The sequence below is a fragment of the Nomascus leucogenys genome, chromosome 7b (assembly GCF_006542625.1).
Source record: "Nomascus leucogenys isolate Asia chromosome 7b, Asia_NLE_v1, whole genome shotgun sequence".
Lineage (NCBI taxonomy): Eukaryota > Metazoa > Chordata > Mammalia > Primates > Hylobatidae > Nomascus > Nomascus leucogenys.
Genome location: NC_044387.1, coordinates 13,464,803 through 13,525,949, shown reverse-complemented (window position 1 = coordinate 13,525,949; position 61,147 = coordinate 13,464,803). Strand labels below are relative to the sequence as shown.

Sequence of the window (61,147 nt, the reverse complement as noted above, 5' to 3'; positions counted from 1 at the left end):
CTATGTCGAAGCCCTAACCCCCAGTACCTCAGAATGGGACTGCATTTGGAGATAGGATCTTTACAAAAGTGATTAAATTAAAATGAGATGTTGAGAATGGGTCCTAATCCAATATAACTTGTGTCCTTACAAGCAGATTAGGACACAGACAAGCACAGGGAGGAGACAGCCATTTACAGTCAAAGAGAGGCCTCAGAAGAAAACACCTTGATCTCAGACTACTGGCCTTGAGAAGGGTAAGAGGATCCATTTCTGCTGTTCAGGCCCACTACCAAGCTGGCTAACACACCTGGCGATGGAAAGCGCCTGCTGAGGGCGTGTGAAGGAGAGGGTCTCCATTGCCGTGATCACAACGCAGATGCCAGCCCGTGTGCTCATGAAAAGTCTCAAAATCCTTTGAAACTGCGACATTTCCCTGCTTTAAAAAAATGTGATTATAAATATGCCACGTACTCTTTAAAGAAACAACAGAAAATAGAGGAGCTAAACAGAGCCGGGGGTGGGGGGGCGTCACCAGTAATCCCTTGCTACCCAAATACAACCATGGTTACCATTGGTTTCAGAGGTTTTCTGCCCTCTCACTCTGCTGGACTATCTACCTGCTGATCGTCCTTCATGTTTTAGCTTGGGTGTCACCTCTTACCAGAAGTCCTCCTGGGTTTCTTCCCCCTGACCTCATGCCCCTTCTAGAACTCTGCATTTGCCTCAATAATGGCCTCCTATTATTCTGCTTGTTCTCTCTGTGTTTCCAGTTGCCTTTTCTGCTGGGAGTTTGAAGCACCACCATAGCGTTCAGCTTCTTTCCAGGACGGACTCCAAGGAGAATAAATCAAATGGGGGATATTTTTATTTTTGGCTCTGTGTGTACAGTGGTTCTTCTCTAAGACATTCTTGGATTCCTACTTACGGTGCTGTCGAAATCCATTTATTCACCTGCACTTTAGAGGCACCTGCTGGTGTGTAATTAGTCTTCCAGGAACTGTGGCCTTCCCTGGGAACTATAGCCTCCTGTCCCCAGGAATCTTAATTCCTGATCCAAAATGGCAGCTCACATTTCGATAAGGGAGGGTGCTCTGGGGAACAGGGAGCTGGGTATTTGAAACCGGCTGAGCAAATCCAGAATGTATGATCGCTATCTGCCTGGGTGTTCCTTCAGCCAATGGGGGGATGCTTGATGTTGGTACCAATGTAAAGGCCCCAGGTTAATACAGCTAATGTGTTTTAAGGACATCGTTGAACCAGTTTTTTCTTATTAAATATTTATTGCTTCCATCCTGATTCTGGGTCAAATTTGACTGAGAAAAAAATGTTTTTAAATTCAGAGGCTGAATTAGTTTGAAAACCCAATAGTTCCCATTTTGTTTCAATACTGCAGACTAACCCACAGCTCATGTTGGGGTTTAGGACCAAGGTTTGCAGAATGACAATGGCTGAGAATTGAGAAATAAACACAAGCACCAATCAAGGCAGAGAGGAAATGAACTGAGGCAGCAGAACCGCCCTCCCCCTTTCCTTCCTCCTTCTTCCTCTCCTCCTCCTCCCCCTCCCACCGCTATGTCTCTCCTCCTTTGTTCCTTTCCCTTTTGCCCCCTTGTCTTGCCTTTCGTTTCCCTAAGTCTCAATCATGAATGCTTGGTCTCACGATTCTACAGGATTAGGGGGCCCTTAGTCACCAATCCAACCATCTCATTTTCTAAAGGTTTTCCCTTGCATTACTTTTTAAATTATGGTAAAAGAAACACACAACATTCACCGTCTTAACCATTTGTAAGTGTAGAATTCAGTCCTGTTAGGTATATTCACATTGTTTGTCAATCATTACATTTGACAGATGGGAAGCCTGAGGCTCAGAAAGGGCATAAGATGTCCAAGGAAAACGGCAGAGGAGGGACTCACCCAGGCCTGTGGATCTGACTTCTGGGCCCTCAAAGGATGGCAGGACATGTCTAAAGGGATGAGAACAAGGTAGGAGGGAGAAAGAGCAGGAGATGCTGTGTCAACTTTAGACCACAGTGTGAGCTCTGCCCTCTCCTCCTCAATTAGAAAATGTGTAAAATATTAAATTATGCTGAGTGAAAGAAGCCAGACACAAAAGGTCACACTACTTATATGTATGAAATATCCAGACTAGGTCAATCTAGAGACAAAAAAGCAGGGGCTGGAGGGAAGGAGGAATAGGGAGTAACTGCTTAATGGGCTTTATTGGAACCAGGTCAAGGTGACACCAACGAATCAAGGAGGGCTTCTGGGAAGAGGTGCTGCTCAGGCCTCTTTGATTCCTTCTCCCCGCTCACACACCAGCCTCATGTTCACCTCTGTTTACTAGGATCATTGCTGTGGAACAATTATCCATGGAATTGTCTGCTCTCAACCTATGAGCTTGTTGAGGTCAACTACTTAATGGGTGTTGAGGTCACTGCATCATGAGGTGACAAAAATGTTTTGGAACCAGATAGAGTGATGGTCATACAACATTCTGCACACTCTGAACCCTAAAGGCATTAGATGCCACTGAATTGTCTACTTTAAAGTGGTTAATTTTATGTTGTATGGATTTCACTTCAGTTAAAAACATCTCCTATTCTCCCCACAAGATTCGTAGTGAATCTGATAGACGACAGCATATCAGATGACTGTCACTTTTACTGATTGTATGAGTCCTTTCTCACACTGCTGTAAAGGCATATCTGAGACTGGGTGATTTATAAAGAAAAGAGGTTTAATCGACCCACAGTTCTGCAGGCTGTACAGGCTTCTGCTTCTAGGGAGGCCTTAGGAAATTTACAATCGTGGCAGAGGGGCGAAGGGGAAGCCAGCACACCTTACGAGGCGGGAGCAGGAGGAAAGGGTGGGGAGGTGCCACACGCTTTTAAACAAGCAGATCTCAGGAGAACTCTATCACAAGACAGCCCTAGGGGGATGGTGCTAAACCATTAGAGATCGCCCCCATGATCCAGTCAATCCCACCAGGCCCCTCCTCCAGCACTGGGGATTACAATTTGACATGAGATTTTGGTGGGAACCCAGAGCAAAACCATATCACTGATATAGCCATGTGAGTCACATACAAGGGAGACGTTACCTTTTGTTTACCCTGAAGGGTAACATAGACCACTGTGACAATGGCTTGCAGTAATGGCTGGCAGTGACAGCATGCTACTTCCTCTGGCGTTGTCCTGCCTTCTCCCTCCTGTAGGCTCACTGCACCTGCCATTCATCCTGTATGATTCAGTTCAGGCATCACCTCTTCCCAGAAGCCCTCCTTGATTTCTTCTTCCTGCTCACACACCACTCTCATATTGACCTGTGTTTACTGTGATCATTGCCGTGGAGCAATTATCCATGGAATTGTCTTCTCCCAACATGACTATGAGCTTGTCGAGCTCAGGGGCCCTTTCGCAGCAGGGTGGAAAGGAAACTGCATTGATTTCGGTGCCACATTGACCTGGGTTCAATATCTGGCTCAGCCAACCTACTAGCTCTGTGACCTTGCGACAAATTACTTACTCTTTAGGAATGACAGTTTCACATCTGAAGAATGAAAATAACATTTTCCTTACAGGGCTGTGCCAAGGAGTCTTGGATGTATTATCACATCTCTTGTGAGTCTTTGAACTTTTGTACTTATTATTATTTGCATTATATTGGTTTTGCTTTTCTCCTAGTTTTGGCCATGTCTGAATATTTTCAGACAATCTCACCAACCATATGAGGAACAGAATGGAAAGAATGTCTTGGCTGTAGGGCAACCTGGTGTCCACTGGGGGTGCCCAGCTGGTGTGGGATGGGGGGTGAGGGGTAGCTGAGGCGGAGAGGAGATGAGTCCTGGGGGGTTGAGCATTTGGGGTCAGTGGTGACTGCTGCTGTTACACAGTGGAGAGGAAAGAATATTCAGGCTCAGCTACCAGCTCTAGCTGTGTGACACGTGCAGAGAGACTTGACCTCCCTGAGCTTCCGTTTCCACTTCTGTCAATTGGGACTCCTGAGAGTCCTCCACTCAAGTGTTGTGAGAGTGAAATGAATACATGAATTCAACAACCTAAGCAGAGAGTGGGTCACACAATGCGCCAATAAGAGGCCGCCATAGCAGGCAGATCACCATGATTCCCTGCTTGTGTAATATACACACCTTACTGGATAATAATGTCCTGTAATATAAATACACACACATTCAACCTTTGCCGGATTCTGAACAGATGCTTCAGTAAATGAACTTTCAGTAATGCCAGATTGCTACCCAAATTCTTAAAATGTGTTGCAGACAAGCAAGAAAGAAAGAGTTCCATTTCTTAGTGTTGCAGGCTGAAGGGTGAACAGGTATCAGGTGGGGGAGTGTCGGGTAGGAAGTGATGCCCCCACTTGAATTCAGTCAGACCACACGTCGTGGCTCGTGCCTCTCCACCTCCAGAGGGTGGGAGGCAGGGGTAAGGAGAGTGACCAGGATTATTCTGCAGGGCCAGAGCAAAGTCCAGTCCCATAGTTGAGTGACCTTGGAGCGAGGGGTAGGTGAGGGCCCCACTCCCCAGGCTGAGGAGCCCTGAGCAAGCAGCTCCCTGGAGACTGCAAATTCCAGGATGGACGTGGAATTAAAATTCCAGATCCACATGTGATTACAGAAACATCAGCAGCGTAAGCCAGAAACACAGACTGATCCCTGAACTCCTTCCTCTCCTTTCCCTGCCTACACATTGCAATGGAAGGAAACGTACTACAAATTCTAAACTTACCACTGAATATGAGGAAATGCTCTGACTGCTCGAGTTCAGTTTCCCCATCTGTCAAATGGGCATAACCCACCTACTTCATCCTCCCCCAATCCATTTTTTAAAAAACCCTTAGTTAGTATGAGTCAAGTTTATTTCACTTGCAATAGAAATAATCTTGACTGTGGTAGTCTGTTATATCAGTGGTTTCTGATAAACCATGCTTTTAAGTGTTCATACCTTTGTATTGTCACCTTTCCTCGACTGTAGATGGTCCTTGCAACTTGCTTTATTGCCACCTTTTCTTGGCTGTGGTCGGGGCTTGCAGCTTGCCTTAAACAATGGAATGGGGTGGAAGGGACACTGTGCCTGCTCTGGTCCTAAGCTTGAAGAGGTCCTGACAGCTTCCATGCTCTTGGGAGCCCAGATATGCCAGGTAAAATTCAGATGCCCTGCTGGAGAGATCATATGGAGATGCCACATGTGAATGAGAGGCCCACAGACCACACAGGGAGAGGAAAGCCCAGCTTCCCAGTGTCCTAGCCAAGCCCACCCTCAGCTGATTGCAGCCACCTAAGTGACCACAGGCAAGAACAGAAGAACCACCCAGTTGAGCCCAGTTCAGATTACAGAATTTAGAGAGATGATAATATAATTGTTGTTTGAAGCTACTATGTTTTGTTGTAGTTTGTTGTAAAGCAATAGATAAGCACTGTCTCATACATTATTCTATGAAGTTGTTGTTAGGACTAAGATAGTGCATGTAAATTGCTTAGCACGGTGACTGGCACAAAGAAAGTGCTCATTAAGTATCAATGATTCTTCCTCTTGTTGTTGATAATGATTACAATGATTCTTCTTTTTCTTCTTCTTCTTGTTAATATGATTCTTCTACTTGTTGATATGATTACAACATGTTTGTTGCCCAAATTAGGTCAAGAGCTCACTGAGGGTGACAAGTGTGTCGTATGCATCGCTGTATCCCTGGGATCCAGCACAGGACATGCATATTGTAGGTAGTCAGTCAATGCTGGTTTCAATGAGCGCATGGATGGATGGATGACGGATAATGAACAGAAGGATGGATGGATGAACAGCAAGTGGAAGTGTTTGCAAAATGTAAAACACAGAGCTCTATGCATAGTTTGCCCTTAGCTTGTAATTTTTTATCTGAACGTACTTTAAGCGGAATTCAATCCAAAGGTTATATGGGCCTTTGACTTGACTACAAGTATGGAAAGACTTTGAATGCAATGGGGACTCAGAGAAAAGTGGAGACCTTGGGAATTGGGGCAGTAAGGGAGGCTTCTCAGAAGAGGCAGATTTGGATCTGGGCCTTGAATGGTGAGGAGAAGATGGGTGGATAAAGAGAGCTAAAGTAACCACTGGGACTTTAGAAATGAATATGGCTATGATTCGGTATCAGTTCATAATTTTCCGGAAAAACAGATCAGCAGAACCAGAGTGAGAATCCTTAATCAGTTTAGATTCTGACCCCTGACTCCAGCCTTCTTCCACAAAAACATCTAGTATACCTGTCCATGAAGTCAGACCTACTCGAGATTTTTCAGTTCCATGAGCTAAGAAATTCTCCTTTTCTGCTTGAACCAGCCTGAGTTGGTTTTTCTGTGACCTACAACAGAAATGGGCCTATTCCATCCACCCCAGGAAGTATCCTCAGCTCATTCGAGACAAGGCATTCAGAAGCACCATTTGCCCTGGACTTAAAGATTGCTGAAGGCATTTTTTTTTTTAAAGACGGAGTCTCGCTCTGTCACCCAGGCTGGAGTGCAGTGGCATGATCTCAGCTCACTGCAACCTCTGCCTCATGGGTTCAAGCGATTCTCCTGCCTCAGCCACCCGAGTAGCTGGGACTACAGGTGCACGCCACCACACCCGGCTAACTTTTTGTATTTTTAGTAGAGACGGGGTTTCACTCTGTTAGCCAGGATGGTCTTGGTCTTGCTGAAGGCATTTTCTTAATCTCCTAGAGACTGGGAAAATAGCTTGATTACTCTTTCTTTCCCCATTCGAAGCTGGAAGGAAAAAAGTCTACCAGTAGTCTATGGGCGTAAACAACTAGAGTCAGAGATCCTGGGCCTTAAATGCTACCTCTCTTTCTTTGTCTCTGTCTCTCTCTCTCTCACACACACATTCACACACACACACACACACACACACACACACATACACACACACACACATCTTCTTTTCTCCCAAAGGCTGAATTCTCTCTGATTGGCTTCATCTACATAGAAGGAAGTCTCATTTCTAATTAATTGCTCCCAAGCTTCCGGTTGACAGCTTTGTCACCAACAAAGGACTGCTTCACTTCCCTTAATTCCAGTTTGAAATATGCAGGCAACAGTGTCTGATGGGCCAGGTTCATGTCAGCTGCTCATCTGTATCAGCCCGCATGGACTCAGCTGTGCTGCAGTAACAAACAATCCCCCAAGTCTCAGGGACTCATCAAAACAAAGGCTTATTTCACACACACACGAAGTCCACTCTGGGTCCAGATGACTTTCCAGGGCATGTGACCTCCTTGTAACAACTCGACAATCCAGGCTGAGGGAGGCCCCACATCAAAAGGGCAGGAAGTACAGAGCCCCTCTGAGGGCTGGAGGGGAGAAGAATCAGAAATAGCAGTAAGTGGCAGGCTATCCACTCCACCATCCCTGGGTTACTGCCGGGGGGTGAAGTTGGAGGGGGACGAGGCTGTGGTGCACCTGTAGCCACTTGGCGCTCACACATGTGTGGTGGGGTTGTTTTCAAGGAGAGAGAACTGGGCCAGGCATGGTGGCTCACACCTGTAATCCCACCATTTTGGGAGGCCGAGGTGGGTGGATCATCTGAGGTCAGGAGTTCAAGACCAGCTTGGCCAACGTGGTGAAACCCCGTCTCTACTAAAAATACGAAAATTAGCCGGGTGTGGTGGTTTGTGCCTGTAATCCCAGCTACACGGGAGACTGAGGCAGGAGGATCACTTGAACCTGGGAGGTGGAGGTTGCAGTGAGCTGAGATCATGCCACTGTACTCCAGCCTGGGCGACAGAGTGAGACTCGGTCTCAAAAGAGAGAGAGAGAGAGAGAGGACTGTTTTAAGCCAGGAAGCCACCCCAAGGGGTACTTACGACATATAGGCAAGACAGCCAACAGCTCACTCAGATTTACCCTGGGTGTGGTGAGTAACAGGGATAATACCCCACATTTCGCATTTCACAGAGGGAACATACAGACCCTAATAAGTAAAGAAACTTCCCTAGGCCTCAGAGATAGATTCATTTTATTTTAAAAATTTAATAGATATGAGATAAAACTAGTATAGTAGAATGGTCATGGCCGATCCACAGCAGTGGGTACATGGTGGTCATTTTAAAATTCTTTCAACTTTTCTGTAGGTTTGAAAACTTTCATAATAAAATATTAGAAAGATTTTAAGTTTATGTTTAGAATAATTAATACATTCATATGCTTCAAAATTCAAAAGGTACAAAAGAGTTAAACAGTGAAAAGTCTTTCTCTTGCCTCTTCTCAGCCATGCGCTTCCCTCCCCAAAGGCAGCCAATGTTAGCAGTTTCTGCTGATGCTTTCCTGAGCAGAATATGTGTGTATACAGCAATTCCAAACAGATGCGGTTCTCCCCATTTATAGCATTAGACACTGACATGGTGACAAGGATTTCCTCCGCATCAGCTGAATGCTTTGCGTGATTATCTCATTTCATTCTCCTGACAACCCTGTAAGGGAGACATCATCATCCCCAGTTTATGGATAAGAAAACTAAAGCTCAGAGGAACCATGAATTATTATCGATCCCATGGATAATAATTGGAAAATCGTTAGGACGTAAGCCTAGGTTTTTATTTTATTTTATTTGTAGAAATGGGGTCTTGCTATGTTGCCTAGGCTGGTCTTGAACTCCCGAGCTCAAGTGATCCTCCCAAAGTGCTGGGATTACAGGCGCCAGCAATCAAGCCTGGCCAGAACATTGATTTTTTGACCTCAAATCCTGTGCAATGAGCCACCACATCGTCGTACAGGTATGTGGACTTGTACCTTGTCTCAGGGTGTGGGAATAGAGTCTCATAGATGGAGCAAGAAATGAGCGCTCACACACCACCATGCGAACCAGCGTCTGCTGGTGTTAGAGGCTCCAGCACATCCTAATTTTCCCTGAGGGTCTTTTCCAAGCAATGTGTCTGGAATGGAAATAAGTACATATGCGTACTTAAATATGTACCTATTTCCATATGCGTACTTAAATATGTACCTATTTCTATTCCAGAGACATTGCTTGGGAAATGTGATAAGTGTCACATCAACTGAACGGGGATAACCAGAAGGTAATTTACCTCCCCCTGCCCTGGCTCTGATGTTGTAGGGCTAGTCCTTTCCCCAGTCCTGGAGGAAATCTTTTTACTCAGGTAATAAAAAGCTTTCCGTGCTGGTAGCCACACATATCTGTCAGTTAGATAACTAGCATGTCCAGTCTTGTTTAATAATCAAAACCCCAACCTCTGTTCAGAGGTAAAGCTTTGCCCCGGCCTAGCTGGAGCCTGGTGTGAGGGGAGCCTGTGGTGGGAAAGGGGGACGTGGCGCCACCTTGAGCTTCCAGTGGCAGCCAAAATCCTAGCTGAGTGCAGTCATATGAGTGACCCCAGATGGCACCAGCAGCAGCAAAGCGACTATCCAACTACCAACCTGAAGAGTCCTTAGAGATAATCTACCATTGAAGATTGATGTTTAGGATGGGTCTTCCATGGTAATAGACCATTGAACTACACCTAACAGTTTCTCTTTAGGATTGGGGATCATAGTACCCCAAGAGCTCTCTCTAAAGAGCAACCTGCATACTTTGACTTCTCTACGTCTGCAGTTTTAACCCTTTTATACATTCCAATGCATGAAAAGCCAAGAGCCACGAAAATGGTTTTTTGCCTTCTCCTTTGCAAGTCCAACAAGAGGGGTCTAGAACAGGGCTTAGCAAACTATAGTCTGTGGCCAAATGAGCCATGGCCCACAAAACCTGTTTACTATCTGGCCCTTTAAGAAAAAATGTCCCGTTTGAAATATGCAGGCAACAGTGTCTGATGGGCAAGGCTCCTGTCTGGTGCTCATCTGTATCAGTCCGCATGGGCTCAGTTGTGCTGCAGTAACAAACAATCACGCAAGTTTCAGGGACTGGAATCTCACTTTGGAAAGTGAGAACAGGTGGCAGCTCTTATCACAGACCCTCAGCTAAAACTGAGATGGAAAAAATGCATTTTAACAGACTGTTACAGATGTTTGATGAATAGAGCATTCCATGCCAAATACATTCAAGAAATGCACTGTGGATCACTCCTGTAATCCCAGCACTTTGGGAGGCTGAAGTGGGCAGATTATCTGAGGTCAGGAGTTCAAGACCAGCCTGGCCAACATGGTGAAACCCCATCTGTACTAAAAATACAAAAACTAGCTGGGCATGGTGGCACGAGCCTGTAATCCCGACTACTCAGGAGGCTGAGGCGGGAGAATCGCTTGTACCCAGGAAGTGGAGGTTGCAGTGAGCTGAGATTGTGCCACTGCACTCTAGCCTGGGTGACAGCGTGAGACTCTGTCTCAAAAAAAAAAAAAAAAAAAAGAAAGAAAGAAAGAAAAGAAAAAGAAATACACAATGGAAAAATAAAAGGCAAACAAGATTTTTTCATTGCGGCCTTCTCTCCAAGGTGGTAAGAAGAGGCCTGTAACGTCCTATTTTCCTATAGCTCCTAGACCCTTTCTGCTGGAGCATCTCCCGTGACACTTGGGGAACTCCTGTTGCCAGATGCAGGATGGTGGACGTGAGAGAGGCAGCTGGAGTCAGGCAGAGTTTCTCCATCCTGTGTCTTCATCTTAGCCTTTTTGCCCTCTGACTTCCTTAGAGTTATCTGGCTGTCTGCTCATCTGGTCATAAACTGTTTTGTTCATATTAGGGCATGAGAAATATGCAGTTCTTGGGTGGGGGGAGATGACGAGGGAGACTGGGGATTTTGCTTTTGAAGAATGCAAGGAAAGGACAAAGTTGAATCTAGTGATCTCACTTTCTTTCTTTTTTGTCACCATCAAAGCTGTGATTTGCCACTTAGCCCCTCTCAGAACAGTTTCGTGGTTTGCTGGAGTTACTTCTGAGCAGATTTGTTTATGATCAGAAGGAATATTTTATACCAGGAGGAAATTAATTCTGCTCAGCCTTCCTGCACATTCCTTTGACATGACAGCCTCCTCTATTGAGGGCTGTTTTAACCTCTGGCTTCTCCCTTTGATATATTCAGGAGGCCCCAAAAATGCTGAGCCATCATCCTCACTCCTGATGGCTTTGCCATCATTCTGAGAACTAAAAAAGAATTAAATTGCAGTGGAAATGGTCACAGAATGCTCTTTTCTCTTTGGAAAGCTAATGTTAATTTGGAGTGAGATTTATGCAGGAAGCTTAAGGAATCTGTTAAAAGAAACATTGAGTTGATTTTCTAATTGACCACCAAGTTGCATTTACGTGTGTGACATCTGCAGATGCTCCAATAGTAGGACTACACACATAAAGCTTTAGTGATTTGGTGATTGCCAAAAAGGCAGTATTTTTTCTGATTGGCATAATTTCTACCTGCAATTTACTGGAACACTGGGCATGACTGAGACGCCTTTTTAGTGATGTCTACTGTTCTGCATGTTCAATAAACATAAAATTGAGAGGCTTGACTGTGGTTGTGTGTGTACAGCATCTGTGATCCAAGTGGAATTTAATGGTGGAATTTGGGGCTTAACAATGGAATCCTGGGGGTGATATTTGGGCCTCAGGGCCCTTACTCTGCAGAAATGAGTGATGGGGACTGTATTAGTCCATTTTCACACTGCTGATAAAGACATACCTGAGACTGGACAATTTACAAAAGAAAGAGGTTTATTGGACTCACAGTTCCACATGGCTGGGAGACCTCAGAATCATGGCGGAAGGTGAAAGGCACATCTCACATGGCAGCAGACAAGAGAAGAGAACTTGTGCAGGGAAACTCCCCTTTACAAAACCATCAGATCTCATGAGACTTATTCACTATATGAGAATAGCAGGGGAAAGATGCGACCCCATGATTCAGTTATCTCTCACTGGTGTCTCACACAACAACACATGGGAATTATGGGAGCTGCAATTCAAGATAAGATTTGTATGGGGACACAGCCAAACCGTATCAGAGCCTATTCATATGGAGCCAACTCTGTGTGTGTGTGTGTGTGTGTGTGGTGTGTATGTGTGTGTTTGTATGTGTGTGTGTGGGCAGTGTGTGTGAGCAGTGTATGTGTGTGTATGTGTGTGTGTCTGTGTCTGTGTGTGTGTGTGTGTGGTGTGTATGCATGTATGTGTGTGTGTGTGGTGTATGTGTGTATGTGTGTGTGTATGTGTATGTGTGGGCAGTGCGTGTGTATGTGTGTGTGTCTGTGTGTGTGTGGGGTGTGTGTGTGAGTGTGTGTGTGTGAGAGTAAGGTTGTCAAGTCAGCAACTGGTCAGGCTCCTCCTGGGCTGGTCCCTGCCTGTCTTCAACACCACCTGGGTGGTCCCTGCCTGTCTTCAACACCACCTGGGTGGCGTGTGTGTCTTATGGCTGTTATGCTGCCTGAGCCTGTGTGTGACTGGAGCGGGAGCTGGCATTTCTCCAGCCCCTGTTGTCCACCAGGTGTTTTGTGGTGCTTCCTAATTGTTCCTCCTGGGAGCCCTTCGCAAGCTGGTGCTGGGCTGCACTTTTGGCCCAGCCTCGGCGTGCTGGCCAGTTCAACTCAGGAACCTTCAGCACTGAGGGCCAGCCCCAGTCTGCGGTGTCTGCCCAGGATGGCCAGTCCCTGCCAATCCGGCAAGTCCTCAGAGGCCAGGCTGAGCAGCTGGGGCCTCGCAGCAGGACACAGGGTCACAGCTGGACGCAAGCAGAGAGCCTGCTGGGCCTGAGTGTCCAGGTGTGAGGGAAGGGCTTCCTCCCTCCAGAGAACAGGGATGCAGGTCCCAGCCAGGTAGACCTTCCTGCTTTGTGACTGTGTCCAGAGCAGGGAGAGTTTCACCCACAAACCCAATATGTGACAGTAGCAGCATAGGGCACACCCACTCTGCTCACTCAAAGGATCCCCAGGAGCTGCTCGGGGGTGCCTGAAGCCTCACCATCACAGGCTGGAGTGCAGTGGGTGCTATCTCGGCTCATTGCAACCTCCACCTCCCAGGTTCAAGTGATTCTCCTTCCTCAGCCTCCTGAGTAGCTGGGACTACAGGCGTGCACCACAACGCCCTGCTATCTTTTTTTTTTTTTGGTAGAGACGGGGTTTCGCCATGTTGACCAGGCTGATCTCAAACTCCTGACCTCAGGGGATCCGCCTGCCTCAGCCTCTCAAAGTGCTAGGATTAGAGGCATGAGCCACTGCGCCCGGCCCATCAGTTCTTTTTCACCGTCAACCCACGTCTGACCTTTCTTGTGCCTAAACTGTCATAGCGACTAAATGCAAACCAAACACACTTCAGATGGAAAACACCTCACCCCTCTCCCAGTTCTTAAATCTTGAATCACTTCCCGTAGCCCATGGAGGAGAATGCCAGCATCTTCCCACAACTAGCTCCACCTCTCCTCCCACCCAGTCCTTCCTCCGTCACTGCTAGTGGCCCTGCTGGTTCTAGAACATGCCTTGGACCCTTCTTCCCCCAGATACCCACGTGGCTGTGTCTAGGACCTCATTCCAGTCTCTACACAAATGTCACCTCATCAGAGGCCTTCCCAGGCCACCATGGCCGAAGACACACCCAGCCCTACCCTCACTTCTCTCTCTATCTGCTTCCCTTGCTTCCAGGCTCTCTTGCTGCTCAACTGTGGATTATACATTCATTTGTTCCTTATTTCTCTTTGTCACGAGAAAGAAAACCTCAGGTGTTTCCCCACTGCCACAACAGTGCCTGGCAATAATTGAGCCCTCAGTAAATATCTGTAGAATGAAAGGAAGAATCTTTTCAATGGTGGAAGTAACTCAGTACACCCATGGTCCCCTGGTGGCAGGACCCTAGTGCTTCTGAGGGAAGGGAGATGCTGCTGTGGCCAGATTCCAGGAGGGAAGAGCGAGCATGACCCCCAGCCCTCAGGACAGATGGGGCGTGGCTGCTCCCACTATGGCTCACCGAAGTGCATCTGATACACCGTGTTTGCCACTCCAAAGTTTAATTTAGCTGATGTCTTGGCTGTGAGCAACAGCTGGTAAATTTAGTTGGGGGATTAAAAAACATATAAGATGCATAGCTCCTTAAAAGGAGCTGGATGTCAGGGGAAAACGAAAGCCGGGTGCATCCTGAATTTGGCTGTGAAAGGCGGGGCAGCCACCCTCTTGGAGCGGGCCAAAGGGCTGTGTTTGCTGAATCTTCTAAGGGGCGGCATCTCCACATGGAGGTGGCAGAGGGCGAGCCTGGGGACACATCCAGTGGCTGCCATGTCACCGAGCCACCCAGGAAATTCCTTCAACCTGCTGGCAAGGATAGGGACAGCTCTGAAGACATGAGTCTGCCCAGAAACCATAAATGAATAGATTGACAAACATTACTGCAGCAAATTAAAACTAGTGTGAGATTAAAAAAAAAATGCCGTGGACCAAGTCCAAAGCAAACAACAAAATGGCCAAAAAATACTTTCAGACAAGTGCTAGAAAAAGGACCAATGCTGTTGATTTACAAAGAGCTCATAATCAATAAGAAAAAGACGAACAGTCCAATAGAAAGGAGGGTCCTAAGGCACAGACAGGAGGGTGATAAAAAAAAAATACAAAAGGCCAATAAATGTATGAAAATATACTCAGCCTCCTCTGCCATCGGAGAAATACAAACCAAAATCAGAGACTTTTTTAACTTCTTAGATGGTCAAAAATGTCTACAGTTGTATTCGGTGATGGCAATGAATTAAGAAAATGTAAATTTATATTTTAGAAGGGAAATTTTGAGATTTCCATCCAAATTAAAAATGCACATGTGGCTGGGCATGGTGGCTCACACCTGTAATCTGAGCACTTTGGGAGGCCAAGGTGGGTGGATCCCTTCAGGTCGGGAGTTCAAGACCAGCCTGGCCAACATGGCGAAACCCCATCTCTACTAAAAATTCAAAAATTAGTCTGGCATAGTGGCGGGTGCCTGTAATCCCAGCTACTCAGGAGGCTGAGGCAGGAGAATCGCTTGAACCTGGGAGGCCGAGGTTGCAGTGAGCTGAAATAACACCACTGCACTCCACACTCCAGCCTAGCTGACAGAGCGAGACTCTGTCTAAATAAAAAAAAAAAAAGAAAAGAAAAAGCAGCACATGCCCTTTGATCCAGCAAATTCCACCACTAGGAGGTAAGCCTCCAAATATTCTTTTATTTTTAATGTATTATATGACTTTATTATATGAATAAATGTATGCATATTCTCCCAAAGGAACGTTCATTTCAAAATAGAAGCACACCTCCTTTGATTGTGTTCTGCTTTGTTGCACTTTGCAGATATTGGGTTTTTCACAAATTGAAGTTTTGTGGCAATCTTGCATCCAGGAAATCTATTGGTGCCATTTTTCCAAGAATGTGTGCTCACTTCATGTCTCTGTGCCACATTTTGGTAATTCGTGCAATATTTTCAGCTTTTTCATTATTATGATATGTGTTATGGTGATCTGTGATTAGTGATCATTGATGTTACTATTATAATTGCTTTGGAGTGCCATGAGCCATGACTATGTAAGATGGCAAACTTAATCGATACACGTTGTGTGTGTTCTCACTGCTCCATGGAATGGCCATTCCCTGTCTCTCTCCCTATTCCCTGAGACACAAAGGTATTGAAATTATGCCAGTTAATAAGCCTACAATGGCCTCTAAGTGTTCAAATGAAAGGAAAAGTCCTGTGTCTTACTTTACATCAAAAGCTAGAAATGGTTAAACTTAGTGAGAAAGGTATGCTAAAAACTGAGATAGGCCAAAAGATGGGCATCAGACAGTTGGATCAGTTGTGAATGCAAAGGAAAAAGTTCTTGAAGGAAATTAAAAGTTCTACTCCAGTGAGCACATGAATGACAAGAAAGTGAAACAACCTTATTGATGATATGGAGAAAGTTTGAGTGGTCTTGATAGAAAGTCAAACCAGCCGCAACATTCCCTTAAGCCAGAGCCTGGTCCAGAGCAAGGCCCTACGTATCTTCAACTCTGTGAAGGCTGAGAGAGGTGAGCAAGCTTCAGAAAGAAGCTTGAAGGTAGCAGAGGTTAATGCATGAGGTTTAAGGAAAGAAGCTCTCTCCATAACATAAAAGTGCAAGGTGAAGCAGCAGGTGCTGAGAAGAAGCTGCAACAAGTTATCCAGAAGATCTGGCTAAGATCATTGATGAAGGTGGCTACACTAAGTAAGATATTTTCCATGTGGATGAAACAGCCTTCTGTTGGAAGAAGATACCATCTAGGACTTTCGTAGCTAAGAGGTGAAGGCAATGCCTGCTTTTCAAAGCTTCAAAGGACAGGCTGACTCTATTGTTAGGGGCTAATGCAGCTGGTGACTTTAAGTTGAAGCCAGTGTGCATTTACCATTCTGAAAATTCTAGGGCCCTTAAGAATGATGCTAAATCTACTCTGCCTATGCTCTATAAATGGAACAATAAAGCCTGGATGCAGTACATCGGTTTACAGCATGGTTTGCTGATCATTTAAACCCACTGTTGAGACCTATTGCTCAGAAAAAAAGGTTCCCTTGAAAATATTACTGCTTATTGATAATGTACCTGGTTACCCAAGGTCTCTGATGGAGTACAAGGAGATTAATGTCGTTTTCATGCCTGCTAACACAACCATTCTGCAGCCCATGAATCAAGGAGTAATTTCAACTTTCAAGTCTTATTATTTAAGAAACACATTTTATAAGGCTACAGCTTCCATAAACAGTGATTCCTCTGATGGATGTGGGCAAAATAAATTGAAAACCTTCTGGAAAAGATTCATTGTTCTAAATGCCATTCAACATATTTTTGACTCTTGGGAGTAGGTCACAATATCAATATTATCAGGAGTTTGGAAGAAGTTGATTCCAACCCTCATAGACGACTTTGAGGAGTTCAAGACTTCAGTGGAGGAAGGAACTGCAGATGTGGTGGAAATAGCAAGAGAACTAGAATTAAAAGTGGAGCCTGAAGATGTGACTGCATTGCTGCAATCTCATGATCAAACCTGAATGGATGAGAAGTTGCTTTTTTATGGATGATCAAAGAAAGTGGTTTCTTGAGATGAAATCTACTCCTGTGAAGATGCTGTGAATATTATTGCAATGACAACAAAGGATTTAGAATATTCCATCAACTTTGTAGATAAAGCAGCAGCAGAGTTTGAGAGAATTGATTCCAATTTTGAAAGAAGTTCTACTGTGGGCAGAATGCTATCAAACAGCATCACATGCTACAGAGAAATCTTTCTTCCCAACTCCTGTTAATGTTGATATTTCGTCTTGCTTGGTGATGGTGATGATGATGGCAATGATCATGTTGATGATGATGATGGTGGTGGTGACAATGAGGATGGCAATGGTGGTATTAATTATGGTGATGATAGAGGAGGAGGAAAAAGACCAGGGGCAGAGGAGGGACAAACACAAGAGAAGAATGAGAAGGAGTGGAAAAAAGGAAAGACCAACTGGAAGCTAGGGTGTGCCAGGCACTTTAGAGTCATCAGCTCATTCAATTCTTCTAATTATGCCATGGACATACAGTAGCCATCCCCCATCTGAATTTTATGATTGAGGAAACAGAGGTCAATGTTGTGAGTCGTCTGAGGTCTCCCAACATACAATAGTAGAGCCAGCATTTGAACATTCAGCTCTGAAGATGTCTTTCTAGTTCCATGCCTTCTCATAGAGCCCAGCACAGTGTTTGGTACATAGTAGGTGCTCTTAGAATTTATTTCTAAAAGAGTTTGTATCTCAAAATTAGGCTTTGGGAGTTGCTGCAAGGTTTGTGGCCCATTTCTTTGGGAGTCCCCAGAGTGTGTTGGTTATTAAGCTGTCATCTCACAGAAACCCCCGATCCACCCTCCCCTCTTCAGCTCTCGGTCTAAGGCTGGGATTCCGCAAACCCATTTCCGCACTGCCAGCTCCTCCTGTTAGGCCCTGGCACTGGTGGGTGCTAGAGGAAGCCTGCGAGGCTGGCGAAGAAGAGCCTCATGCTTGCCTTCCCACTTGCCCATCCCCTGAGCATCCCCTCAGCTTCACGTATTCACCCCAGCACTGGTCCCTCACCCTGGCAGCAGCACTTAGTTACCCCCTCCAGTTTTTTCCAGAACCCTCCAAATCAGCCCCATCACACTCCCTCAAGATCTCAGGGTCAGCTGGCCAGTGTCCCCTCCTCAGCCATCCACGTCGCAGCTTGTGGAGTCTCTTTTTGGAACTTCCGGGTTATGTTCATCACCACCTCTCCCCTCTGTTCTGACAGCCCTGGGGGCAAAGTTCCTTCCTGAAGTTACTATCTCTAGGCATCTCACTTAGGTCCCCCATTGCCTTTTCAGGCCCAGAGACCTGTCTAACCAATTACCTATAGTAAATTCCCTCTGTTAAAGTAACTGGTGTGTGCTTTCTGGTTTTGACTGGGTCTTGACTGATGCATGAGGTCAATTTGATTTGGGACAGTAACCATCCTTCAGATCTCACTCTTGGGGAGAAAGAGGGATGAGACAGAGAGAGAGAGAGAGAATGAATCAGACTAATACCATTTCGCATCAGAAATAAGGCTTGCCCATGAATAAATAAGTGGATTTTACAACTTACTTAGCCATCTCTTTCCTGTTGGTTTTTGCTTCCTACTTTTACAACCCTGACAGGCAAGGCTGTGAGTGCAACGAAGCGAAGTCCTCAGAGTCTGGATTTGACCCCTTTCAGCACTTCTACTCTGGTCTCAAGGACCAGAGAGGGGAACTGCTATCCCTTTAATGTTCTGGCCCAACCAGGGGCACAAACTCCTTCCTGGATTTATTCTCGGGATATCAAAGTCAGACTGAAACTGTCAAAGTGCTTTAGCAAACTCTAAGGAAAAACAACTAAGTAAATGCAAAGAGGGCATGGATGTAAGCAAGTCTTCTTAGTGCTTGGAACCTGTCTGCACCCTGTCCTTCAAGAGAATCCACAGAAACATGGCTTTCCGGGGTCCCTCACTGACTAGCTCCTGGGCTGCTTCCCTGAGAACAGTGCCATTTGCCACCTATTCCCAGGGCTTGGTTTCCCGATCCTATTAGTGCTGAGAATGCTGAGAATGTTAAGTTAGCTCACTGATTAATTCATGTATTAATTCATTTAACCATCCTATGAGATAGGTACTCCTCTTAGCCCCATTTTACAGATGACAAAACTGAGCCACAGAGGCTACGTAGCTTTACTAAAGTCACTCAGCTGGTAAGTAGGACGCTGGAATTTGAACTCAATTAATCTGGATCCAGAGCCTTCCTCTGATTCTTTCTCAGGGACATCCCTCTTCTCCAGGTGGCTCACTCTTGCATACTTCCATTGGCCGGAAGCTTATTCCTTAAAAAGACAGCCTGGATTATTAGAAATTTCTTTATATTGAGCCTGCATTTCCTTTCTAGTTGCTTTTAGCCCCATTTCTAGGATTTCCCCTTCAAGACACAGATTAAATTTACATTTCCTCAAAGCCAACGTGAGTCTCTTTCTGAGTTCTCTCCTCTTCTCGCATTGCCTATGTTCGTCTGACTCTACCATCTTCTAGTAGTGTGACCTTGGACCAGTCACTTACACAGTCTTCGCCTTTGTTTCCTTGTCTGTAAATTGGAAATTGAATGAACGCACACCTCGCTGGGTACTTTATCCAAAAGCCCAAGGAGCAGTGCTGAACATACAATATTGTTCTGCAACCTTAACCTGCCCGATCATTAGAATGGGGATAACTGTTAAGCCTTGCTTGGTACATGGTATGGTTGTGTGGAACCAGCACAGACCTGTGATTCTGCTTTTTTTTTTTTTTTTTTTTTGAGACGAAGTCTCACTCTGTCGCCAGGCTGGAGTGCAGTGGCACCATCTCGGCTCACTGCAACCTCTGCCTCCTGGGTTCAAGCGATTCTCCTGCCTCAGCCTCCCGAGTAGCTGGGATTACAGGCACACACCACCATGCCCAGCTAATTTTTGTATTTTTAGTAGAGACAGGGTTTCACCATGTTGGCCAGGCTGGTCTCGATCTCTTGACCTCGTGATCCGCCCACCTCGGCCTCCCAAAGTGCTGGAATTACAGGTGTGAGCCACTGCACCCAGCTGATTCTGCTTTCCGTCTGTCTATCTCCACTGTCCTCCTCCTCAGGCCCTATCAGCCCTGCCCTGAGCTCACCCTCAGCCCAATGAGCAGCTTCTAGTCTTGCTCAGCTGCAACCTCTCTTCCCTTTAGCATCCACAGTGTTCTTGGTAAAACACAAACCTCACCCAGTATCTCCTCTGTTCAGATCCTTCCCACACCTCTCTTGGCCTGCCTGATAAAGTTCAGATTCCATGGCTTGACTTATAAGGCTCTCCTTGGTCTGTCCGCTGCTGACCTCCTGGCCTCACTCCTCTCCTATTTCTCCCCTCCTGCTTCATCTTGAGCCAAACGAACCAGCTCCTGGGTCTCTGAGCCTTGCCTGACTTTGTGCTGTACTTGCTTTGTGTCTGATTCCCCAGGGCCTAGCACTGTGCCTGGCAACCATCCGGGGCTCCGTAAACCTTGGCTGGTGTGTGCTCCAAATAGGATGATGCCGAGAAGCGAATGCTCTGTAAGCCACTGCTGCATCCGTGGCAGTTCATGCCATGATTTTTTCCAGGGGTCATATTCAAAATGATTGTCTGATCCAGAGCAGTGTCCAGGTGGCCCCCAGATGTGCCAAGCATTAACCATTTAGGTGATGGGCATGAGGAGATTCTGGGCATGCCATGGGGAGGGGGAAGGGCAGCACAGGCGCTGGGGGGCAGTGGGTGGAACCAAGTGCTGCAGATGCATGTCTACGTTTTAACAACTGGTACAGCTCCAACGTTCCCTCTGGAAAGCGCTTTCTTCCCCTGGGTCCCATTTCCTTCCTTTCTCTCCCCAGCTTCCCCAGGCCTTGCCCTGTTGTACAGCCCTCTCAGAAGTCTTTTATTTTGAAGCCTGCACAGGGCCTTCGGTGACCTGTTTTCCCCCTAGTTTGCCTACAGGGCTTGGAAAGCCTCCCTTACCACATGGCACGGTGCACACCAATCTGGCCTGGTTCTTTCTGCCTAAAGATCCCTCATCCCCGGGACCTCCATTTTCAGGATGGGGACATGGAACACGGAGCCCGTGGCATACACCAAACAAGCAACATTGAATGGCTTGTAAAACGATGGTTCACCACATGACACTTTCATCCACTGGGCTTGCAGATTGGCTTAGCCTTTGAGAGGACAGGCGTAGGATTGACAGCCCTCGACAGATGGGAGCCAGGTGACCTCCCACCAGGGGTCTTCATCCGTCAGGTAGGACGAGTGTCTCCAAGTGTGGAATCCCCTCTCCTATGTGGCTGTTGCTTCATGTTTTTCATGGCACCCAATGGGTTAGCTTATTGGTTGCCCATGGAGTCTGTGGAAAGCCATCTTTGAATAGGTGACAACGTTTGAAATGTCTGCAAGGGAAGCAGCAGAAAGTGGTTGAGGTGACCCTTCCATGGGGGGAGTCTCTCTACAAGGGTGTATCGTGCGGAGCTTTAGCAGTTCCAAGCCTTGGTTCCCTCCTGTGTGACACGGGAGCTGTTGCCGCCAGCAGCACTGCATGGGCAAAGGGAAAGTACCTGGCCAGCCCAGGGCCCCTTCTCCTGAGTTCTCATCAGGTTCCAGTGTCCCAGGCCATGTGATGGAGGCCAAGCTAGGGCACCGTCTGAAATGAGAAGCATGAAACTCAAGTCCCAGCCCATCTCTGTGATGTCCAGCAATTCATTCTCTCCAAGCTGCAGTTTCCTCACCTGTGGGAGGAATACTGTAAAGAAAAGAAAAAAAATACATATTGCAAACTTTCAAAAGTGAAATGCTTATTCTGGTGCATTCCTGGGGGAGAAGGGCACAGATGACTTCCAAGTTCAGGAAAACACCTTGATTCATTTTGGTGTTGTTTTTGCTGAAAAGGAGAGGCCTCCTGGGAAAAGTCTGGATAAAAGACAGTTGCACATACAGAAAGCAATCAACGACTTTGTGGAAAAAAGTTACAGGCATTGGTCTCTCCTCCCTCCTGAGCCCTTGTTGACATAGAGAGAGAGAGAAAAAAAAATATATATATATATACATATTTATGTATGTGTATATAAAGGATAGTCCGTCCGTCAAGGACAAAGAGAAGAGAAAGAGCATCAATGGATGTGAGATGGTAACACACTGTGGAAGGCAGGATTTGCTTCAAGGAAAGGTAATATATTCAAAAGGGCAGCAAACCTACACCATGGTCGGGCGTGGTGGCTCATGCCTGTAATCCCAGCACTCTGGGAGGCCAAGGCGGGCAGATCACCTGAGGTCAGGAGTTGGAGACCAGCCTGACCAACATGGAGAAACCCCGTCTCTACTAAAAAGACAAAATTAGCTGGGTGTGCTGGTGCGTGCCTGTAATTCCAGCTACTCAGGGGGCTGAGGCAGGAGAATCACTTGAATCCGGGAGGCAGAGAATGCAGTGAGCCGAGATTGCGCTACTGCACTCCAGCCTGGGAGACAGAGTGAGACTCCGTCTCAGAAAAAAAACAAAAAAAAAAAAAAAAAACAGAGGCCAGAGCTGCACAAGGACCCCAGGTGAGGGGGGGACAGGAGTACACTGAGGGCTGTGGCTAGGCGGTCACAGCTGGCAGCAGGTGGCCGAAGGGCCAGGAGCTGAAAGGCCAGTTACAGAACTCCCAGGACTGCATGTTACAAAGCTCTCTGGTTCCTGGCTGTGCAATTCCGAGACAGTGGGGCACCCTGGGCAGTTGTCACCACACTGTGGGCATGAGAGAGGGAAAGCTCTCCCCTTAACGTAGAGGGCAGAGCTCACGAGGAGCGAGAGATGCTTTTATTTCAATCACCTGGGTCCTGCCCTCGTCCGGCAAGAGGGGAATGTCTGAGACCAGAAGCCCAGTCCTACTGCAAGTCTACTTGCTTTGTCTCCTTCTTCACTCTCGGCCTCCATCCTCCTCTCTTTTTCTCCTTCCCTTCCTCCCACAAACACTTATTGGTCCTGTTTTGGACACTGGTGATTCATAGATGAATGTGACATGGTTCTTGCCCCCAAATGTGCCCATGGTATGGAATCTTTAGCAGGAAGAGGTGAGAAGTGAAGACGCTGACAAAGGCTGGAATTAAAGTGACAGCTCTAGCTGGGGAGGGTGCTGCCCCCAGCCTTCCAGGGAAGTCTTTGACCAGTTTTGAATCTTAGTTGATGCAAAGAATCAAATGGATGAAGAAAAGCCATAAAATCATAGAGATGGGAGGAAGATGGGGAGAATGCATCAGGCGAGGTCAAGTTGATGTACAGGACAATGAGCAGGCAGAGGAAGGGAGGAAGGCATGTCCTGGGGCCCAGGCTGGAGGGAGAGTACGGGTGGGCAAGGGGCTTCAGAGTGCTGCAGCACAGAGGAGGGAGGAGAGGGCTGTGGAAAGCGGGGGCTGCCATTCCTTCGTGGTTAATATTTGGAGGCACGACTAATTTTTGAATATAGCCTCATGCAGATGCTGGTCAGCCTGGAGCCACAGCTTTTCTGCTGGCTGTAGATTTTTCCCCTTTTGATGCCTTTAGGAAAATCAAATTCCAACATGTCTGTGCTGGATACACCGCAGCCAGAGAAACCCTCCTTTCCTGGGACAGTTTCAAAGGCAGTGGCATTGTAGCAGCAGCAGGAACCAGAGGTAGACCCTCAGGGAGGAGGTGACCCTTGGGCAACTGCTCTGCCTCACCCCTCACCCAGGATTCACCTTCCTGAGCTCTTTTTATCCCTCTCTGTGAACTGTCGCAAGGGAGTCTCTTTGCTGCTAACTCTGGTGCAGGGTCCACAATGACCTGCTTGTTTTATAAATAAAGTTTTACTGGAAGATAGTCATGCACATTCAACTATTTATTGTTAATGGCTGCATTTGTGCTGTGACAGCAGAATTCAGCAGTTGTGACAGAGACCAATTCCCTGCAAAGCCTAAACTATTTACTATCTGGCGCTTTTTAGAAAACATTTTTCAGCTGGGTGCAGTAGCTCACACCTGTAATCCCAGCACTTTAGGAGGCTGAAGCAGGTGGATCACTTGAGGCCAGGAGTTTGAGACCAGCCTGGTCAACATGGTGAAACCCCATCTCTGCTAAAAATACAAAAATTAGCGGGGCGTGGTGGCAGATGTCTGTAATCCCAGTACTCAGGAGGCTGAGGTATGAGAATGGCTTGAATCCGGGAGGCAGAGGTTGCAGTGAGCTGAGATTGCACCACTGCACTCCAGCCTAGGTGACAGAGCAAGACTCCATCTTAAAAAAAAAAGAAAGAAAAAAAGAAAATGAAAAGATAGCATTTGCCAATCCCTGCTCCAGTGTATTGGGTAGGGTACAGGTTCAGCTGCTGTAACAAGCATCAAAAAATCAGCTGTTAAAACACAATAGAAATTTCTTTCTCACTGAAAAATCTGAACAGAAGCAAGGTCAGAGATGCAGGCTGTTTTGTTGCTTAACTGTTCTCCATAGTTGGCCTCTCCAGCCAGCTGGAAGGGGAGAGGGCAAATGCAAGACACACCTTCTCTCTTTCAGGGCACAGCCTGATGGCGTGTCCATGGCCTCCCCTCCCATTCTATTGGCCAGCAACTGGTCACATGGCCACAGGTAGCTGCAAGGTAGGCTGGGAAATGTTCCCTTTAGCTGGGTGGCCATGAGTCCAGCCGCAACTCAGGGACTTTATCACTAAAGGAGAAAGGACAGAGTGGATCGTAGGGGATATTAGCAGTCTCTGCTACACCTTATTGAGAAGAATAAAGACAGAGTGCAGGGGAGAAGGATTTGGCATTTCCTGCAGAGTATTGGAAGAAAATTTGTAACATGCTCAAATGAAGTAGGTGTCAATAACGGATATAAAATACCTCCTTCTTCCACTTCCTCCCTCAAATATTTATTAAGCCCTCATTTATATTAGGCTCTATTTGGATGCATTTTGCAGATAAATAACCTGAGGCTCAGGGTGCTTGAGGGAGTTGTCTGAGAGTTCATAGCCAGAGAGTGAGAGCTCTTTCTGCCTTATTGCCTTGCTTCCCTTGGGACACCCAGGAGCTGGGAGCTGGGCCTTGCTGCCTGCTAGGCTGGCTAGGTTTGGCGACACAGAAAGCAAACGAATAATTTTAAAAGCGAGAATTCTATAAAGGAGACTGCTTGAACAGATTCTGTTAGACTGAAAAGGCAAAAGGAGACACCGAGGTAACCAGAGATAGAAACTTCAGGAAGCAGCCATCACCCCTGCGGCTATGGGAACCGAAGGAAGAGAGCGGGGTTACCCTAGCCTGGAAGCTTGGAGGAGGGGACTTAGACCTGCGGGGAGGAGCTGGGACTCAGAACTGCAGACCTCTGAGGAAGGGGTGGGGTGAGACTCTCTCTGGGAATGTGAAAAAATCTAAAAGCTAGAATCAACTGCTGCTGGGCCAACATGGCTTCCAGGGCTGGGCAGTTGGGTCGCGGCGGCAAAGAGAAAGCAAGCCCCTCCTTCCTCTCCCATCCTTCCGGTCTCCCTCCAGCGCCCCCTCCTGGCCGAGAGCAGCAGAAATCAGCCGGCAAAGGAGAACAAACAGGGTTTCGAGTCCCAGCTTGGGTACCACAAAGCAGAGGGCAGAAGAAAGGTTTGGAGCTGGGAGAAAATCATTTAATAACCAGCCCAGAGGCTATGACTCATTTAGACCCCCAGTCTGTGCAGACCTGGAGCCACTGCCTCTGCACCAGTGCACTTTGGAGGTACTTTGGAGCCTCTGTCTTCTGATACATGGGTCGGGGGGAATGCAAAATGGTTCAACCACTTTGGAAAACAGTTTCCTTTTTTGTTTGTTTGTTTTTAGACCGGGTCTCGCTCTGTCACCCAGGCTGGGGTGCAGTGAAGCGATCTCAGCTCGCTGAAATCTCTCCTGGGTTCAAGGGATTCTCCTGCCTCTGCCTCCCGAGTAATTGGGATTACAGGTGCCCACCACCACGTGTGGCTAATTTCTGTATTTTTAATAGAGATGGGGCTTCACCATGTTGGCCAGGCTGGTCTCGAACTCCTGACCTCAGGTTATTCACCCACCTCGGCCTCCCAAAGTGCTGGGATTACAGGCGTGAGCCACCGCACCCGACCTGGAAAACAGTTTTCCTATAAAGTTAAATATGCTTCTACCATATGACCCAGCATCTCTCTCTTAGATATTTACTCAAGAGAAATGAAGGCATATGCTCACTCAGACATTTATGCTTGATATTTGTAGCCCCTTTGTTTTAACAGCCCAAACTGGAAAAAAAAAAAAAAATCCTAATGTTTATGAACTTGTGCATGGAAAACAACTTATGTTGTATCCATACAATAAGATACTACTTGACAATAAAAAGAATGAATGAATACCGATGTACATATCAACATTCATGAATTTCAACAGCGTTATACTGTGTGAAAAAAAAAACAGGCACAAAAGATCACATACTCTGTGGTTTTGTCCGAAATTTCAGAAATGGCAAAATACTGTGATAGAAAGTGGATCAGTCATTGCCAAGGCCTAGGGGTAGGGGAGAGATTGGCTGCCAAGTGTCCTGAGGGATCTTTTGAGATAATGGAAATGCCCTATATAATGATTATGGTGCTGGTTACACAATTGTCAAAACTCATGGAATTGTATACTTTCAGCTGGTAAGTTTTATTGTGTGTGAATTGCACCTTGATAAAGCTGATTTTTAAAAATTGAAGTAGAATGCTGTTAGAAGTGGTGCTTCCTCCCCTTGCTTCTAATACCACCCTCTTGCAAGCCCATATCGAAGTAGCAGACCAAGGCATCTTATAAAAACATAAATTCCATCATATCACTCCTTGTTTAAAACACTTGAATGGTTTCTCTTTCCTCTTTGAATGAAATCCTGAGAATCGCCATGACCTACAAGCCTATCTGTCCTGCTCACTGACCCTGACATTTGTAGGGCCTGGAGCGATGGGACAGAGGCCCAAGTACCATGATTTTAAATATGTACAGTTAGGAATCAAGCCGATCAACTGCTAAAAAGTAAGTTCTATCCTTCTTTGATGAATGTACCTTCATGATAAACTGGCAGGCCAAGTTCAAATGTAGAGTTTGGACTTCTTGGAGTTCTGTCCCAGAATGTAAGGTTAATGAAAGGCAGACCCTAGACTACAGCCTACTCCCATTGCCTTTCCACCCCCGGATCCATCTGAAACCTCCAGGCTACCTGCCAGGCCGCTGTAGACATTTGTGTTTGTAACCTCTAAGGACTAAAGATAGCACTGGAGATGGAATCAGAGAAACTGGATGTGAAACATGTATCTCTTGGTTTTCCCCAAATTGTACTTGATTCTGTATGTGTGTGTACATGTGTGAGCATGAGTATGCATGCACGTGTATATTTGCATGCGTGTGCATGCATGTATGTGCATTTCTATGTGCCTGTGTGTACATGCATGTGTGTGCATGTGTACATTTACGTGTGTATATGCATGTGTCTCTGTGTACATGCCTATGTGTGCATGTGTATATGTACGTATGTGTATATGTGCATGTGTGTTATGTGTATATGTGCCTGTGTGTGCATGCATGTGTATGTGTTTATACATGTGTTGCATGTGTATGTGTGCCTGTGTGTGCATGCATATGTGTGCATGTGTATATGTGCCTGTGTTGTGCATGTGTGTTTATTTATGTACCTCAACAGCAGTGTGTGCTACCTGAGGGCAGCAGTTGTGCTGGATTCATCTCCATATCCTTTCTACCTGATGCAGAGCGGATGCTAGATGAATGCTTGTGGAGTGAATAAATGAATGAATGAGGGCCAGTACAGCACAGTTATTAAATGTGCGTCTTGAAGCCAGCCTGATTTGAGGTCCAAATCTTACTCTGCCGGTCATTAAACAAGCCGCTTTGGTTTATTTTCCTAATCCCGTAAAGCCTGTGTTTCCTTATCTCCCAGTGGGGATAAGAATACCACTATTTTATGGGGATTGGTGTGAGGATTAAGTACCCACAATCAGAGCCAACATGGACCAAGCCAGGCTGCGGGCCAGGCACTGTACTAAGGGCTTTGCAAATGCTAGCTGACGTGCTCCTCCTGGCAATTTCACGGTGTAGGGGTGGTTACACAGTCAAGTCTCCGAGTGACTTGGCTGTTACCGTATTTATGATGGTGGAGAGGAGATTCAGGATTCTTAGCCCCTGGGGGCAGCCTCCCCTGAGTGCGGCTCAGATTCTGGCTGATAGGGCTGTCTGGAGAGGTTGTCTGAGCCAGCAGGCTGCGCGCTCTGCCTGGCCAGCTGCAACTTGACTCTCGACTTGGCCGGGTCCTTCTAGTGAGGCTTATGAAATTCAACCTCTAGGTGGCGCTGCGGAGCAGGGACTCGGCTGCTGGTCGCGGCGCCCCCTGGCGGTCTGTTCCCGTCAACATTTAGATTAAGCGCAGAGCCGGTTCCGCCAGGAAAGTGCGCGTCCCGGTGCCCCCGCGTGATGAGAGCGGATGACATATGCGGGAAAAAGTTAGAATTTAACGTTAGTTGTACGACAGAGAGGAGCAAGCTGTGCAGCAGAGGGAGACAGAAAAGGGAGGGACCAAGCCACACCAAGGAATGATCGTCGATAACATTAACGTCTAGAATTTATTGACCACCGGCTATGCCGAGCCACTGTCCTAAACATTTGGTGTTCATTCCCTTATTTAACACACCTCTAGTAAGTACGTGTCTCAAGAACAGTGGCTGTGTTTCATTTAGGGCCTAGCACACAGTAGGTGTCTGGCACATAGTAGGTTCTCAACACATTTGGAAATGAATGAATAATCCTGCAGTTTTTCTCTCCAAGTAATAATAATGTAGAGGCAAATATTATCTCCATTTAGAAAAATGAACGATGCTCGGAGAGTTTGCACAACTAATGCATGACAGAGCCGGGGGCACGTGAGGTTTAGACCCAGCTCAGCCGTGTCCCGGGGCTTCTCAGAGAAGAGAAGGCCCTCTACCTTCAGGGAGTTTGCTGTCTAATTGGCCACGTCTACACCCTCCCTGTCTTCAAATACTGCATGGGTGGCCTGCCAGGGATGGCTATTTATGGCTCAGGGAGGAGGTCCAGTGAAACTCCCCTCATAAATTACAAAGGGAGACACATGTGGGTCAAGATTGGGGAATTCAAGGCGTGAGGGATCCCCAGGAATCTTATACAGTCCAGTCAGGGATTTTCCTTCTCTTACCCTGGAGAGTGGCTGATGTAGGCAGCGGGGATTTGCTGAGTACCTATAATGAGCTCTCAAGAGTATCTCCTAGTCCTGTAGAAGAGGCTCACCTCCTCCCTATCACAGAGTCCCAGTTCCTGTGGCTGGAGCTCTCAGCCCCGGCCGCTGGCTGCTCAAAGGAGGGTTTCCTCATGTCCAAAATGGGGGCGATGGTTTATCTTGTGTACCCCAGCGCCCGCATGACGAAGGATTGAAAAGTGCTGTGCGCTTTTGTGATTCGCACATCCACTCCCCATTCAGGCTCTGGGGATCCCCCAGGCATGGTCTGGGTGTATTAGACTTTTTCCTGGAGACGTGATTATGAAGGGGCATTAGTAAGTGGTGTTATGCAGAGATGCCCTTCTCTGAATGGCCTCTGGTATTTGTTTTTTGAGTTCTTGAGAATATATATATTTTTTAGTATTCCATGGTCTTTATCATTGTCAGGCTGTCACTGAACTGTCACTTGCATTTGGCTGCCCCTGGTAATTTTCTTCCTTCTCCTAACTCACTGCTTCAAGTTCTTAGTTGGCAGGAAGAGAGGACCAGGCTCCTTTTATATTTCTTCTGTGAATAAAATATGCCAGTGTCAATGCTTAGACTTTGAGCTATCAATTCTGACCATTCAATGGCTTTTTTTTTTTTTGGTTTATTCACAAGCTGTGGGATGTGGAGGTTATCTAAAATCAGGTCTCCATAAGTGAGAGGTCACTTCAGGCATTTCTTTGCACTTATCCAGAAAAGATTCCATCCACACTTGCTTAATGGAATGAGTGAAGAGCTCGGCTCCCCTTCCAGGTCATCCCTCTGCCTCATTCTCCCCCTGTAGCAGCAGCAGCAAGAGCCCAATTCTGGAGTGGCAGTAGAAGGTACAGGCATTGCTGCAGTGGCAGGACGGGAGCCCATTGCTGACAGAGTGTCTGGCCTCAAATTACACTATATCAGAGCTCGGGCATGAAATTAGCAGCAGTGTTCTGTGTATGAGGAGACAGAGAAATACCCGTATTCAGCAGAATCATGGGCAGGGACAGAAGAAAAGGAGAGAAAGAGGGGAGGAGGGGAAGAGCTGGCCCGTCGCGGGCTCTTCCCTGGACATCTTTGTCCTCCAGGTGCAGAGGTGGCTTCCCAGTGCTGAGTCAGTGCCACAGGAGTTTTCTTGGGGGTTGTGGGGGCTGGGGTTTGGAAGGCAGGCCATGAAAAACCTGGGAAGGTAAACTTGAGGGCGTGACCCACCTGAAACACACGCATACAGATATACACATTGAAAACGAGTAAAAAAGGAATAAGAAATTTCCATGCGTCTAGGCACTTTTATACATTTTCGATTAATTCCTTCTACAACTCCATTCGGCAAGACTATTTTACAGATTGGTGAAGAAGAAAGGTTTAAAAAGGACATGTTATCTTGCCCGAATTCACCTATTATAAATGTACTTGTGTTTATACTCATTTGGCACCGACTATGATCCAAACATCTAAGCATATTCTCTCATAGTCACAATGCCACCACTATACACGTTATATGCTCTTTTATAGACACAACACAAAACGAACTTACACTTGCCTATGCAAGCTGTATGTGTTTATACACAAATATGTGTTTCCAACTATAGGCATATACTACACACACACTTTACACAATCACCTGCAAATTCTGTATCATGCTTGCTTGCTAAAATTGTTTTGCCATTTCCTGTCCTTCCTGACCAACTGTAGGCCAGTGTCCTCCTCTTCACTCAGTTATGGCTGTGTGCTTGCACCTGCTGGTACTTACAGACACCTGCACTAATAACCCTGTTCTTTCTGTGTTTCATCGTTTCATCCTCTAGCCTGGGAGCCCTGAGACACCAGCGACTCATCAGACTTATTGTTTGTATTATTTCTAGTTCTTCGGGTGTGAATTCTTCATGATGTGGAGGCTCTGAGCTGTCTTTCACAGCTCACGATTTGTAGTTTTGGTCTGTGAGTTGACAGAGTAGGCCCTGCAGAGTCACTGACTCCAAGCTGTTTTTATATAATGCCTCAGCTTAGGATTTCTGAACCACGTGGGTAGCTTATATCGGGGCCTTACACCAGTGCAGAGGGCAGGCTTGAGGGTGATCTGGTACACGCATCCCTTGTTCCACCCATGGACTGCGAGAGGATCTCAACTCCTGCCGTGACTCCAGGCTGATGGCTGAGAAACTCTGTTCCCATAATCAGTTCTGACATCCACTTTACACTGAGAGCTCAGATTTGACTTTCTGCTAACAGCAGGACCTGTGGCCTGTACCTAGTCCCAGATTTGGCGTTAAAATCTCAGCCCAACAATGCATATCCAGTCTTGGTTTTCCCATGGGCTATGGGCCACATTCCTCTCTCCCTCGTATAGATTCCTGACCCCTCTCTTTGATCCTACCTGAAAATTATGCTTTCTTGTTTTTTAGCTAGGGCTTGCATGTTTAAAGTAGTTTAAAACACCTTTCTGCTCTGCATGTATGCATACGAGTGTGTGAGCGTGTGTGGCTGGCAGGGAGTTACTGGGTGTGGCTGTGCCAATGACTCCTGTGGAACTCTTGTCAGAGAGTCCCTTCAGAATCAAATACCCATACCTGTTAGGAGCTGCAGTCACTGACTAGCAGCGTTTCATTTATTCACTGAATATTGGTTGAGCACTTGCAATGTGCCAGGCATGCTGCTAGCCGAGGAGGCAGTCATTAAACATACAGATAAACAAACAAATATGAGATGACAATAGTTATGAGTGCTCTGCAGTAGACGTGCAGGGACCTGTGAGAGAATGTAGTAGGGAGGGCCTTAATTTAGGGTGAGCGGTCAGGGAAGGCCTCGCTAAAGATGTAACTTCTAAGCTGAGATGCAAAGGAGGCAGTGAAGAGCTCGTTCCAGCAGAGGGAACACCATGCACATAGGCCTTGTGGCAGACATCTTAGAACATTCTAGAAATGGAAAGGAGGCCAGTGAGAAAAAGGGAGCTCAGGAGTGGAGGCTGGGGAAGGCTGCAGGGCCTCAGGGGCATTGGAGGCAGGCAGGGCAAGGACTCTGGACTTTATCCTGAGCACAGGGTGATGGGGCAGGAGAGTTTAAGCAGGGAGGGTGAAACTCACTCTGACTGGCAGCCCTGTGAAAGAGGATTGGCTGGGCATGGAGATCTAAGGATGAGGAAAGGATATCCCAGAGTGCCAGGGAGCACAAACCAAACTTCACACTCTAGGAAGACAGAGGCCAGAGGAACCAGGAGGGCTTCCCGGAGGAAGTGGCATTTACTCTGGGGCTAAGGGATCACAGGAAAATGGAGGCCAGCATTCCAGGCCTGGGGAAGAGTTTGGGCAAAGGCTTGGCAGTAAGAGAATAAGGGTTGGGCTTGATGGGCCAGAGGATGAGAAGTGACTCCCCAAGATCACAAGACCCCCTGACGGCTGGGACCCCATCTCTGATGGAGCAAGGCTTCTGATACCCAACTGAGGCTTGGTGCCAAGGACTGACATCAAGGAAGTGGATTCCTGCAAACCTAGCACCCGAGGGTCCACTTCCTCAATTTCTGTGCAGCTGGGAGGTGAGGTAAGAGGAAGTGTGGGCCACAGGCTAGGCCCAGAGAGCCTGGAGGAGGAGCCTCTGCCAGAGTGGAGAGAAGCAGGCCTGAGCCTCCCCAAAGGCAGCTTCTGGGGGCTCCCAGGACCGCAGGCTGAGACGAGACGCAGGGTGGCTGGAGGAAGTGAGAGGTGAACTCAGCCTGGGACTGGCTGGGCGAGACTCTCCACCTGCTCCCTGGGACCATCGCCCACCATGGCCGTGGCCCAGCAGCTGCGGGCCGAGAGGTGAGTGCCGGGGTGTGGCCACCCCCAGGCCTTCTCACTGCTCCTCATAGGCCTTGGGGACAAAGGCCGGTCCTTCTGCAGTCCCTGATCAACATGAGAGGCTGGGATTGAGTCAGAACCCAAATACTCAGAAATGCAACCTCTCAGAACTGCTTTAAGGAAACTTTCAGCTGTGGCTCACCACCCTCAGACACAAATGAGAACGCCGAGGCTCCAAGAGTGGGAGTGACTTGCCCACAGTCACATAACGTGTGACTGGCAGTGTCTGGAGAGGAATGCAGGTGTCCCAGGTCCCAGGCTGGGGCCCTTTGCTTCACATGGTGATCAGCAATGACTTTCCATCTTCTGTGCAAACAAAATTCACAGAATCTGGCTTGTTCTTCCTCTAATCAGGGCTTGCCTCAAATGTCACCTCCTCCAAGAAGCCTTCCTGACAGCCCCTATCTTATTGCTGTCTGACCCTTTGCCCTATTTCCCTTTTCTGCCTGGGTTTTACATTACGGGAATAATATTATATGCTCATTTGTTATTTTTTTCTTGAACACTGGCTCCCTCATGAGAAGCAAGCTCCGTGAGGTTGTGTCTGTTTTGATCACTGCTGTATCCCTAGAAGGTAGCTCATCCCTATTGAGCACCAGGACCAAGGACTCAATAAATGTTGCTGAATTAATGAAGAAATGAATGAATGAATGAGTGGATCTTTGAGGTGGAAAAGGTCTTAGATTCTTCTAGTCCAACCTTGCCATTGTACAGATTGGAAATCTGAGGCCCAGGGAGGATAAGAGACTTACTCAGGGTCACAGAGAATGACTGGCAAGGTTGGGGCTTAGAGCACAGCCTCACCAGCATCCAGCCTCGTCGCTTGGGAAGCATTTTCAGAATTTTTCCTCGGTAGCCAGGCCTGAGCTCTGAGCTGTGGGGGCCCTGAGGACACAAAGCCTGGCCCCTGCACCCCCTGGATTGGAACAGCAGGTGACCTCTGTTACCTACGTGGAGGCCACTCAGGGGGTCGCCAGAGACAGGCCAGGCTGGTGTGTGCCTACGCGGGGAACAGAAGGGCCATGGTGGGGCCTGGGGCTGCAAGTAGAACCTGAAGCGTGGGTGGGGACAAGGGCAGCAGAAACAAATGCTTAGAGGGGAGTCCACGTGGCCTTCCTGAGCCTCAGAGCGGGATGCAGGAGCTGGGTAAGGCTGGCCGACCTGAACTCCTTCCTCCCCACACATTCTCCTAGGGGACCCAGCCTCACGCAAACTCGAACCTTCCAGAGACAGCAGCTGTTTGAGGCTTGGGCACTTCCTGCTTTCTGGGCTACAGGGTTCAGGGGATGACGCCGAGAGCTGACCAGCAGGACCGTGTGCTCCCTCCCCCGCTCCCTGTCCCCTTTCAGCTGCCTTGGCCCTCAGAGGGGGAGGGACTGCTTTTCATGAGGCCTGGAGCCAGGTACGGGGGGCATGGGGGCTCCCTGTACCTCGAAGGCCCCGTTTGACAGCGAGCCTGGATTGTTCTGCTTAAGGTCAAAGCAGAGAGTACAAGGAGAGGGCGCAGGTTCGCGCAGCGGGGACTTTCTAGAACCCCAAGGCGAGACATCCAAAGATGGGGAGGGCTGCCTCAGGGGTGGCAAGTTCGGTTCCAACAGACATGTTTTGAGCACCTACTGTGTGCCAGGTGCCAGAAAACCTGCCTTGGCTGCCCTCCAAGGATTCTTCCAGCCTCAGCCTCCCCCAGGCCAGGCTCCAAAACCTCCCCGAGGCCAGGCTCCAAAGTCCGTGAACTGCGCGAGTATGTCTTGAGCCAGAACGTCCCGGCCCAGCAGGGCCTGGGTGAGGTCCCCAAGGGAGCGGATATTCCAGGGGACTTCCGGTTGGGTTTGCTGCTCTTCTTGCCCGCCCCGCAGGCAGCCAGGCCATTCTCATGCTGCCCATCAAAAAACTCCATAAATGCAGATGACGGTAGTGGCTGTGTATTGAGCAGTACTGAGCACCTACTGTATGCCAAGCTCTGTTCTGGGCCCTGGGATGCAGGGTGAGCAGAGTCCTTGCCCTCGTGGGGATTTCAGGGCTGTGTTTGTTACAGACGGGATAGCATGACCACCGGGAGACATAAGTACTTCTCCTGTCCCCATTTTACAGAGGAGGGAAGGAGGGAGCACAGGGAGGAATCTTCCCAAGGGAGCTTGATCTTCTTGTCCCCGATGTTGTGCCTCTGCCTCGAGCATCTGCCAATGTCTGTCCTGCTTGACCCCTTCCTCAGCCCCCACCACCCCAGGGAAAACTCGAGGTCCCTCTGCGAGGCATCAAGGCGCCTCGTGAGCGGGCCCTGCCTGTCTCTATGACTGGTCTCTCATCATGTTCTGCCTCCTGCTCTGTGCTCCAGCCATGCTCAGCTCCCTGCAGTTCCCTGAACTTGCCTCTTGCGCAGCTGTGGCCTTTGCACTTGCCGTTCCCCCTGCCTGAAAGGCCTTTCCTGCCATCCTGCGACCAACTCCTCTTTGCTTTGCTCTTCCCGGCTGATCACTAGTGCTGCTTCTTCTGGGAAGCCCTCCTTGACCACCCTCAGCCCGAGGATGCCCTCTGACGGCGCATGAGCCTCCATAGTACAAGTTCCTCCTCCCAATCTCTCCTGTCTGCTGCATGATTGATTCTTTGAGGGAATACAATAATGGCCAGGCTCCTGTTCTAGTTCAAAATGCCACGTGCTTTTCCTTCCCAGCACTATGCCCATTTGAATTATGTCATTATTTGTTTAGTGTCCAGTGTCCCCTTCCCTTCTCCTTGGAGCTGTAAGATCTGAGGAGCCCATATGTCTTAATGGGCTTAGAACAGTGTCTGGCACACAGGCAGTGCCACATACAGGTTCGCTAAAATTATAATTATTTTAGACAGGGACACAGGACGAGAAGGTCTGGGAATTTTTTAAGTTCACACAGCAAGTTGCCGGGAGGCTCAGAGTGTGGGGCAGTATGGCAAAGGTTGGTAACAAATTTCTGGAGCCAGACTGCTACTGCTTGGGCTCAAATCCCAGCTTCCCGACTTACTCGGGCTAATCTTACTGTGCCTCAGTCTCCCGATCTGTACAAAGGTGACACTGTCTTAGAAGAGCACCTGGCGCCCTCAGGAAATAGGCAGCTGTCATTCTTATCACCCAACCTGCCTGCCGCCCTGCTCAGGGCCGTTGCTACCCTTCGGGTTCCTTCCTATGTGCCCCCCACCCCCACCTTCCCACCTTATCACACTGCAGAGGAAATTACCCAGGACAAGCACAGCCCCAGGGGAGAAAGTGGAGGAGGAAGCTTCTCCCAAGGGTATCACCATGGCAGCATGTGTGGAAAGTGAGTGCGGCTGGGAGGGGGGATTTCCACTACCTGCCCACTGCTACCCTGAGTCACCTCCACGTGGCAGCCCCCTGAATTCTGATGCAGCCTCAGATTCCAGGTCACGTGGGTCCAGCGTGGACTGGGACTACGGTGTGTAGACTCCTGAGGTCCCAGCCAGCTCTGGGGCCTTGGACTTGGCAGCCCCTGCAATCCCCCCACCACCGCCACCCCCCCGCCCCCACCACTCTCTCCCCTGTTTCCCAATTGCTGCACCAGAAGAATCATAGTTGCTTCTTGTTTCCTGTCTGTCTCCAAGTGGCTGGACTCAGTGACCCCTCAGAGACTCCTGGCTGTGCCTTCTCCCGCTCCTTGGCAGTCTGTTTCCTCTTCCCCTATCTGTCCCTTTCAGACCCCTCCTCTGTTCCCTGATAGCTCTTCACCAAGTCAGGAGCGGGGGTCTTGGCCACAAGCCACAGGCAGAAGGTTAATCCTACCTCTCCACTTTTAGCCGAGACCCCCATGCTGAGCTCCTGAGCTATACAGCAGGCCTCTCAAATTAGCATGCCCCAAACAGTCCATCAACTCTGCCCCCCGTCCCCATCCTGGCCAGAAGTGTAGGTGTCACTCTTGACAGTGCCTTTTCTTTCACCTCCACATCCAAACAGTGCCCAGCCTCTCCTGATCATAACTTAGGAACAACAAGAAATTGGTAATGTGTCTGTTGGAAATGCATTAGGCTGCAGGGAATGGAGGAAGTGACCATGGCTTAAACAGACAGGGGATTATTCGGTCACCTAACAAGAAGTCCACTTTGGGAGGCCGAGGTAGGTGGATCACTTGAGGTCAGGAGTTTGAGACCAGCCTGGCCAACATGGTGCAACTCCGTCTCCACTAAAAATACAAAAATCATCTGGGTGTGGTGGCTTGCGCCTGTAATCTCAGCTACTTGGGAGCCTAAGTCAGGAGAATCACTTGAACCTGGGAGGCAGAGGTTGCAGTGAGCTGAGCTCGCACCACTGCACTCCAGCCTGGGGGACAGAGCAAGACTTTGTCTCAAAAAAAAAAAAAAAAAAGTCCAGAGGTAAGCCATAGTTGGTTCTGTAGGCCAGTGACATCAGGACTAGCACCCCGGAGATTCCTTTGGCCTTTCTCATGTCTTGCCTCATGGAGACAACATAGCTGCTGTAGGTCTGGATATCACACTTGCTTCAAGACTGCTTTCAAAGGGGGAGACCATGATGAGCTTGTCCATCCCTTGGGATCAGGAAAGCAAGCACTCTGGGGAGGCCCCTGCACCAGGCTTCCTCTTAGGTCTCATTGGCCAGAACTGGTCACATGGTTGCTCCTAGCTGCAAGGGAGGCTAGAAAACAGGAGCTGGATGGTGATGTTTGGCTCAGACCCATCATGATCTATCACTTTGGGGCTAGGCACATGGCTACTCTGAACAAAACCAGTGCTCCTCTCGGTTAGCCAGGAAGAAGCAAAGGATACAGCAAATGCTCACAGTGTCCACCAAGTTTGGTGGCCCTTGTGTCTATCTCCTCCTGTCCCTGCTGTCTGGCTCAGGTGCAGACAATCTCTTAGTCGGACCACTTCAGGACCTCCCAGTGATGCTCTGTCCCCTAAATCTCCACACATTCTTTCCTTCCCACACACCTGCCTGAGCTGGCCCTAAAGCCAAAATCATATTTATGTTTTACTTTCTTTTTTTTTTTTTTTTTGAGATGGAGTCTGGCTCTGTCCCCCAGGCAGAGTGCAGTGGCATGATCTTGGCTCACTGCAACCTCTGTCTCCTGGGTTCAAGCGATTCTTCTGCCTCAGCCTCTCAAGTAGCTGGGATGATGGGTGTCATTTTTTTGTATTGCCTGCCTCGGCCTCCCAAAGTTCTAGAATTACAGGCATGAGCCACCGTGCCTGGCCTATGTTTTACTTTCTTCCGAAGCCCTACATGACTCCCCATTGCCTACATAAGTTCCCTACTTGGCCCTTGGGACCCTCAGACTGGCCTCACCTGCCCATTCAGTCTCAGATCACACTGGCCCCAGCCACACAGATCTGGGCCCACTCCACAGGTCATGCTGCTCCCACTGCCTGGAAGACCCTCCCCAATTTCTACCTGGCAGATGCCTATTTTACCCTCTAGACCTGCTCACATGTCATCTCCTTTTTGAGGATTTCCCCAACCTGGGCACAATTAGGCAGTCTCTCTATGGGGGTCCCATAGCACTCCATCCAGGGCACGTGTTGACTTTGTTTACACCTGTGATCCAGGGCCTAGGACAGGGCCTGGTATGGAGATGTTTGATGGCTTGTTCCTGGGTGAATCTGTGCAATTGACAGCAATGTGTTAGACTATAATTTGGCTATTGCTATATGGCCACCAGCTTCCCATTCCTACACTCAATATGGCCACCAGCTTCCCATTCCTACACTCAATATGGCCGCCAGCTTCCCGTTCCTGCACTCAGTATGGCTGCCAGCTTCCCATTCCTGCACTCAATATGGCCACCAGCTTCCCATTCCTGCACTCAATATGGCCACCAGCTTCCCATTCCTGCACTCAAGGCCTGGGCTGTGTCTTGTTATCTCCGTATTCCCAGGGTCAGTGGCTGGACCTGGCCTGGGAAGGGGTGCTGAGAGACAAATGTTGGATCCACAACATTAGTTTGCTTTACACTCTACCTCATACCCTGTGGGCCCACAAAACGCATCAGGGTGATAACCAGGATTTCTTTTCCTCTCCTTCGCACAGTGACTTTGAACAGCTTCCGGATGATGTTGCCATCTCGGCCAACATTGCTGACATCGAGGAGAAGAGAGGCTTCACCAGCCACTTTGTAAGACAGACTCCTGGTCCTTCACCCGACAACCTCTGAACTTCCACCCAGCTGACCTCTGAACCTTGCCCTCTGACCTCTGAACCTCCAATTCTCTGATCTCTCAACTTCTATCTCAGTGGTTCTCAACAGGACCAATTTTGCCCACTTGACATTACCCTGGGAGATTCTGATTATTGCATCTTGGGGCAGGTCTACTTCACATCTAGTGGATAGAATCCAGGGTGCTGCTAAACACCCCACCGTGCACAGGACAGCCCTGTCCCCGGTAAAGAACTATCCGGCCCCAGCATGATACTAAGGTTGAGAAACCCTGATTGTGACCTTTGACCTCAGAACCTCCACCTGGAGAGTCGGGGGTGGGGAACTTTAGTGTTGCCCCCACAACATCCCTGTCATATTCAGACACAGATGGAAGGGGCATCCTGCGCCCACAGCACAGCCAGGGGCAGGTTCACTCTGCACCATGACCTCCAAGGCATGGCTCCTCATTTCTCGGGCCTGAGAGTGTATTTGGCCTATTTCCAAGGGCTCTTGCCTCTAACACTAGGTCTCACTTCCTCTCTTTTTCCAGTTTTTTTTTCTTTTCTTTTCATTTTTTTAGCAAAGCTCGTCTGCTTCTGGGGCATCAGCCTTTTGACTTGACAGGGGTCTCCTTCTCCAGAGACCCTTCTGCATCCTTATCCTCGTCATCTTCCTCCTCCTCCTCCTCCCCTTTTCCCCTCCACCTCTTTTTAGCTTGTGCTCCTGGCCCCTGAGCCCTCCCCACAACCTCTGTCTTCCTTAGGTTTTCGTCATCGAGGTGAAGACAAAAGGAGGATCCAAGTACCTCATCTACCGCCGCTACCGCCAGTTCCATGCTTTGCAGAGCAAGCTGGAGGAGCGCTTCGGGCCAGACAGCAAGAGCAGTGCCCTGGCCTGTACCCTGCCCACACTCCCAGGTAGACAGCCACTCCCGTCCTGCTGCTGCAGAGCTGCTGACTCTCCTTCCTTCCAGGGCCCCTGACACTGTTCTGTGATTTGATCTCAATCCCAGTGAAAACTGTTCATGTAGTTTATAGCCCCCGCTCCCGGCAGTGACGGGCTGCCAAGCCCTCCCCACACGGCTCCCCCTGCCTCATGCCGTGGCTTCCACCCCAAGCACTCTAGCCTCACAGCCCCAGAGCTTTGATGACCACTCGCCCCTGCTGTCCCCTACCAGGAGGCCACAGTCTGGAGCACTTCAGCACCCGGCCTCCCTTCCTCAGAGACAGGAATCCCCCAGTCTGGTCCCTAAACACACTGACTCACCTCCCTGCCCGCCCTCAGCTTCCTCCCACGAGACCAGCCCTCTGACTTCACGGTCTTGGCTTCCAGCGTCCCTGTGGCTCTCCTTCTTCCCCTGTCCTGCCAGGAAGCTGGGTGGCCTCACGCCTCTGCTTGCAAACAGTCCCCTCGCCCCCTGGCCTCCTGGTCCTTCCTCCCCAGCTGGATCCTAACATGCACCTTGGACAGCGCCAAACCCTTGGCTGCTCAGCACCTGCCCCGCAGGAGGAAACCCCATCATGAATGGGTTACACGGGGGTGGTCTCAGCGGCACCCTTCATGCCCTGCAGGCCAGAGACAGAGACAATTGTCTCCCTTCCCCAAGCCTCAGGGACCCTTCCCCAAGCTCCAACCCCACCTCCAGCTTGTTTTTTCTGTCTCTGTCTCTGTCTCTCTCTGTCTCAGTGTATGACCCCGCTCCTTCTCATCCAGCCCCACCAAGGAACTTGAAGCTCCCCCCAGGAGTCTTGCCTGCTCCAAGCCAACCTCCCCTCTCAGGCTCCATCACTTTCCCTCCTCTCTCTTTTGGGGCTCTCCCCCAACAATCTACCCCTCCTTTTCCTTGTATATTCATCTTCCCCTTGATATACCAACTCCCTCTGCTAAGCGTCTCCACAGCCTCAACCCTCTTCTGTCTTTAAACAATCCTGAGCCATGAAACAGCATTCTTACAACCAGCCTCCCTGAGCCTCCATGCTCCCAGGGCCCCCAAAGATCTCTTTCTTCTTCCTTTGGCAATCAAATTCGCACACTCTCACCTTGGCATGGCCATCCTCTCCTTAACTCCTCAGCTTGGTTTAGCTCTGACTACTCCACTGAAATTCCTCTCGGTGAGGTGGGCCATGACCCATCAATTCTGGCTTCCATGGCCAGTGCCAAGCCTCATCTTCACGCCCCCACTCCTTCCTCTGTTAAGCTTTCTCCAATCTCCTGAGACACCAGTGTCTCCCAATCCCCTTCCTACCTTACTAGAGACCCCTTCAGCTTCTCTGTTACAGGATCAACCTTCTCTGCTGCTCCTTGGAAGGTGGGGATCCTCTGAGCAGACATCCTCTGTCCCCTGCCTTATCATTCTAAACACTCACCCTGGCAAACCGACCCGTGTCTGGGACTTTAATTGTCACCTTCTTGCTCTTAAATACCAAATGTCTAGCTCTAGCCCAGACCCTCCTACCACCGCCACCATCACCTCTGTCCATCTCCTGGACACCAGGAGCTAGGCGGGTTTCAGGCTTGCTTCCTCGTGGGGGCTCTCTTGGTGAATGGTTCCACCAGTGCACCCACCTGAAGGCACCTGGAGGGGACATTTGTCTCTTGGTAGCCCGTCATATTTCCTTTTCCTCCAGAACACTCTGCCTTGAGCTTGAGGAATTGTTCATTCATCCACTTAACAAATACTCATTCATCTGGGCATGATTCTAGACCCATGGTTCTTAACTTTGGTGGTATGTGGACGTGCCTTGAGAGATGGAGAGAATCCTGGTTCCTGAGTCCTGCCCCCAGAGATTCTCATTTAATTGCTCTGGGGCAAGTGCTACACAGTGAGATATTTATAAGCTCCTTGGGTAGCTTGAATGTGCAGCCAGGGTTGCAACTGTCCTGGGTGATGGGGGTACAGCTGTGAGCCAAGCAGGTGAAAATCCTGCTCTCTTTGAACTGAGTCGTGTGTGTGTGTGTGTGTGTGTGTGTGTTTGGATGAACAGGCAGTAAATAGAAAAGTAAGAAAAGAAAAATATCAGCTGGTGATAGCACAACTCAGAGGATGAAAGTTGGATGGTGCCAGAGTGACCACTTCAGCGCTATGAAAAGATAACAGGGAAGAATACTGAGCCATCGGGAAGGGGCTCCGGCCAGGGTTCCTGGCCTGCAGGGACAGCTCTGAGCCCCGGGGCCATGTTGGGCCAGGCTCCTAGGACAGCTCTTTGTCTGTTCTCAGCCAAAGTCTACGTGGGTGTGAAACAGGAGATCGCTGAGATGCGGATACCTGCCCTCAACGCCTACATGAAGGTACCAGTGGGCCTTGCCACCTTGGCACGTGGAAGGGCATGCAGTGTTGGCGGGGGAGCCCAAGTACCATCCCTGGGTATGGCTTTGGGAACTGGGGCTGGCTCTCTGGCTCTGATGGCCCCATCTTCAATCCCTAAAGGCGTGGTCTGGGGAGAAAAACAGGATGCGTCCTTAGGGTTCCAGGGATGGGGGCAGGAGCAATGGAGAAGGTACAGGAGCCACACTTGGAATTGGCAAGTCTTCATTTAATGCTCCAAACCCCACAGGTAAATGTCTATGCCAGGCGTTAAAATACAAAGGTGAATTCCATCCAGTGCCTGCCCCCAAGGTACCCACTGTCCCATGGGAATGCCAACAGGTGGATCATAACATCACACGGAGACCTATGTGTGCCTCCATCATGGGGGCGTTGCCAAACAGGCCGCAGGTTGCTCATATAGCATCTTTGTGCAAACTAGAGAAGGCCTCCTCTGGGACAACACACCCCCTCACCTGAACATGGGCTGGATTTTAGCTACGCTCATGCGTCTTGGCTGGGGGCCCTTGTGTATTCTCCGACTTGCAAACTCTGCATCTCTATGAGATGGGAGCATAGAGGAAGGAGCATCTTAAAGGCAGAGGCCGAGGTGGTCAGGAAAGGACTTCTACCAGCCACAGCCATCCAGGAAAGGGGCAGTGTTCCTCATGAGGTGGCAGTGAGTGCACCGTCACGAGAGGCCTGATAGTGACCTCAGGAAGCTGGCAAGGGAAGCCCTCCTCCCAGCCCAGAGGCGTCCTCACAGCTGAAGAGCACTGGACTAGGATCCTTTAGTCTAGACTCTGACACTGACTGGCTGGGTGATTTGGGGTGAGTTGCCCATCCTCTCTAGGCCTTGGTTTTCACACTTGTGAAATGGGGCAGTGCCCTCTAGTATCACAGGAGTGAAGTTGGGATCTGTCGAGAACAGGATGAGAAAGTGCTTTGTAAACTGTGAACCTGCTTCCATAATGTGAGAGATCTTGACTCTTGATGGAAGAAAGGAGCAGATGGAGGGCAGAGGAGGTGGGAGGAAGGAGGAGAGAGCAGGTAGCTGCAGGAATCCTGGGCTCGGAGCAGGCAAGAGGGAGGGAGGGGAGCTGGGTGGGCTCCAGCTGCTCCTTCAGCGTGGCTGAGGCTCCACCCTTCTTCCCCTAGGCTAGAACAGGGGAGTGGGCTCTGGAGTGAGGGAGGGAGGGAAGGAGGAAGAGAAGGCAAGAGGTGAGGCTGGGGAACTGTGGCTGGTCTTAGCAACCAGCAGCCCAGAGGATCAATCTCTGCCTCTTTGTGTCCAATTGGGTTCCTGGAAGCCAGAGATCATTCAATGTAGGAATCTCTGCCATGGGCACCCCATCCTGTGCTTGCATACCCTCAGAGATGGGGAGCTCACTACCACTCTGCCCTGACCCAGGCTGCTTGTCCCATTGTTGGGCAGCTAGCAGAAAAGCCCAACTCTCTGTAAGTCCTACCCACTGGTCTCACCCCACCCTCATGAAGAATGTGAATCACATGATAATGACAACTGCCTGGAACTGCGTGAAGAGCTTTGACTGGCAACCAGAAGGCTCTTGATACACATTTATGGATAAATGAATAATCTTATTTAATCCGCTCAATAACTTGTGAGTTAAGTGTGACAGAGCAGTTAGGTAGGTGGGATGAGATTTGAACTCACATCTCTGTGACTCCAGGGTTTGAGCTCTTACCCACTGTGCCTCATTGTAATGAAAATAACAGTAACAATGATGATATCTAACTTTGATGGGCGCCTGTTATATGCCTGATATTGTTCTAAGGATTATGCATATATTTACTCATTTAATTCTCACACAATCCCACGGGGGAGAGGCTATTATTGTCCCCCTTTTATTAATGACAATCTGGAGCCAGGTTTGCCCAAAGCCACCCAGCTGGTGACAGGCAGAGCTGGGATTCGATCCCAGGAGCCCCTGACTCCTGAAACACCTCCCAGGCTGTCCCCATATGACAGCCTTTTCCAGGCTGTGCATCCCCAGTTCCTCTCGGACAAAGTTCCCCGACCCTACCTTATCCTGCTGCCCCCATGGAATCCTCTGCAGGGCTCTGGGTGCCTCTGGAGCCTCAGCACCCAAAGCCAACCTCAGTGTCCCCAGACCTGTGAGCTTGGAGTTTGGTGAGATGAGCCTGCCAGGCTTTGGGTGCTCACGTCCTCACAGCTTCAAGGTCTTTGCATTGTGGGGGTGGAACCAGCTTGGGTGAAACAAGGACACTAGGGCTCAATTCTGGGTCCTGCCACTTAGCTCTGCTCTTCTGGGCCAGGTACTTTCCCTCTCCAAGCATCAGTTTTCTCAACTATGATATGAGATAAAGTCTCAGGAAGCGTTTTGTAGGCCATAATGCCACCAACCGTTGTTAATTTGGGTTATTTTGGGAGCCCCTCACCCCCACCGACTGTTGTCTCACCTTTAGTTTTGGGTAGCCTTTACTGGCAGATGGCTTTGGGTGCCCCAGCTCTGTCCCTTGCTAGGCTGTGTGGCCTTGGGCAGATCCCTTCACCTCTCTGATCCTAACTCATGGGATGTCATGAGATGGAGCAAGATCACGCATGTGATACCCACCTGGTAAAGTCACCGCCAGGTCATGTTACTTGTCATCACCATTATTGCTGTTTCTGGAGAACTTTAAGTCTTTTCTGAATGGACTCTTCTCAAGCCCCTGGTCCCTCTCCTGACCTTGGACCCAGGAGCAGAGCTTGTGTAGTGTTACCTTCAGCATGCTGAGTTTTCTTATTTTTTTAAACAACACGTTTCTGTTATCAGGCATCATGCATTAGTAAAGAGAGGAGGGCTATTGTCAGGGCTTGGGGAGGGTACATCAGGCTGGGATGTCCAGATCTTTCTGCTGACTACCCCACCGGTTCTGCTGTCTCACCCACACAGAGCCTGCTCAGCCTGCCAGTCTGGGTGCTGATGGATGAGGACGTCCGGATCTTCTTTTACCAGTCACCCTATGACTCGGAGCAGGTGCCCCAGGCACTCCGCCGGCTCCGCCCGCGCACCCGGAAAGTGTAAGTGACCAGCCCCTGGGCTTCCACATGGCCAGAGCCCTGGGTCCCTGCTGGAAAAGCATCTCTTTTCCCTGAAAGGAGAGAAGGAAAATACAGATCAGCCATATCCCTGGACACTCCAGGATGATTTGGTTTATTAGATGGGTCTAGAAAGTCACGTTCAGGCTTGCAGGGACAGAGCGTGTGTGCCTTTCAATGTGATAATAAGGACTGGAAGACGAGGACTGGGATGTTGACTCTGGAGAGTTTGGTGCCACAGCAACCACTGGGGATAGCCCAGAAGCTCTGGGTGCCTGGAAAGAATTGGGGGCAGAGAGGAGGGAAGAGCTGCCCCATCCACAAACATTCTCTAAGCATCTCTGGGAATGCCTTCTCCCTGGTGTGTTGGAGCTCCGTGGGGCCAGCTATGGCTCTGGTTGTATCATGCTGGTCTCCAGGGCACACTGCTCCTCCCTTATTCCAAAAAGCCCATCCCTCCCACCAAAAATTCAAGCCACTCTTAGACTGCTGGGCCTCCAAAGCCCAGGTTGCTGCTACTAAGAATTCTAGGAAAAGCAGGACAGAGCTCCCGAGCTCCCCACGAGCTCCTTCCTCCACTTCCTCCCACCAATGTCTCCAAGGGTCCTCTCCGTGCCTGGCATCTCCCCTGTGCACACAGGTAGGTGTGTCTTAATTCCAGCTGTGCCATGTGGCAGCCACGGGCCCCAGAGCAAGGCACTTCACCTCTCCAACCTTCAGTTTCCCTCAGCTGAAAAATTAGAAACAGTCACATTTACATCAGAGCTTGGTTGTAGCGAGCAGAGGAACAAACAAATCTGAACACTTTGGCAAGCGAAAGGCACCGAATGAGCATGTATCCCCTTCCCCACCTGCTTTCTGAGCCCGGCTTCCTGGTCCATAAAGAAGGGAGAACAATCCCACCTCCAAAGAGGTTGTGAGGATTTGGGGACAAGTGTGCCCGCCCAGAGGAGCAATTGCAGCCATATTTCAGCATCTTCTGTCTCCCCTGCCTTCCCCGCTCCTTGCAAGGGGCTCCTCTGGACACAGAAGCAGGAAGCTGGGCCCTGAATCACAGGGCTAACAAGCCCCTCTTCTCTCTCCACAGCAAGAGCGTGTCCCCACAAGGCAACAGTGTTGACCGCATGGCCGCTCCGAGAGCAGAGGTACCCCCCGCCCCCACGCTGGCCAGGCTCTCACACTGCGGGCATTGGCCCAGGCCCACCTGCCAGCCACTGGGCCTCTCCTGCTGGGCGCTGCTATGTGCCTGGGACAGTGCTGGGCACTGGGAGGAAGGAAGGGGTTACAGCCTCAGCCTCTGCCACTGGGGGTCCCCGAGCCCAGCTAAGGGGAGGGAATGTGACCAGCGTGTGGAGCCAGAGGAGAATGCTTCCATCCCTATGCTCATCCAGCCAGTTTGCCTGGGCCTCCTCTGAGTCGGCCCTGCCTTAGGCATGGAAGCCACAGAGATGACTCAAACAAGGCCCAGCCCGCGATGAAGCCTGGTGACCAAGGTGGGTGCTCAGCCCAGAGAGTTCGAACCCTTCCCTGTGTGCTCACCCCCACCAGGTTTGGAAGGAGCACCCATCCTGGAGTCAGGGAGACCTGGGTTCAATTCCCAGCCCCTCCACTAAAAAATGGGGTGGCCTCAGAGAAGTCTCTTATTCTCCCCAAGCCGCAGTTTCTACATCTGTAAAATGGGAGACTAAAGTATGTAAGGCACTTCTATAGGAACTCAGTGAGTGTTTTCTCCTTCCCTCCTTACTGCACACTTCTCCTCAGGCTCTATTTGACTTCACTGGAAACAGCAAACTGGAGCTGAATTTCAAAGCTGGAGATGTGATCTTCCTGCTCAGTCGGATCAACAAAGACTGGCTGGAGGTGAGTTCAGAAGTGAGGATGGAGGTGAGATTGGAGGTGAGGTTGGAGGGAAATTAAAAGTGAAGATGAAGGTGAGGGTGGAAGTGAGATTGGAGGTGAGGATGAAGGTGAGGGTGGAGGTGAGGATGGAGGTGATATTGAAGGTGAGCGTGGAGGTGAGATTGGAAGTGAGGATGGAGGTGAGGGTGCAGATGAGGGTGAAGGTGAGGATGGAGGTAAGGATGGAGGTGAGGTTGGAGGTGAGATTGACAGTAAGGTTGGAGGTGAGAATGGAGGTGAGATTGGAGGTGAGGGTGGAGGTAAGGTTGGAAGTGAGGATGGAGGTGAGATTGGAGGTGAGCATGGAGGTGAGATTGGAGGTGTGTAGGTGAGATTGGAGGTGAGGATGGAGGTGAGGGTGGAGGTGAGATTGGAGGTGAGATTAGAGGTGAAGATAGAAATGAGAATGGAAGTGGGATTGGAGGGGAGGTTAGAGGTAAAGATGGAGGTGAGGATAGAGGTGAGGAAGATGAGTTTGCAGGTAAGGATGGAGGTGAGATTAGAGGTGAGGATGGGGGTGAGTTTGGAGTTGAGGATGAAGGTGAGGTTGGAAGTGAGGTTAGAGATGAGGTTGGAGGTGAAGTTGGGAATAAGGATGGAGGTGAGGTTGGAGGTGAGGATGGAGGTGAGAATGCAGGTAAGGTTAGGCTGAGATTAGAGGTGAGGCTGGAGGTGAGGTTGCTTCAGGCATTGTGTGCTTCAGAGACTGAGGACTGTCTCAGAAGGCCTCAGGGAAGAGATGCTATCTGAGGATAGTCCTGGAGATCCAGGCAGGTTGGGGAGCCTGCGGGAACACAGCCTTTGGGGAGGCAGGTGTTCGGTGGGAGCAGAACATTCTGGAGCTCATGCACCTGTCTTTGGTTCTGACCCTGAAAAATGGGTTGCTTAGGGCAAGTAAGTTAACCTACCGAGTTTTAGTTTCTTGGTCTGCAATGGGTGTCTCAGCAGGGGCACTACTGACATTGGGGCCAGATGGTCCCTTGTGGGGTTGTCCTGAGCACTGCAGGGTGTTCAGCAACATCCCTGGCCTCTCCACTAGATGCCAGCAGCACTGCTAAGTTGCAGCAATCACATGGCTCTCCAGATATTTGCTCCTGAGGGGTGAAATCGCAACCACTCGTGTAATATGGGACAACAGTACATACCCTGCCTGCCGCAATAAAAGCTGCTGATGAAGAGTGTGAACTCAGAGTCAGCCTGTTTGGGCCATTTCCTAGCTCTGTTTTTCACTTGCTTTGTGGACCTTTGGAAACTTACTCAAACTTGCGGTTTCCTTTTCTGTAAATGTTTCTTCATCGGCTTCCTGGAAGGGGTAAAGGAGGTGGTAGATGGCCAGGGCTCGCCCCAGAGCCTGGATGTGCAGTGCCTGGCCGGGTACTAGGGTCATTAGGAGACTTAAATGAAACTTCAAAGCCAGGGCCTTTCCCGGTCAGTGCTTTGTCCCGGTGTGGCCCACAGAAGGGCTCCGTTCTGATTCAGTGAGTGGAGGTGGGAAGTGGCTGTGTTGGGCCTTGGCCTGGGACCAGCCTTTTGTATTAGGTCCTGTCTTCAGACTTAGTGCTCCTGTGGGGAGTGTCTGAAGGAAGTTCTGGGACAGGCCCAGAGGCAGGGTCAGCCCCCCGGGATCCTGGGACCTTTAAGAGCTGGGTTGGGTCCCCGGCGTCCAGGCCCTGGAGAGTGGCCACTGGTTTAGCCAGTTTAGCGGTTTCCATTTTACCCTAATCATAGATCTCCATCTCAGGAACTCAGGGCTCTTACAGAGGACTGAGGAGTATCTCTGGGTCACTTTCCAGAAATAGAAAATATGTATTGCCTTCCTGTTTTCCGGAAAGTCCTACTTATCAGTATGCTGGCTAACTTCTGGCCTCAGGTTGAAGTGGGGGGCAGAGGGGCAGGGAGGGGACCACTTTGAGCCTTGGTTAATATGTTTGTAAAATGGCATGTAAATAATCCGTCTTCCATAGGGTCGTTGTGAAGATGAACAGAACACGTGCCCAAAGCCCAGGCCGTGGCCGGGTCTGGGTCTGATTTCTGGCTAGTTGGTCTAGAGTAGAGGCACAGTTGTATCTGATGACTGAATGAGTGAGTGAGTGCGATCAGCAGCAGGCCCTTCCTCACCCCTCATCCTCCTCCTCCCCTGTTCTATTTTCCTCTGGAACACCTGCTGCCATCTGACTCACTGGATAGGTCGTCGTTCACAGCGCGCACAGCCTGTCATTCCCCATCATACTGGAAACTCTGTGGGGGCAAGGACTTATTATTACTTTTTTTTTTTTATTTTTTCTTTGAGACAGAGTTTCACTCTGGTTGCCCAGGCTGGAATGCAATGGCGTGATCTCGGCTCACTGCAACCTCCACCCCCCCAGGTTCAAGTGATTCTCCTGCCTCAGCCTCCTGAGTAGCTGGGATTACAGGCCCACGCCAACATGCTTGGCTAATTTTTATATGTTTAGTAGAGACGGGGTTTCGCCAAGTTGGCCAGGCTGGTCTCGAACTCCTGACCTCAGGTGATCCACCAGCCTCGGCCTCCCAAAGTGCTGGGATTACAGGTGTGAGCCACTGCGCCCAGCCCAAGGACTTTTATCTATTTTGAGAGCCCAGAGCCCGTCATGTGGCTGGTTTCTCAAGAAGTCTTTGTTGAATGAATGAGTGAGAAAAAAGCAGCTTTCTATATAAATCCAGATTCTGACATATTGTAAAACCCATAAGCCTTCTTAGAAGTGACGAGCTCAGCGAACTTCCTCGCTTTCTCTCCTCCCTCTACAGAAGAAGACCCGGACCTCATCTGCCATTCCCCATCATTAGAACGGGGCCGAGGGCTCTGAGGCATGGCTCTGCGGCCTCTCTTCTCACCAGCATGGCTTCCCTTCTCTTCCTCTGCAGGGCACTGTCCGGGGAGCCACAGGCATCTTCCCTCTCTCCTTCGTGAAGATCCTCAAAGACTTCCCCGAGGAGGACGACCCCACCAACTGGCTGCGTTGCTACTACTACGAAGACACCATCAGCACCGTCAAGTTTGTGACCTGGGAGGGAGGGGCCTGTCCAGCCTTCCTGTCATCCCTATGACCACCACCCCTCACATCACCCTCTCATGGGTCCCTCTCCCACTCCAAAGCCCCCAGTGGCTCCCAGACGAGCCACAATGCTGTAACAAGCCATCAACGTCCAGGGTGGCCTGGCCAGCCTCATTCCCCTTTCCCCCACCCCACGCCCCACTTCCAGCCTGATGCCTCCTTACTCCAGCCTGTCACCCCCTTAGGGACATCGCGGTGGAGGAAGATCTTAGCAGCACTCCCCTATTCAAAGACCTGCTAGAGCTCACGAGGTGAGGGGCTGGGGCCATGAGCTTTTGCTGGCCTCTTAGGATTTCTTCTACTTTTTTACTACTCTAAACAACGTTGTACAAACCATCTTAGTTCACCTATTTGATGACTTATCTGATAATTTCCTTGTAATGATTTTCAAGAAGCGGATTTGGGGATTAAAGCATTTGCAAGTCTCATAGGCTTCTGGCCCACATTGTCAAATTACTGGTAGAAAGCTCAGATCAATTTCTACGTACACCAGCCAAGTAGAAGGATGCGCATCTTCCCGCACCCAGGCCAGACAGTTCCTGTCCTTACAAGGTTCTCCTCAATAGCCTCACACAAGTGTCTCTCTGAGGCTTTATACGGCCCTACTCTGTGCCCAGTCAAACCCACTCTTCTTCACAACTCTTAAGCCTTTAGCACATTTATACACAAGACATTTCAGGCTGTGCCACTAATTTCCTGTGAAAGTCGCTTCTCCTCCTTTTTTTTTTTTTTTGAGATGGAGTCTCACTGTGTTGCCCAGGCTGGAGTGCAGTGGTGCAATCTCAGCTCATTGCAACCTCTGCCTCCTGGGTTCAAGTGATTCTCCTGCCTCAGCCTCCTGAGAGGCTGGGATCACAAGTGCATGCTACCACGCCCAGCTAATTTTTGTATTTTTAGTAGAGACAGGGTTTCACCATGTTGGCCAGGCTGCTCTCGAACTCCTGATCTCAGGTAATCTGCCCGCCTCAGCCTCCCAAAATGCTGGAATTATAGGCGTGAGCCACTGCACCCAGCCTCTTCTCCCTTTTAGGCCTCGATATCCCCATCTGTACAATGGGAGGTTGGATTACTTGGATGACACGGGCCTGTATCAGGCTCTGACTTTTTCTCACTCCTGGCTTCAGGACATAACACTCTTTTTACCCCCTCTCCCTACCCCTACCCCATGCTTAGGCCCTTTGATTATCCCTGACTTTTCCCATGCAGGAGGGAGTTCCAGAGGGAGGACATAGCTCTGAATTACCAGGACGCTGAGGGGGATCTGGTTCGGCTGCTCTCGGATGAGGACGTAGCGCTCATGGTGCGGCAGGCTCGCGGCCTCCCCTCCCAGAAGCGCCTCTTCCCCTGGAAGCTGCACATCACGCAGAAGGAGAACTACAGGGTCTACAACACGATGCCATGAGCTGACGGTGTCCCTGGAGCAGTGAGGGGACACCAGCAAGAATCTTCAGCTCTCGGAGGAGATTAGGACCAGGAAAACCTGGGAGGATGGGCAGACTTCCCGTCTTTGAGGCTAATGGACCCGTGGGGCTTGTAATCTGTCTCTTTCTACTCTTTACATCTGATTTAAATAAACCATTCCATCTGAAAGGGGCAGGCTGCGGGAAAGAGTGTCTTTCATGGGGAGTAAAATATCATTTAATGAGCATCCACGGGGGGCCATTTATACCTGGCAGGGGCCCTGGCTCTGAGACCCCTGTCCTGCCACCCCATTTCCGTGCTCTGTCCCTGTGTTGGGGGGAAACCCGAGGGTCCCCAAGCCGTACCCTTTCTCCCTCCCACTGCTCCCCATTTCCTGGGATTAGCCACCTGCCCCACAGAAGTGATCTGCTCTGGGTGCCCTCTGGGGTCCCACCAATGCCAAGTCCTCGGCTGTGTGATGAGGGTCAGGAGCTCTCCTCTGCCTTCCTGTCTCTGCTGCTCCGTGGGGCAGGAAGGCAGGTCTTGGCGTTGGTGGTCTCCACTGTAAGTAGGGGCAGGGGGAGGACTCTGGTCTCATGCAGGAGGAGGGGGACACAAAGCAACGGGATCATCTTCTCTGAGCTGAATCTCCTTCTATCCTAATCTGCCAAAAATTAAACAGGTGTCACTCCCAGAATGGTGGTGTGAGGAGCTTGGTGGACCCTCTCCCCAGGGAAACAGCGGTTTAACTGATGAGAAATACTTAAAATCAACTGTTTAAAGTCTCTGGAAATTGTTCTAAGGGCACAGAGCACGTGGAGAGACAGTCGTTCAAGAAGATAATTACGTCTCAGTAAGAACAGCGAGTCGGTGGCATTTGAGACACATTGTGTTCCCGTCCCCCACCCCCAGGTCCATGTGATGGAAACTCTGCTCCAGATCCTCCACTCCAGATGGAGGCACCCAGGAAGATGGGCTCCCTCATCCCTCAGCTCCTAACCTTCCACAGTTTCACCCCAGGTGGCATAGGCTGCCAGAATCTCTTCTCTCTGCAGCCCTGTGTTGTAGAAGCACGATTCCAGGTCATTACAGCAGAGAGGACTGAGTTTCCTGCAGTTCCCATACAAAGTACCAGGAAATTGAACTTAAGCAACAGAAATCGATTTTCTCACAGTTCTGAATGCTAGGTGTCCACAGGGCCATGCTCCCTATGAAATATGTAGGGAAATCCTTCCTTGCCTTTTCTTAGCTTCTGGTGGTTGCCGGCAATGTTTGGTGCTCCTTCGCTTGTTGATGGATCACTCTGTCTTCACGTGGCATTCTACCTGTGTGTATTTACACTGTCTTCCCTCTGTGCATATCTGTCTCTGCATCCAAATTCCCCCTTGTATAAGCACACAAGTCATATTGGACTAGGGCCCATGCTAGTGATCTCGTTTTACCTTGATTACCTCTATAAACCTCCTCTTTCCAAATAAGGTCACATTCTGGAGTACTAGGGGTTAGGACTTCAACATGTCATTTTTAATTCCAACATAACACTTCAACCCATGACACTCCCTTTACCCACTCAGCTCCCCCTCCTAGGGCAAGGGCTCTGCAATAGGGGTAGCAGGCTAGGAATGCAGGACCTTAACCCCCTGGTAGGGCACGGGTTCCATGCTGAGAGGGGCAACCTGAGATCAAGGAATACTGTCCTCCACTCTGGTGCCCACTCACCAACAGGATATCACTCCTGGGGAAGCAGGCTGATTCCCCCATCCCCAGCTCTGGTGCAGTGGTGCAGAGGTTCTGCCCAGGGAGAGAGTCAGGCCTTAGGGATGGAGAATTCCACAGCTTTTCCTGAGGGGACTAACTTTATTTGGAAAGCATCCCGAAGAAGTTGGCAAAAATAATGGAAAGCTTGGTGGCCAGCAATTAAGGAGGGGCTAGATACTAATGCCATCAAGTGAAACGTAAGGCCAGAAATTTAACGGAGAACCAGGTAAAGAAATAATCAAGAATAGTGGTTCTAGGACTACAGTCATCCCTGGGGACTCAGAAGATTGTGCTCTCCTGCCAGGCTGCACCCACACAGCAGAAATCAGAGTGGAAAGTGTGCAGACTTGAAATCATTCCCTAAACCACATACAGATCCATCAGCAAAACACGCTAGCTCAAGAGGCTGAAGCATAACCTCTGACCAAGCAATGGCTGAACAATAAGCTAATCTGACTCAGAGGGGATTCTTAGGAAGGCAGGCTTAAAAATAAAATTACCCTCATTTCCTGGTGGTCTGGAAGACTGTGTGCACGCCCAGGCTGATCACTCTCAGGAGTGACTGGAGAAAGAAATGCTGGGCTGTCAGTTTCTAACTGAACATGGGGCAAGTTTGAACCCTGAGCTGTAAAAGATGTCTTCAAACCACATTCACGGCCAAAAGTAAAGGGTAAAACCAATCTAATTGAGGGGGCTTAAGCACAACCTTTCACCAATAGGTGGTTTATGCAGACCCAGGTGCAACCTCTAGGAAACCAGGATAAGAGGGAGAAAAAAAAAAAAAAACACAAGACGAAAAAATATGAGCAGGGGCATCATAAGCTACACGTCGTAGGGGAAACAGCCCTCACAAAATTAGTTCAGTGAAGTCACTAAACAAGTAAACAGATAACAAACCAAATAACAAAAACATTAAGCCCTAGAGGGAATAGGAGAGCAGCATCTACAGTTGCTACAAAATATAATATAAAATGTTCAGTTCCTGATATGGTTTGGATCTGTGTCCCTGCCCAAATCTAATGTCTAATTATAATCCTCAGGTTGAAAGTGGACCCTTATGGGAGGTAATTGGATCATGGGGGTGGATTCTCATAAACAGTTTAGCGCCATTCCCTCCGTGCTGTTCTTGTGATAGTGAGTGAGATCTGGCCGTTTAAAAGTATGTGGCACCTCCTCTTTCTCTCTCTCTTCCCCCACTCTTGCCATATAAAACTTGCCCACTTCCCCTTCATCTTCCACCATTATTGTAAGGTTTCCTGAGGTCTCCTAAGAAGCAGAAGCCACTAGGCTTCCTGTGTAGCCTATAGAACCAAGAGCTAACTAAACCTCTTTTCCTAAATTATGCAGTCTCAGGTTTTTTTTGTTTTTTTTTTTTTGAGACTGAGTCTTGCTCTTGTCATCCAGGCTGGAGTGCAGTGGCGTGATCTCGGCTCACTGCAACCTCTGCCTCCCAGGTTCAAGCGATTCTCCTGCCTCAGCCTCTTGAGTAGCTGGGATTACAGGCACCCCCCCACCTCACCCAGCTAATTTTTGTACTTTTAGTAGAGATGGGGTTTTGCCATGTCGGCCAGGCTAGTGTCGAACTCCTGACCTCAGGTGATCCACCTGCCTCAGCTTCCCAAAGTGCTGAGATTACAGCCATGAACCACTGCACCCAGCTGGTATTTGTTCAATGCAAGAACAGGCAAATATAGTTCCCAACAAAAAATTATGAGAATTGCAAAGAAATGGCAAAGTGTAATCCATACACAGGAGACGAATAAAAACAGGCAAAGGAAACTAAAGAAATTGCCTTTGAGGGGAGGATTCAGATGCTGGACTTAGCAAACAATGACTTCATATTAGGAATACGTTTAAAGAACTAAAGGAAACCATGTTTAAAGAATTAAAAGAAAGTATTGCAACATTGACTCTTCAAATACAGAATATCAATACAAAGACATAAATGATTTTTAGAAAGAGAACCAAATTGAAAATTCTAGAGTTGAAAAAAACAATAACTGAAATGAAAAGTCCACTAGAGAGGCTCAGTAGTAGATTTGAGTTGGCAAAAGAATGTTAGCAGAGAAAGTATAAGCAAACTGAGAGAGATCAATAGAGATGATGCAATCTTAAGAAAAAGAAAAAGGAGTGAAGAAAAATGAGCAGAGCATCAGAGAAATGTGGGACACCATTAAGTGTACCAACATACGTATAATGAGATTACCAGAAAGAGAGGAGAGAAAGAGACAGAAAAAGGATGAAAAGAAATAAGGATTGGAAACTTTCCAATTTTTATTTTTTAAAAAACCACCAATCTACATATCCAAAAAGCTCAACAAACTCCAAGTAGTAAAATACAAAGAAAGCCACACTTAAACACATCATAGTCAAAATGTTGAAAGCCAAACATAAAGAGAAAATCTTGAAAGCAGAAAGAGAAAAATGACTCACCACATAAAAGAGAACTACATTAAGACTAACAGCTGATTTCCTGTCAACCAAGAATCTTACATAAAACAAATCTATCATTCAAAAATGAAGGTGAAATTAAAACATTCCATAAGCAAAAACTGAGAATATTCATTGTTAAGCAGACTTGCCTTACAAAAAAATATTAAAGGAAGTTCACTCTAATGGCTTCATTTTAACTTGATTAGCTCTGTAAAGACTCTATTTTTTTTTTTTTTTTTTTTTTTTGAGATGGAGTTCCACTCTTGTTGCCCAGACTGGAGTGCAATGGCATGAGCTTGGCTCACTGCAACCTCCACCTCCTGGGTTCCAGTGATTCCCCTGCCTCAGCATCCTAAGTAACTGGGATTACAGGCGTGCACCACCACACCTGTTAATTTTGTGTTTTTAGTAGAGACAGGGTTTCTCCATGTTGGTCAGGCTGGTCTTGAACTCCCGACCTCAGGTGATCCACATGCCCCAGCCTCCCAAAGTGCTGGGATTATAGGCATGAGCCACTGCACCCAGCTAAGACTCTATCTCATGTAATATCACTGCATTCTGAGATACTGGGGTTAGAAATTCAACATATCTTTTGGGAGAGAATACAATTCGAATAACAGTACACTAGAAAATATCCATTTAAGAAAAATCTTAAAAGACCTTGCAAGGTGTGATCTCCCAAACCCAGTTATTTGGCTTCTAGTTTGTTGCCTGACCACATTCACCAAGAAAATGCTCTGCCGCAAAACAACCAGACCTCGGCTAGACACAGTCTTTGAGGAATTATGAGCCTCACAAGAAGTCAAGGAGTACTCCAATGATTCTTCCACTCCCCACCAAAAAAAAACTATGATAGGAGCTGAAACCAGAATACAGAGCAGTTGGGGTGTTGTTTTCTGGAGTACAGAGGCAGTCCAGAAGGCAGAGCCATGGGGAGGCCATGAGGTAGGGAGGCTGGGCCAGGGGCTTCTGTGCCAGGCCAAGGCCCTAGATGTGAGAGCTGGGGTGATCCTGAGAGAGTGGCATTCCTGGCTTCAAGCAGAAGCAGAAGAGAGTCTCCTCTGGAGTAAAATATTTCCGGTTGAGGCTGGCATGAGTTACCCTGATTAATATCAAGCAAAAGGCTCATAGTCAAAGATCACCATATCTCTGTGAGTGAGAATGGGCAGAGGCAATGAACGATAGCTTTAGAGCCCCAGGGACTACCAATTACTGAATTATGTGACTGAAATATTTAAAGAAATAAAGAATGTAATAATAAACATGAACAAGCAAAAAACAATGAGCAGGCGAATTTTCAGATTTGTAAAAGAAAGAAGGTATGAATGTATCTATGTGTGTGCGTGTGTGCGCGTGTGTGTGTACACACATATATATTATTCAAAAGGTGAGTTGGTGAAAAGTCCAAATTTATCAATAATTCTGATATCATAAACATATATGGATTCAATGCATGAGTTAAAAGACTGTCAGGGCCACGCACGGTGGCTTACGCCTGTAATCCCAGCACTTTGGGAGGCCGAGGCTGGCAGATCATGAGGTCAGGAGTTTGAGACCAGCCTGGCCAACTTGGCGAAACCCTGTCTCTACTAAAAACACAAAAAAATTAGCCGGGCGTGGTAGTGCACGCCTGTAATCCCAGCTACTCAGGAGGCTGAGGCAGGGGAATCGCTTGAACTCGGGAGGTGGAGGTTGCAGTGAGCCGAGATCGCATCACTGCACTCCAACCTAAGCGAGAGAGTGAGACTCCGTCAAAAAAAAAAAAAAAAAAGACTGTCAGATTGAATTTTTAAAAATCTAAATCTATGTAAGTGTCATATGTACAAGAGACACACATAAGATAAAATGTCATGGAAACATTGAAAGTAAAAAAAAAGTATGAAGAAAGATATTTCTGGAAACCACTAACCAGAAGACAGCTGGGACGTCTATACAGATTCACAATCTACTTTTGTGTAAACTTGGTACTCAAACTCACTTGGTAGCACTCCTTGACCCTGAGCCAAATAGTTACGCTCATCGGCCATATATGTCTCTACTATTCCCTTATTTTTTGATGCTTTTGGGGGCATGACTTTTGATTTTATGTATAACTGAAGTAAGAACCTGTCAAAATCAGAAGTGAAAAGCTTTTGCTGATAATAAAGCTGATGAAAATGGCATGGGTGGATTTGTTAAGTAATGTTATCTGATGAAAACCTTGGCTCTGATCAATTGGCAGTGGACTTCAGTCTGCTCTGCAGAATGGCTGATGAGGACCCACCAATTGCTTACACCCTGTTGACTGTTCTTGGCATACCATGTGCTACAGGAACACACCAGATACACTTGGCAGTAACTGGAAAAAGCCAACATCCACCATCTTTGTAGGATGTATCCAATTTACTGTCTGTCAGTACACATACTAGACACCATGAGTAACCAGAGAAATATTTTCTGACTGATTAATAACATTTTTATACCAGCGGTACAAACTCATTGCAGGGATTCTAGCTTGGAAAAAAACAACTGTTAGATGTTATCATTCCTAGGAAACTGCTATGCATGCTCCTTCCCTAATCATCTTGTGGAAAAGCAGTTTCAGCTTTTATTTCCCCTTGGGGGATATGTGCATTTTAGCCTAAGTGCAAGGAAGTTTAGAGGATGGGTAAACACTTTTTTTAAGGCTGTGTTCTTGCTACAATCACACAACCTAAGATTCCACGGCTCCCGAAAGAGTCCAGTGTTAAGAATGTTATGTACACAATTGACAGTGTTTGGAATGATGCTAATTAGACATTAACACATTTGACACAGATTCTGACTATACTGATGCTTGCAAACAAGTCTGTACATAAAGGCTTTGGAGAATTTTTGCGACTTATGAGAAAATGATGACGTAAGACCATTCTTGCACAAAAAGTTTATCAGCTAAAAGTGGAAATAACTGAGAAAAACTGATACCAAAGAAATGTCGAACACCGTGATTCAGCTATTGTTCATTCTTTGCATAGTAGGGAAGTTGCTAACAAATACAGATAAGGGTTGATGGTAACTGTGATGCTAATGACGACACAATTAACACAGAGTAAAACATTCTCATTAAAAATATGGTGAATATTTAATTAGTTAATTACGGGCCTTGAACAATTCTCAATTAATGGTGAGCAGGAGATAATGGAAAATTACCCAATTAGAAACAGACTTCTCAAGTAGGCATCTAATGGAATAGGACGCTGGAAGAAGTCATTAAAAAGGCAATTGATTGCAGTGTGCTTCTTGGTTTGAGGATCCTGTTCCCGGTACATCATGAGATGTCCAGGAGGGAAAATCTGGCATCCTCAAGTTAAGATAATTCAAGGTGTGTTTAATAAAGGGACTGTTTACAAAGGCATAGGCAGCACACGGGAAAACCTCAAGGAATAGTTCAATATCCCAGGGATAGGACCTCAGACCTGTTACATTCCTGAGCCCAAAGGAATAAAGGGAAGGAGTGTCTACAAAACCTGGAAGGAGGGGATTGTGTAGACATGGCCTCCTTAGAAGGACTGGTGATCTTTGGCTAGTGGGTGAGATTGACCCAAAGTAACCCTGCTGGGAAGGGATCAGAGAAATGAATACCCCGCCTCCTCTCCTTCCCCATTCTGATCTCAGGAGAGGGGTTCCCCACTGCCAAACAAAACTGGAAGCCCTAGGGCCAGGCTGTTATAATCCACACAGGTTAGCTTCCCAAGGTAGAGAGCAGGGCGGAAGAGAGCATGGTGTAGATGTAAGTGGGGAAAAATGAAGATATCTGGCACCCTCCACACGTTTTGCCTCTCATTATATACGCTTATCCTTCAGCCAAGTGAAAACTCCATGTTCCCAAGACAGGGAACACAGGAATTCCCATCAGCTATTTTGGCATTTTAGGATCATACCCATACAGACATACTCCCTCCTGAAACCTAAAGTGTTAGCTGCTACGGGTATTCTTTATATAAAGCAGTGGAGGGGCGATGAATGAAGTAATATACACGTGGCTGTTAAGAGTCCCTGCATCCACAGCTGGTCACAGGCCCAAAGTTGATATTTTGAGCTACCTGTTCCCAGTGTTCATTTCATGTTCCTCTTTCCTCTGCCAGTACATGGGTCAAATAAGGGTCCTTATGTGGTGGAGCGACTCAAGACTTCATTCTTATGGGATCTGAGTTCTCGTTAGACTTGTCTTTATTAGATTGCCTCAGTATTCCATTGACCAGGACTATTGGGTAAGAAAATACTAAGAGGCACCTACGTGAATCACGGTGGGACCACACATAGTCCTCTCTACCTCCTTTCTTTTTTTCTTTTCTTTTCTTTTTTTTTTTTTTTTTTGAGACAGAGTTTTGCTCTTGTTGCCCAGGCTTGAGTGCAGTGGCGCAATTTCAGCTCACTGCAATCTCTGCCTCCCGGGTTCAAGTGGTTCTCCTGCCTCAGTCTCCCAAGTAGCTGGGATTACAGACACCCAGCACCACGTCAGCTATTTTTTTTTTTTTTTTTTAGTGGAAACGGGGTTTCACCATGTTGGCCAGGCTGGTCTTGAACTCCTGACCTCAGATGATCCACCCATCTCGGCCTCTCAAAGTGTTGGGATTACAAGCGTGAACCACCATGCCAGTCCTCTCTACCTCCTTTCTATAGCAGCAACCTAATTTCCCCCTTGGTAACTGGGATCAATTACTCCAGCCAATACAGTGACCTCTTTCTCCAACTATTGGCTCAATGGCACAAGGAGGGTCAAATGGTTCAAATTTCTAAAAAATATCATTTTGTACATGCCACAAGTTTTCATATGCCCCATTGTCATTTGATTGTAACTATTCTTTAAATTCAATTAGGATTATATTATTTGAGCTATCAGTTACTTAGAAGTGTGTTTTAAAATTTCTAAACATGTGAGGATTTTATTTTTTGTTTGTTTGTTTTTGGGGGTTTTTTTGAGATGGAGTCTTGTTCTATCGCCCAGGCTGGAGTGCAGTGGCACAATCTCGGCTCACTGCAACTTCTGCCTCCCGGGTTCAAGCGATTCTCCTGCCTCAGCCTCCCAAGTAGCTGGGATTATAGGGATGCACTACCACATCCAGCTAATT

General features: G+C 48.4%; 1 protein-coding gene across 1 annotated transcript; it reads left to right on the top strand.

Moving 5' to 3' along the window:
- Positions 1–32,714: 32,714 nt before the first annotated feature.
- On the top strand, positions 32,715–52,059 carry NCF4 (neutrophil cytosolic factor 4). The gene is made up of 10 exons (XM_030815625.1): positions 32,715–32,948; positions 39,016–39,100; positions 39,888–40,041; positions 42,342–42,412; positions 45,347–45,474; positions 46,580–46,637; positions 47,254–47,352; positions 50,275–50,405; positions 50,651–50,716; positions 51,672–52,059. Exons 1-10 carry the CDS (start codon positions 32,917–32,919, stop codon positions 51,865–51,867), a joined length of 1,020 nt encoding a protein of 339 aa, XP_030671485.1. The 5' UTR covers positions 32,715–32,916; the 3' UTR covers positions 51,868–52,059.
- Positions 52,060–61,147: the final 9,088 nt, after the last annotated feature.

Excerpts from the sequence above, each read along its gene's own strand:
- NCF4 (XM_030815625.1), top strand. The coding sequence starts at position 32,917 with ATGGCCGTGGCCCAGCAGCTGCGGGCCGAGAG. Across the intron at positions 39,101-39,887 it reads GAGGCTTCACCAGCCACTTT|GTTTTCGTCATCGAGGTGAA; the intron begins GTAAGACAGACT and ends TGTCTTCCTTAG. Across the intron at positions 42,413-45,346 it reads CCCTCAACGCCTACATGAAG|AGCCTGCTCAGCCTGCCAGT; the intron begins GTACCAGTGGGC and ends TCACCCACACAG.